Here is a 72,089-nt window from a genome sequence, read left to right as displayed (position 1 = left end):
ATCGCAATTAGACCGGGAGCCTCTGTTGGGAGTTTATCAGATATTTCATTAATTCAATTAAGTTGCTTGGCATTTAAATATTTATTTGTAATGAATTAGCCAACAAATCATTCAAAAAGGCCAAAAGTTTCAGTCCCCTTTTTAATGGTCCATATTATGTGGAAGCTATGTTTTACGTAGATCCACTAAATATGCCGATGACAAACCAAGAGTTGATTTCAGCAGCTGCTCAAGTAATAATTATCCTTTAATTCATTAATATTGAGAAATGAGTATTAACAAACTAACCTGATTCCAGAATTCTTATACGTTGGGGTTTCACAAAAAATAAAATTTTAGATATTTAGCTATTTGATTTTTAAAATAATAGATTACCATATTTTTTTATTAACCCTAATTTGTATTTAATTATTTATGGCTAAATTTCCATTATCCTATAATATATTTATATAGTTTTTCATTTTGTGAATTTATTCTATTTAGAACCTTTATTTTGATATTCAATAAGTTTGTGCTTAATCATCTAGAAAGAAATAAAGACGTGAATCATTATTTTTTAGTATATATATAATAATTATTGCTGTAAAGTAACGTCGTTACTAACGGCGTTACATTTTTTGAGGATAGCCATTCGTTGCTAAAGCAAAACGTTATTCGTTACTTTAAATATTTTCTATAGAAAAAATTATTATATATTTTGTTTTTTTTTAATTTTATAAATAATTCAAGTCTAGATTTTAATTCAGATCAACCATCATAGTTCCTCATTTTTATTTTATTTATTAAATTTCTGTTGCTAAATTTTATAAAGGCGTGTTAATATAATTAATATTAAATCCATCGAGATATAGTTGGTCTAGAAATTGGAGGTCCACTTGAGATTTTTTAGATTTTCAAGATAGGAGTTGTTTTCAATTGATTAATTTCCACTAAAGCTATATTTATATTAGTTGATTCGATAACCCGTAACACAATCCTTTATTTGATTATGGATGTCAGAAATCAACTTATCTTATATGAGTTGTGAATAAAAAATCTACTTTTATTTTGTTGAAAAGTTTTTTTGAGATTTTCTGTTATTTTTATATATGTTAGTGAAGTGTATATTTAATACTTTTATTATACAAATAATTAGATCATATTTGTATAATTCAATATATCTATATTACATAATTTCTAATAAAATTGTCTTAATTTCCCAATTATCAGTTCAATAACGCTATAATTTCTTGTATTTAGAAAATTACGTTCAAAATTTTTATCATAATTATAAGATATATAAAGACAAGAAAATATTTTGTAGTATTTATGATCTTGGAAAAGTCGTATTTGAACATTACTCATATAACATTCGGCACAGAGTATTCATCTTTAAATGCAGAGCAATATTATTATCAACACTCGAAAATCAACCCAGTACTTAAAACAATACTCATCCATCAAATATTGATGGACTAGTAGCAATAAAATTCGTTTCTAAAATGAAGGAGCAATATGAAGACTCTTTAGCAAAACTTCTTCAAATATGCAGAGGCAGTTGTAAAATTATAAAAGGTCCAGTCACACATGTTTTATTAAGTGTAAATAAAATAAACTCTAAGAAATCATAAGGCAAAGCACACTCTTTAAATCTTGAGAATTTGGAAGACCTAGTTATGGAAGGCTTAGCATTTATTCCCTTGTGTGATATGGCCAATGCAATGGCATTCCTGAGATCGTTTACTCAAAGCAAGGTAAGGATATTCTTGATTATTTCGATCAAAATTATATCAATGTAGATCAAGGGAGGTCACAAGAAATTCTCAATCCGCCACATTTAGCCTGAATTTCCTCCAGAAACTTGGAACATGAATCAGAGCACTCTATCCGACGTACGATTAATCAATGTGAAGGATGGTATTATTTTTCTAATCTGGTTAATAAACACCCATCAATCTGTGTATTGATTACAAAAATGAAATGCAAGGTGGCTACCGATGAAACCAAACTTAACGATGGCGTTTCGATAGACTGACTACTAATTCGCTTAGTTATAAAAGCCAGATTCGGTTAAGGAAATTTGCGAGGAATACCGTGACGAGGTGAGAAGCCTTTCAGATTTTATAACCAATTTCTTTCAAGATTCGATATCAATCCATTTAATTATTATTCTTAATGTGTATACATAATAACGAATTACCAATAAAATAAATATCTATTACAAAAATTTAGTCAAATTTGGTCTACTTAATATCGTAATTGTGGATGTATATTTTATTTATTACCCAAATAATTTTTACGAAAGTAAGAAAAACATGGGTTATTTTAAGAGGGAGTATTTTTTTCCGCATTTTACCTTGTTTAAGAATTTTTTGTGGTTTTTTTCCGAGGTTTTTTTTTCTCCTGGGATTTTATCCCCAAGATTTATGTACTATGATATCATCATATTTTAAATCAACCGTTGTGCACTTTTTTTTAAGAAAAATTACTCTAGAAAATGTATAAAAAGAATATCAGTTAACTACTGGTAATTTTTTATTCATCCAAATTGTTATCTATGAATAAATTAGAATATAAATAATGTGTGTCAATATTATATAATTTGATAATTTATATAATATTTAACAATTTATTTTGCCCTTATTTAATAGATTCTCATAAATAAAAATAAAATGAAGCATTTTGAACAAACAAAATTCACAAAGTGTTTTTTTTTTCTTAATATTTTTTGAATATCATTTTTTGGGGAGAGCTATCATTTAGAAAGTATTATATTAATTCTTAGTTTTTCTACTTTTTTTTTTTATATATCTAATCTAAACAAATAATATCATTTTATAAAGAATATATGTAATATTACTTATGTTTTTAGATGAAGATGATTTAACTCTACTCTGTCCCAGTATCAAACATTTTTTATATAATTAAAAAAATTTAAGGGCACTAAGTCCACACTTTGTAAGTCATTCAAATATTTTAACCTAGATATCAAGCAGCTCATTTCTAGAAAAAAATATGTGAAGGTAAAAATATGAATTCAGATTAAATTCTGATAAAGATAAATAAAAATTTTGATGAGGATCTCAAAAAGCATGCTCGTTATTGAAGTAAATATCCTTCTTTAAATATTTTTAATAAATTCCCACTATTAAAAATTTTAATTATTAAATATAATGCAACCCTCATTTCCTTTGCGTCAGTTGAGCGTGTGTTTAGCACAGCGAAAGCCATGTTGAACTTATGCGCTCATGTTAATCTTATCAAAATTTTGAAAATGAATTGTTGGCAAATAATAATAAAAACATTATTACAAAAAGAACTTATTTTTATATAATTTTGTTTTTAATTATCTATAGGGGTAAAATATTTTATATATAATATTTCGTATTTTTTTGAGTATTGCGCTATTTTTTTGATTAGCGAGGTAATACGTTCCTTTTTTCACAAGGTAACGAGTAACGTTAAACAGTTCCTTTTTTTAAACATAACGAATAACGCGTTTCTTTTTGAGACAACATTTATAGCACTAATAATAAATAATTTTAATTGATTAACTAATTTTTCTATACAATTTTTTAATAGGTTGATTACATTTTAAGAGATCCTACATTTCAAAGAGATGCCCATTTTATTCTCAGAGGAATTAAACAATATGTAAATTACTTAAATTTTAAAATTCCATAATCTATCACATAAATTTTTTTTTCTTAGAGAGGACCTACTATTAAAAAAAAAGAGGATATTGATAAATTTTGCCAATACACTGCCAAAGCTCGTGCTAGAAAGGAGGAAGATGTTTCTTACTTGATTTCAGCGTAATTTGAATTATTTTGTTAAGCACGTTAAAAAGGATTTTTTTTTGGACAGTTCATTGTTGAAAGACACTTGTATTCCTTTTTTAAAGATCAGAGTTTGAGAAATATCTTCAAAAAATAATTTGAAAGAAAATCTTCGAAGTTATTTGAATATATATAATTATAAACCATATAGTGATTGTCAATTTAACAATGACATTAGCTTTATTTTACAATTCAACATTCGCTTATAAAATGTCGAAACTTATTTATTTTTATCACATCATACCTCTCATTCAAATTCTGGTCTCGGGGACAATCTTTAACTTATTAAAATATCATGAATAGAAAAGAAAAGAAATTTTTTCTTTAGCATTTAGAATCTCATACATTCTCCTAAACTTATAGTGTGATATTTCATAAACCCGGGAAAAATCTAGTAATCAAAACCAAAACCTTTAATCTTTCCCTTAAAATATCCTAAAACAAGAAACAGATGTTTTTTAATAAAAATTTCCAGCACTAAACAGTGAAAATCGGAACATAGAAACTTTTTAAATAATCACCAGAACAACTTCATTTTTTTTTAATAAAAATTATTCCGAATTAGAACGCGAATAATTTTTATTTAAAGTTTCCAAGTTTTTCAAACTTGAATCATATAGTAAAGTTTGAAATAAATATTATAATATAATACTAATTTTAAAAATGATACCATTCCAAGTTTTTATTATGCTTACTTTACAATAAGCCTAGTGATGTTAAACGCGTGATGATTTGAGCCGATTTATCCAGAAAAATATTGCGCAAGCCTGAAGATTTTTCTCATAGTTGACACAAAGACCTAAACATCTATTAGCGAAATCTCGAGGCTTGGACAATATTTTTCTGGCTAAAATATTATGCGGTTTTTAAAAGTCAGCTCAAAACCACCCGTTTAGCAGCACTAAATAAGCCCATTCAAAGAATAATTTACTATTCGCGCGAACACGAATAGTAAAATACCATATTCTATTGTGGTATAATTACGAATAGTAACCAATTAGATTAGTTCAAAGAAATAGAATGCGGATAATTAAAAAATGGTGAATATTGCTTTATGTGGGATCTAAATATAATGCTATCAAATTTTTCTTCGCATCGTATGTTGTTTAAATAATATGATATTTCACTTGAGCCATAATTTTTTTTAATAAAGGAGTCCTTAAAAAATTTATGTTATGAGTAATATTTATCATTAGTCACATTTATATATATTAGGCTAGAAATAAGCATAATTTTAGATAATTTTATTTATCACATTGGCATTTCGAATATTTTCTTTCCATGATAAGCTATCAAATAATAAAGTATAAGTAATAATTAATGTTTGTTTTCTTTATACATTTTATATAATTCTTCATGTTTTTAAAAAAAAATTTTTAATTAAAATACGATTTTAGTAACTGGAAAAGAAACGAACAATTAATAGGTAATTCTAAAATATATAGTATTATTTCATACATGTCATTGTAAAGTAACATTTTAAACTTGTTGTTTTTCTCCAAGAAAAAAAATTAAAATTTCTACTAACGTAAAATTTTAATTATCAAAATTATTTTATAAACTTGTCCATTTTGTTTGGCAATGAAATTTTTTTAAAAGGTTTTTAATATACATACGTTTTTTGAATTATATCTCTTATATGTTATTTTAAACATAGTTTGCAAGTTATTTTATATAACTTTATAATAATATCAAAATAAATCATTTTCAAATAAATAAAAAAAAATAGTATGACTTTTTATCATACAGAGAACTAATCTGTAAATAACTAACTTTATATTAAATTTGTTCTAAATTTAAATTATAAAATGTTTAAGAATTTTGTTAAAATGATATTTTAAGCTTGATTATTTTTGGTCCTTGTTTTTATCATTGTTTTCTTTGTTAAAGGGCTCGATTTGAGCTTATTTTTAAAAACGGCTAACTCAATAGTATATCCAGAAAAATATTAGGTAAAACTGAAAATTCTGATAGCTGGCACAAAGGTTTCAACGTCTATTAGCGAAATATCATGGCTTAGGTAATATTTTTCTGGCTAAAATATTGAGTTAGCTGTTTTTAAAAATTGGCTCAAATTAAGCCGTTTAACAACACTTCTGTTTTCCCGCGTTTACTATGTTTGGAGAAGACCATTTTTTAAAAAAAAATGTTTATTAACAATATCCTTCCTTATTTTACATAATTTAGAAAGATACTAGTGACGGTTCCTATAATATCTTACAATTACAAGTTTAAAAGTGAGAACTTTAAGTTCGAAAATATAAAACAACTTTAAAAGACTTCAAATTGGAATATCTAGTTCATTCAAACCTTAATTTTTTTTTGAACAATAGCGTATTTTATATTTTTATAGGTTATGCGAAAAGAGAAGGTATCTGCGATGCGGATAGAAGTTGTTCTTTAATTCACCCGTCGGATACGGAGACAGCAATAACCATTGCACATGAAACGGGCCATTTGTATTTAAAATTAATATTTACTATAATAACGTGCATTCATTAAGACCTCTAAAAAAAATTAAAATCTAATAAATACGAGGAATCGAAAGAGATTACGATATAATCAAGAGGAACCTATTTTAGTTTAAAAAACAATGTTAGTTAGTGTTGTTAAACGGCTCTATTTGAGTCGACTTAAAAAACTGCTTAGTAAGAAAAATATAGCCTAACCCTCGTGATTTCGCTAGTAGGGCCTATTATCTTAAGCATTAATAATTTTAAAATAATTTACAGGTTTGGAGCAAAACATGATGAAGACAATGGGTGCAATTCATCTTCTCTAGGTGGTATAATGCACCATGGTTCTACATACCCAAGAAAAGGTGAATGGTCTAGATGCAATGTTCGAGAAATAGACGATTATTTAAGGTAAATTTTAAAATTATTTAATGTTATTTGTCTCCATCTCCACGATTGTATAAAGGTGTTTTATTTAGATGATTCATAATGGCTTAAAATGTATAGAGTATTATAATATGATTTATATTTAAATAGAATTTATATAAATAAAAACCTAGAAATGGAGGAAATTGCTTAGCAAATGCGGATAGTTATCGTCAACCTCCCTCGTTATTTGTTCCACAATTGAATCTACATAAAGCTTGTCGTTCCTGGGGTCTCAATTTGGACCTAGAAAATGTTTCATAAAAAAATAAAATTGGCTTATAGATTCTCACATATATATAGAAAATTGCATCTCAAAATTTTAGTTTGCTCTGCTAAAATAGTCGGGAGGGGGCGGTAGGACATAAAAAATTTAATATGGGTATAAACAAATATCTTTGGATTTTAAATTATTTGTCTAAGTGTGCTAGTTATGTCTGGGAGGGCCATAATTTGTAAAAACTTTAGTAAATAAATACTCAATATGAGTATTGAAATATCATATGGCTGTAATGATAGTATTGGTTTTAAGGGTAGTATTTAGTCTGGAGGAGAGAGGGGTTATAAAAAAAATTGAATATGAATGAAAGATAGTTTTAAAAAAGTTTGGTTGTAGTATTAATTATCACTTAAAATGGGTAAATCTAGGTCTCTAGAACAGGCTAGTTTTTTTATAAAGGGATATTAAATGATAGCTAATTAAAATATCTTTTGAATGCCTTATTATTTAGACATTACTCTAATTGAGCATTTAAAAATTTTTATAACAAAGGTTTAATAAAGCTATATGACTTATACTTGTAAGAAACTGTAATTACTTATGAATGATATTTTAAACTAATTGAAATTTATGAATCTATAAATTTTGAATGGAGTTTTGCAGAAATTTTAAGATTTAAAAATATTACAGATTTATTTGATACGATTGTGAGCAGATAAATAGTTATGGCTTATTTTATTTATCCATATTTATACTAAATATTAAAAGTTATTTTATATTACATTTCCCTTTTTAGCATTTAGAATATTTATCTACCATTATGTTTTAAAGTAAAAGCAATCTTTACCTTTTATGACTTAATCTGCTTAGCGCCATAATTTTTAATAAAGTCTGTGAAAATATTTTATTCCTCTTTAATTGGATATATTATTCAAATAAATATATAACCCCATAAAACCATTCACTTAGAGTAATTACTAGTAAAAATTTTATAATTAGAATAAAAAATATCCTAAAATTCCTCTCAAAGTTTTAGACCTGCCCACTTGGATTGATGATTAACGTTACAATCAAAAGATATTTTAATTATATTTATTAATCATATCGAATTTTTATGTTTTAAACCCCCTCCAAAGACCAAATTTTACTTATTAAAACCAAGAGTTTTTCAGTCAAACTTTTATTTGACAACTATATCAATTTTTTATGTTGACAAAAATATTCCTGACTCCCCAAGGATAGGCTAGTTTATTAAGAGGAAGTGGTTGACCTTAAATTGAGTAGATCTCTTGATTAGATATCAATTGACATTTATGTTAATGATGTCTACTTTAATAAGACAAAGATAATACAACTTTGGAAAAAAATCTAATAATAAATTAAAAAATAAATAATGCCAAACTTAAACTGCGTAAAATAAGATTCCTCATTATCATGGTTAATCCGTTATGAAAACCTTATTGTTCCCTTTACAAAATTTTATTCTCTTAAAAATTTCTTCAATGATATTTACCTTCTTCAAAGAAAACTAAATGATTAGAATTGGGTTTTTTTATAATTGATAGCATTCAGAGTAACTTTTGAAAGATAGTTTTCACTTCATTGTGTAAATTTGAAGACTTCTAAATAACCTGAAAATCTTAAAAAGAATATAAAGTAATTACCAGAAAGAGGCAAAACTCAAATAACATAAAAAATCTTTAAATTATAATATATAAAAAATTCGGTGTAATTTTTTTTCCGGGCATCCTTGATCATTACAATAATTATCAACAAAAAAAATGTACCATTTTAAAAAAATGATCCTAAAAAAATGAAAGATATGGCATATCTTAATTTTTATGTAAAATTCAAAATAAATTTCAAAATATTTACTAATTTTTATTACATTCTTTTTCAATCACTAGAGTAACTGCACTGATTTAAGATGTACTTCGATGAGGTTTTATCGCAATATACCGGAACTCTTAAATTTCCTGCCTTGTAATCGATTAAGCAATAAGTTATCGAATTCCCAAACTGAAGCAGTATAATTATATATCTTATCTTCTTTTATTTATAATACTTTATTCTATATACACAATATTAAATATAATATGTTACATTTAATACGAACAATAAGTGATTAAATTAATATCTTAGTCAATTCTAAGTTACAAAATTGTCTCTAATTTTTATACAATATATATTCTATTTATTCTGGGATACGTTATCAGCAAAATTACTTTACATTTAACAAACTCTATCAGCAAGTGATTGTGTTATTTAAACTTTTTTTGGATGTTAATAATGTGGTTTTGTGGGAAAATGTATTTTAACATGCTGAAGAATATCTATCCTAAATTTCTAACAATTTTATAAGATATTATACAAATTGACATATTAATAGATAATAGGCATATTGTATATAAATAATTACGCGAATTGACTATACTGTAACATCATGGGCATATCTGAGTATTTTTTACCATGAGCAGATTATATAAATAATTTAATATTTTTATTTTAAAAATTATATTTAATTTATGGTTTACAGTTAACTGATAACATGCAAAAATTATAATATCAAATAACCCTGACATGTATAAGGTATCAGAGGAAATCCAATAAAAATAGGGGAGATGGAATTAAGAAAATATATATCATATAATGTTTAGACAAGTTGACCACGATCTTTACCATATTTTAGATTCGTGTCTAGTAATTAATTCGGTTAAAAAGCATTGCCATTAAAACAAATTTAACATTTTGATCGGAACACTTGATTATTAATATATTTAAATAAAAAAAACAATTATGAAGTAAATACTATATATAAAATATTCTTAATTAGTTAATATAATTATTGATTATTAAATTGGGATGATATAATACTATCTTTAGCTATTAATGCCTGTGGACTAATAAGCTCATCAGCCTGCTATTGTTTAATCAATGATGGAAGATTGTATTCATCTTATTATTTATTATTATAGCATTCTTTGCCTTGTCGATGTATATCTTTGACCTTAGCCTTCAGTGCAAATTAAAAATTGCTGTTTTATTTTTGATAAATTTTTATTATTTTGCTTATCAAATAGATCCGTTTTATAATAAAAATATATTTCCAAATCATAATTATATCACAAGCTAATTATCTTTATTAAATGTTATACAAGGGTTAATTCTACTGACATCATATTTATATTTCCGATAAAGACCAAGCATTTCATTTAGTAAATGCTTTTTATATTCTAATTATTTTTTAAATACACAAAAGATATGTTACAAGGGAAAGTGCATTTTAAAAAGAAAATTTCAAGAAAAGGCCGGTTCATGGAGTTCCTGGTCGTCTTGGTCAAAATGCCGAGGAGATGATACAATAGGCTTTGCCAAAAGGACAAGAAGGTGCAACAATCCACGGTATTAATAGAATTTTTTGAAATAAAAAAAATACAATGCTGATGACATCATCTGAAACTTTAGAGATGCCAATTGTTCTTATATTATTTTAACATATAAAGTTATTGGAATTAGGAGGGGTAGACTTAGGCTTCTATTTATTTTATAAATTCTTACATGAAAAAATATTACTGCCCTTCCAAATTAAACGCTTTTCACAATCATGTGAGTTCTAATCTTGTAAAATCATTCAGTTTTTAAACATATCCTAAACTAGTTACCTGCGAATTATTATGGATTATCAAAAGAATTGATAAAGTGTCCAACAAAAAGTTAGAAAATTCCATACAGAATAGACAACTATTAAATCAAATTTATGTTAAATTTCCATGATGACCACATACTCTACACTCCCTAGCATAAATTTAGATGCAGAGGATGTCGAAAAACTTTGAATTACAATTATAACTATTTAATAAAACACATCATCAATCACAAGATTTATTAGAATGACAAGAACCAAATGAAGAATTAAATATAATATACCCATATAAACTATCTATTTAAAATAACCAAGTTTTTTCCCTGTATAAGTTGTTAAAATGAACTAAATTCTCTTTTAAATTATATTATTATTATTATATATTTCTAAGGCCGAAGTTCGGTGGACACTACTGCCAAGGTGCCAAAATAGCATATAAAGTCTGCAAAAATATGGTAATATTTACTCAATATTTTATATTATAATTAATTCAACAAATATTTCCCATTTTAATATTATTAGTTTAGCAGAAATAATAAAAAAAATCAGGCTCTGTGTACGAAGTATGATCGTTCTTCAATTTATTCAGAATTAGGTATATTATTGTTATTATTTTGATTATCTAACTTTCAATTTCTTTTTATTTTTTTAATTGTTTACGTAATAATAAATATATAATATAGCTGATGAACCATGTGTTCTATATTGCTATGTTAAGCCCATAGATACGTATATGAGTATTGGAAAAGCAGTGGATGGAACACTCGTTAGAGCGGATAACTCTTTAGATATGTGTTTAAACGGTGCTATTATAGTCAGTTAAATTTGAATTTTTTGACTTTATTTTGATAAATACAATATATGCCAAATCGATATTAATATGAATATTTTTTTTTATATTAACTTTTTTTCAAGAATATGTATTTATTTCAGAAACGAATATTTATAACATCATTGTTGAAGTTACTTTTAAAAGCAATTGGTTTCATTAATTTAAAACTAAATATCCTAATTACCTATATAAATTACTTCGATATTTAATAAATATTTTACAATACATAAACAGAATCAATTTATCGTTTTAAAATTGGTTATACATTCTTTGTTATGGGAATTTAATTTAGTAATTATACAAGATTTAAACTCATTGCTTTTGTTTACGGTATACATAAAATTATCTATAAAAGTTTTAAATATTATTAGTCTAAACAAAACTTTATATAATTTCCACTTTAAATTATTTATCTTTTTTAAATTTTTAATCCTTTAAAATATACTTGCACATTTCATATTCTTTCAATTTGTTTCTTCATTTGTTTAAAAAAACTAATATAATATATTATTAAAAAAAAAGGAAAAGCATATTACTATTTATTTCTAAGACAAAATTAATAAGGGCGATAAATATAAAATTATAATTTAGCATAACTAAAGGATAAAGATTTAAAAAAAACACGTCTAAAAAATGAAAATAGTAAAGAGAAACTAGGAAGAGGAAGGAAAGAAAGAAAGTATAAGGAGACAGACATGGGAGATCGAAGAAATAAAGAATAATTAATACCGGTAGCAAACCTTTGTAGAAAAAAAAGTGATTCCTTAGGCTGATCAGTCTTTTCGCGAATCTGTCTCCCCAATTCTCTAAAAGAGCATTGAGCTTTACTGTCGAAAGTGGTAAAAATGGATATAGTAGGCGATGGTTATGACTGAGTAACTAGGATCGATGGGGATGTATTTACTGATTTTCCGGGTTTCTGCGAGGATAAGAGAATTGACGTTGCAGTTGGATGGTGCATTTGGATAAATGCAAGTGAGACACAAAAAAGAATTTGACCCCTTGACCAAGGAATTCATAATATTCCATCAGGAAGTTTCCCGTTGGTTCTAGATATGCTGTTTGGTTCAAGTCTAATAGGAATGCCTTCGGATTTAAGTTCGCGCAAACAGCTATATTTTAAAATATTTGATTTTCAAAATGTTGATATTAGTGATTTAAATCACAAACAAGATTTATTTTAAAAAATTGATAATAATAAGCATACATTTATAATTTAAAAAATTTATATAAGCATCATAATTTCTTAGAGAATTTTTGGGTCAAAAGGCTTAAAAGCTAACATATTTTTAGAGATTTTGATTAATTGTAAATTTATTTTTATTAGCCTATAGGTTGTGATAATCAATTATCTTCGACGTCTAAATTTGACAAATGCGGAACATGTAAAGGGGATAATTCTCAATGTGTTCCCTTTGAAGATGAAAAAAGGATTATTTTAACTAATGGTAAGACTCTATATTAAATATTTTTGAAGCACAGGCTCTTAACCATAAAAACATTTTCAGCTATATTTTTTTCCCTCTCCTTCCCTTCATTTTAAAAATATCAAGTTATTTATATTAAATATTTTTAATGATTGAATACAAAACATGCATATTATTGCTATTTTTTTAATTAGTTTTTTCGAAGACCCTTAAGTATAAATATTATATTAAACACCCATTTTATAGAAATAGTTAAAAATATGTTTTTTTACTTAGTTTAAATATAATAATTATGAGGATGATTATATGAATACAGATATGACGGATATTGCAAATTTAAATAAAGACATAAAAGTTTTATATTTTAAACTCGAGCTAGTATATTACAATGGATTAAGAGGACCCGGAAGTAGTATTGGTAAAGAAATTTATATTTTTATAGTTCAATTCCTCCTTAAAAGAATCTATGTTATGGTTGACTTTATTTTTTTTAGTCGGTAGATTTTGACTTGGTTTTTTACGTATATTTTATTTTAAACTATTTTATCTGAAAAGTTTCATCCGTTTTTATTAAATCAATTTTTAAGATATTAACTATTAACATTTATTGGAATAAAAAATAGCACATTTTAGTACTTAAATTTTTATTTAAAAAATTTTTATTTAAAAAATTTTTATTTAAAAATTTTTATTATTATTTGAAAATAAGTTTACACTAATATAATTATATAAAATTTTTGATTTATTTCATGTTTTAAAAAAAAATAAGATTTTGATTATAAAAATGCGAAATATAGTATATTATATTATTCTGCTTTATGTCACAAATATTTACATAAATCTTTTATTTAATATTAATTCATGTGAAATGCTTAGTTTTAACCCGAAATGGAAATAAATTAACTGGTACTCAGATAAATACGCTCACTGATATAACCTATAAAATAGATGGAGATAACGAAATCATAATTTCGGAAAAGTTAACGGGTCCCCTAAAAATTCAGGTTATTTATTTACATTAGATTTTTTATTTAAACTAATTCAAAAATCTATTATACTATGATATGAGAGATTACTATCTCTTGTTTTTTTATTATATATTTCTTATTTAAAATTTTTCTTATCTTATAGAAAGATTGGCCACACATCTCTATAGTTCCCTAAAAAAAGTTAATTAATATCCAAAAAAGTCATTAAATTTTCCACTTTATGACATTACAACCACCACCATTATTACAAGTTGATAACAGAAAAAAATGAATTAAAATGTATAAAAAATTTAGTTTGCAGAGTAAATTAAATCATATCATTGGGTATGATGATAATAATTATTATAACAACATACATAGGTCTATTCCTAGATTTTGGGTTTTTTCTTCTTATTAAATTTATTGATTGGCCTTAGACCAGTCATACCCATTTTTAATTACACTTCTCTATAATGTATTTAAAACGTTGCCTAACCTAATATTATATTTTAATATTTTTTAAAAATAAAGATAAAAAAGAATCTAAGGCAATTTTATATCAGGGTGAATTACAAATTGAAATACGCTACTCCAAGAAATTGATCGATTTTTAGCTTATTAACTGACTTTGTAAATAAAATTAATTTATTCATTATTAGGAAATATAGTATGGGTATACATATCCTATATCATATAGTTTATAGAATATATTATAATATTTTGTGATTATTCTTTAGTTTTTAAAAAAAAATAAAATAGTTTGGTTTGTTTTTATCATATTTTTTGCAAAGCTATTTGATAGGAGTATAAACTTAAACATATTTTAGCTTGCGACAGAAGACAAAAATATTTTCTGTTAATTTATTATTTATATATAATTTTTCCTTTTGAGAATAAATGAAGAAAATTTAATTTTATAGACATATCAATGAGATAGTTGGGAGATTTTACCTTAAAACAATTTGCTTGAGTTTTGGAGTATATGATTTTATTAATTTGGCTTTAAAAATATACTATAATAATATATTTAAGAAATTATCATTTTTTTAGTAAATTTTGATCAATAAGGTGAAAAGGCATCACGCAATCAACGATTGGAAAAATTTATTAGCAGTTTAACATAAAATTTAATTAATTTAGAATATTTAAATATCAAATATATTTAAAATCTAATACGAATAAAATTGGTTATAATTTTAGAAATTAAAAGAATTTTATTCATATCCATAACATTTATTTAGTAAAGAGTGGAGTTTATCTAAAACACATGAGACAAGTTATTATATCCTATATGTCCTAAATCTTTGGCGATCCATTTTTATTTGTAATGAACTTAAATAAAAAGGCAGAGTGCAATTATGAGGGGTTTGAATGAGGAAAGTGAGAATCTAGGAAATTTATGATGATGATCCAGAATTAAAATTTTAATTTAAAGATCACGTTCATTTCTTAGGTAAAACCTGCCTTCTTGGATAATCCGTTTATCAAAAATTAGTTTAAATAAGTTTCATTAGATAAAGACTAGTCAAATCCTCTTGATGTAAAGCGATGGCCATTGGAAAAAGATTGGTTAAAAGGGATATAATAGTCATATTTGAATTTAACTTTATATCTATTTCTAAGTAGAATATCTCCAATAAAACGATAAATGAGCCCTGTGTAGAATATAGAAAATTATTAAAAAGTTATGTTTTAAATGTGGAAAGTGATAATGTATCAATTCAATATCTTTTAAGAAATTTATGAGTCGATGATATATTTATATAATTCTATCTTATTTTATTATCTATCTACACTTTAACTAACAATCAAGTCTTGTAAAAAAAAATATAAATGTTTAGTTTTAGTGTTATAATTAGATATTACACTATTGAATTATTTATTGACAATATCTATAATTAAAATAAGGATTATTATACATTTCTAATTATTATTTAATCTTTATTATACTAATATCATATTCTACGTTCAGAGCATGATTTTTAAATTGTGTATTTTTTTAAAAAAACTAAAAAAAAAATAAAGATATGCGATTATTCCAAAAGCCTTCATGTTTTTTTCCTATTTTTCACGTTCCTATATTCTCTATATATGATATATCTTTCACTCCTTTATCTCTATCCTCTTCATCCTTTCTAATTAGGCCATCGATCAAACTCATTATACATTCGTGGATAAACAACTAATTTTGGTGTACTTTGTTGGAACATACTCAGAGATATCACATCCTTGCTGCCTATCCCTCCGAATTGATTTCCGTATAACCCAGATTTACTAACATTTTACCAGTTATTATTTTTTCTCACTTGTACGCTTACACCTATGTAAAAATTATCCCAAAGTCATTTATAATAACTGGAATTGTACAATATTAACTATGATTTGAAACAAGAATATCTATTTCCTTTCTCTCTTTTATGTACTAAGTTATCCTATCATCCTGGCAATCCCTTTTACCATCTAGTCAATCCTTTTGTTTTAATCTATCCCCATATTTTGTCCATTGTTTTGTTTGCATATATTCTAACTTCTCCTTCTATTATGTTAATTCTTTTGTTCTAAACAATTATCCCAAATTGTTTGTCCTCTTTCTTTTATTTATGTTCCTCTTGACATTCTACAATATTTATTAATCTATATAACACATACAAATAAAAGGCAGGATATAAAAATATATATTGATTCAGATATCACATAATATATAATATTAAGTGGCATATCTAATTGACAAATGTAATAATTTATAAAGTATAAATAATATATTAAAATATATTTCTACATACAGTTTCGCTTCATTAATTGAAAGGAAACCTACATCTCCTAGAGGCATCCAGTTTCTCCTAAAAAATCTTTGTCTTTGGTCTCCATTTACCTTTATCGTGTGATGTTACCTTTTTTAACATCCACTCTTACCCCCTTCCTCATTTAAAATTTTCATCTCTCAGAAGAGCATCAATGTTAGCTGACTTTTACGAATGATCTAGCCTAGATTATCAATATCTCTCCCTAGAGCACCTATATCAATTCTATTGTTGAGTAATCTTCAACCGGAGTATCAATATTGATAGATATCCCACAGGGTATTCCTAACGATTTCATTGTATGCTTGATCTCCCAACGGAATATAGTTATCGAGGCCATTGTATGCTTGAACTCCCATATGATTATCGTTATCGAATCCATAGTAGATTGATCGACATCTTAGGCCCACAAGGTCATCGTTATCCTAGAGCTGGTCAAGAGAATCATTCTTGGATGGCCCATGAAGTAATCCATGTCCCTACATCGAAAAAGGAGTTATCCGTAGCCCTTTAACCCAAATACAATCCGTTCCATTAACACAAATACGGTTCCATTTGGCTCATGGAAACCCGATTAGTTTGCTCATAGGTTACTTGATTTGAGAGCCCAATGTCCTATTTTTATGTTTAAATTAGCTAGGTTTCTTTATCATTATCCATTTTCCCAATGACCAAATTAACCGGGTTCTTTTAACAGTAATCTTTTTCCCAATTATCAAATTTTCCAGGTACTTTTATTAGTAACATTTTTCTCAATTACTAAATTAGCCAGATCAATTTTTTTCCAATGTCATATAAATGTCTTTCATTAGTATCCATGTTTTCACAATATTATTTCAATGTTCTATTTTTATTGAGTAATCAATTTCCCAAAATTAAGTTCATATCAGCACAAATATTCATAATTATTCCCAAAATTTAAATAAATCATAATCATAATTTTATCATTCTCAATATCAAAATTTTAGAATATATTATAACAATTTTAATGGTCTTCTATTTATAATATTATATTATCTGTGTATATTGTTTTGCGGCTATAAATCAATATTTAAAGTATTGATAATTGTAAAAGTTAATTTTTTTTTGTGAAATAATATCAAATGCTTTTTATATCCAACTAGCTTTTACCGAAACATATATATATATGTATATATTTATAAATTGTGATAAAGATTATTATTTTATTACTATTATTAACCTTTATTATTACGATATGAAAATGAAATATATTTTAAAAAAACAAAATAAATTTAATTCTTGTCTAACTCGATCCTTAAAATCCCTACAGGTAGGTACTTAATACCTTTATACATTCTGAAACACATTTTGGACCTAATATGACTTTTCGAATTTCAAATTTAAATATTTTAAAACCAGGTTTCCCATTTCCCAATATGACTTAGTAGCAATAAAAAATAAAATGTTTGAAATTTTTCTAATAAATTTTAAGGATGATGTAGTTGTTTATCATAGAAAGATCAGGAAAGTAAGAAATAAGGTCTAAGTGATTTAGAGAGTGAAAATTGGAAAACTTAAAAATTTAAATTTTACTGTCTATTACATTTTATATTAAATAAAATCTCTATTTAGATAAATGTTTTGACAGGAATCATTTTATGCAAGTTTTTTTTAAAAAGATTAAGTGAAATTCTCTTAATTAAATTGTGATGATTACCAGAAATAATGAGGTAGTTAACTTGGAGAAGCTTATTTTGATATTAACCACATTAGTAGGTAAAATCATGTTTAAAAGTTATTTTTCAAAAAATGTAACGTCCGCTTATTATTCAAAAAAAGTTGCCAACAAATTTAAACTTCAGTGCATCAAATTATCCACAAAGAGTTGCAGCTCAAATGAAAAGGAAAGGATAGGGTAGGCGTTGCATTTTCACCAACAAAAAATAAGTTGCAGTCATTTGATTGATAGAACAAACATTTGCCTCAAAAGTTTAATAAAAAATGAATTTTTTAAGTTGGAAAGTTAAAATTTGTTTAACCAACTTTGAATGCGCATTAATCGAGCAGTCTAATAACACTAATTTAAACCCTGTTAATATATCATGATTAAATTTACTAAAAACATTAATAATTTATCCCTCTTTCAATCTACAAAACTTTATTTAATTATTCTTAAAAATTGACAGATTTATTGCTAAAACACAAAGGGTATAAGTTCAAATTGGAACACAGTTTCTAATATTAGATTTGTCATTTTGAAATGAGTTTCGGGAATAAACAGATGATTGGAATATGAATTGGGTAATATTTATATGCAATATAAATATAGCAAAATAAATAATTATAAATGATTGAATAAGAAATTATTCAGCACAAATTATGTAATTTGATATTTTATAAATACAAATTCACTCTTACATGTATATATAAAGATTCAAATCCCATATCGATACTTCAGACGAGATATTAACAATTGTATTGATGTTGGTATTGTTATCATAAACTTTCAACACCATAATCATATAATTTTTTTAAGAACTATGTATAGTAAATAATTTTGTTAATTAGATAAAAAGGTGTAACCAAAATTAATGTAAAAAAATATACTCCTTAGATCGTTCCCCCTCCTAAAAAGGTGTTCAAAAACTGGGAAGAATTTATAAGAAAGGCCATCCAAAACTTTTACCTTTAGAAAAATATTGGAAAAAAGTTTAAATCTGAATTCGAGATTTTATCATAAAATGGCAGCAGTCGAGTAAACAGAAGGGATAGAGGAGACAAATCACCCCCCCCCCTGACCTTGACCTTAGAAGGCAAATAATATATAATTTATTATTTAAAAAAGATTGGAAACGGAAAATTTATCATATATTAGGGAAGGAGGGGGGGAGAGGGGGTGATTTTTAATAAAAATTTAAAATAATATATTTAACAAATATATATCTAAATTATAAAATACATATTTACAATTAGATTGTTTTGCAGTAATTAGGGTAGTCAAATATTTAAACAAAAATACTACATTTCATACTTAATATCTTAAGTTTTAACTAAGCAAAAAGGCTATATTTAAAAAAAAAATTTATAAAGGTTGAAAATAAATTTAAGAAGTTATACTGTTTCCATATTATATTGATTAAAGCATAAGATTTTTCAAAAAAAAAATTGAATCAAAGTTCTAATCAAATTCAAATGTTCAACGTCCAAATTATTTTTTATCTGATTTTGACTACACAAATAGGTAATCTTTATTTAATAGCGGGATAATGTCTTATTTAAAAAATATTGAAAAAAAAAACTATAAGGCTATTCTCGAGCATATTTTATTATATGTTTTTTCTTAATATTTACATAAATTATTTCTTCAATTTATGATGATTTCCACGGTATATAGCTAAGATCAAAATTTTAAAACGATATTTTTTTGTATTGCCAAAGTGGTTATAATAATTTTGATTTGATAACGAAGATAAATTAAGATATTTATATATTATTTATATGATTTTTTAGAAATGTGTCATAGTCAATGGTCCTTGGCATATTTAGATGTACAAAGTGGACATATGGATGATATTATACAGCAAAATATGAATTTACCAGAAGAAAAGGAGGAACGCTTTTTACACTTAACACTATATCCCATAACAGAGAATGTGTTGAGTTCTGATTTTTTTATTGAAGATAAAGATGGCAATCGGACAATCTACACGAAGCCAAGCAAGATGTATCAATCTTATAGAGTGTTTAACAAGGGCAAATTTAGGGGCATAATCGTTGAAGACAAAAAAGATAATACCATGGTTTTCAATACAACATATAAATTATTATTATTGAAGTTGCCCATTATCGAAATTAACTATCATATTATAAAATAAATAGAATTTGAGACATCTGATCCTAAATCAATCTTAGTTACGAGATTATTTTTTCGCCAATTTATTTGATTTGTTCAAGCATGCCAAAGCCAAACTAATTTAGTATTTTTATGCTCGATGAAATAGCCTTTTTTATTAAATTCAATGTTTAAATTATGCAACTAGAAGAAATTTTATTTAATATAAATGCACATATTGTTTTTAATTTAATAAAATGAGATGAGATTTCTAAATTTAGTTAACCAAAGTTACTATTAACGAGATATCTTAAACATTTATTTGATAACATTAATTAATAAATTCAGGGAGATAATTCGTAGTTAAATTAATTAATAAATATTTTAAAATTAATTCGATGTAATTTACTATACTAGCATGTTTAAATAACTAGATTTTTAATATTAACTCTTTATTAAAATTTCTTGAAATTTAGTGATAAATAATCACAGATTATATATATATATATAATAATGTACCTCAAAAAAAATGCGCCATTTTTGAAAACTTTTTAAACTCTAAAACGTATCGTTTGATTTTTTATTAATGAAATTATTGGAATTTGATAGAATATTTCTACTGTTCAGCTAGCTTTAAATCAAATTTGAAATGTAGAATTTATATTCTAAAAAGAAGGTCCATGTTCTAAATCCACTGTGTTATCAGTATTATCAAGTGGGTAATAAATCAAACGCATAATTAAAGGGGTGAGTTTATTTTAAATTATAGTAGAAAGTAAAATTAATTTAAATAATAAATTAAAAAATTTCATTGTACATTAATGTTTTTTCTGACAAAAAATTTAAAATATTTTTTTTTACATAACGCATAAACTTAGAAGATTAATATAAATGACCAAGAATTTTATGATAAAAACAATAAAATCAAAGTTATATGATTTTAGTTTCATAAGCCTTGATTTTCTTATATAATATACCTATATGGATATCTGATTCCCAATAAGGCAACTAAAAAAAATGACATAATCACAAAGAAGATTACATTTCCATTTATGAAATGATTATTTTTTAAAATTTATTATCATAATATCGACGCATGACAATTAGGTTATTCTATCTCCACATTTTTGTCATAAATGACTTTTATCTTACATAAATTATATTTTTATAATTAATACCATTAAAAATCAAAAATATTTATAAAATAACTCAAATTAAATCTAGGTTAATAATCCGATTGGAAACAAAAGAAATTTAAATTTTTAAAAATTGCCCCCCTGTAAAATTATAAAATGTGGAGATAGAATATTCTAATTCTCAGGCAACGATATGTTTAATTCTATATTTTATATGCGATTTTATATAGTTGCCCTGTTAAACGGTTCGAATCCTTTTTAGAAACGGCTTACTCAATATTTCTTCCAGAAAAATATTACGCAAGCCTAAAGATAGGTATTAGATGGCACAAATATTTGGACATCTATTAACAAAATCTCGAAGTTTATATAATATTTTTTTTTGCTAAATTGAGTTAGTCGTTTTTAAAAATTGGCTCAAATAGAGGGGTTTAACAATAATAATTTACAGGCTTATATACTTATAATATTTTTTAACAATCATATAGTTTTCTATTGAAGATATCAAAATGAACATTTTAACAAATATTTACGATGGTTTAGATCTAATAAATTGTTTGTTAACAAAACCCTAGATTTCATTTATTTTTTTTTAAATAAAATGAATAAATCAAGGATTTTGGTCAATCAAATATTACCCGATTCTCACGAATTATCCATCTAAAAAGGTATAAAATGTTAGCCTCTTTTTAGGACAAAATTTTACTCCTTCAGGACTAATATTTATTTTTTTTTAAATTTCGATTTCTTCAAATTTGTTAAAAAATAATGAGGTTTTTAAAATAACATTCTGATAAATTTTTACTATTCAAACAAAAAACAATACTTTTTAATTTATTATAAATAAGCTTTTTAGATCTTTTCGAACAAACTAGAAAAAAAAAATTAAGTGTGAACACTCCTTAAACTGAGCAAGAAAAAACCCAAGTTTGCCTTATCATTTAAAAAAACTGATATATTTATGTGTTATAGAAGATAAAAAAAACAAGACCATCCAATATATATTTTTGGATAATTTAAAAATTGAAGGTAATTGGGTTATTTATATTTTTTTGTATCAAATTTTGTAATATTCCCATACATATTACAAAATAAATAAAAAAGATTGAAGATGTTCAGTTTTATATATTCTATAATAAATTCCATAATTTAATTAAATAAATAAAAAGAAATGACGGGTTTTAGAGTTGGAAAGGATTTCAAAACGTGGCATTTAATTGAGCCACCCGGTATAATGAAAGGTTAACTTAACTCGCCTTACCTCTCGAGAGGGATAATCCAAAAAATCTTGATTATACGTTTAATTTTTCGGATATTTGGTGTGTGTGAAAGTTATTTTTTTTAATATTATTATTTATGTATTTTGATAAAGAAGAGGGTATAATTTATGTTTTCTATAAAATTATTTTAATGTTTAATCATAGCACGGAACCCTCGAAATAGAAGATAAATCTTATTTAATTAAAGGTAGACCTGTCGATAGAGATCGGAAAAATTTGTATCGCTTAAAACGACTAACCAAGATCCAAAATGTACTACAGAATGATCTTAAGGATTATATAGAGATAGACAACAAGACAAATGGTTTAAAGAATTTTATATGCGCATTTTACTATTTAAAAACGGATAAATTATTTAATTTCTTCTTTTAATATTGAATATTTAAATGTAATATCATGGGAAAATAACGAAAATTAGGCCGGGCGCCTCTGGTGGGAAGGGATCATTTTTTCCCCAAATATTTATTGAAAACTTTTATTTTGTTTTGCTATAAATATAATATCAAATATTTTGATTTTAATTTAAAATTTGAAATAAAAAATAAAAAATAATAATATATCTAATTTATAAAATTGCAAGATCAAACAAAATAAAATTGATAAAATCTTTTATATCATTTTAATTCCAAGGTTATTACATATCAAATCAACCAATCACGAAATTTTAATAAATGAAAAAATAGGGGGTGTTAAAGATGCTTATTTAATTTATATTTTATATATAACTCAGTATTCACAAGACATTATATTTTACTTAATTTATTTTTCTTAAATATCACAGTATTTGTAAAACTTAATTTATATTTTATATACCAATTTATTTTATATCTCAGTATTCGTAAAACATATTAAATCTTTTTTATTTTATCTTAAAGTTATCCTTATTTCTTCATTTGTTTAAAAAAAAAAAATTTTTTTAGTATTTTATTTGTACATTGGCCTGGTATTAACACAAAATAGATCAAGAGGTGAAAAATTGTGATTCATGCAACAAGGCAGATGCAAAATATGGAGAACAGCAACAAAATTTTTGAAAGTGCACACATTAATTTCGTGCAATTTTAAGAAAATAATTGGATAGTATTTGTAAACGCATATAGCAAGTTACCGATAATTCAAAGAATGAATGAAGAACATAACTATGAAATCAACTATTAAAGAATTAATGAAAATTATCAGCTTATTCGGCATACCAGAAAATATAGTGTGTGACAACGGAGCTAACTTTATTAGCTAAGAAATTTTGTGAAGATCACGGGAATTAGACACATACTCATCGCTCCTCACCACCAACGTCCAATGGTTAGTGTGAACGAAAGGTAAGATCTTCGAAAATGAATATGAAAAATAACAAGAAAATAGACTTAGATATAGCTTTGGAAAAGTTCTTGCTCAATTATAGAAACACTTCAAACACTACAACTAACATGATACCGAGAAAATTAATGTTTTTGAGAACAATTAAAACCAGATGGAATTTAATAAAGATAAAGATAATGAATTAAATCGAAAAATATAGGCAAATAGAAATATCGAAATAGTGAAAAAATTTGATATAAAACGTTCAAGGAAAATATATGGGAAAAAGGAATCGTAACAAATAAAGATGTAAATTTGTCATATAAAATACTGGAAACAACATTATAAGAAGACATTTAGACCAGATAAAAAAAAGATCAACGAACACAGTTCTAAATAAAAATATTGCAACAGATATGAAAGAAATAAATTGTGATAATTAACGTTAAAAATTCTCCACCGAATACACAAGTTTTTAGATGGGGAAGAAGTGACGAACAAATACAAAAACAAGTTCAAGATCAAGATTATTATTCAAGACCTAGAAAATATTTTAATTATAAATAAATATAAAATAAAAAAAATTTAAAAATTAATAACACATAAAACGCGTAAATATAAAAACACATATTTTTTGATGAAAAGATAATAAAATTTTGAAAAAATAAAAAATTATTTTTCTTTGATAAAAATTTTAACACTTTTTACTTGCCTACTATCTTCTATAAGAGGATATTTTCCTAATGTTAAATCAATTAGATGTAATTATTTCTATTTATTATATATTTCATCAATTTGATTATTTTGCATGACATTTAAATATAGCCAACAAATCATTCAAAAAGGCCAGAATTTTCAGTCCCTCTTTTAATGGGCCATATTATGTCGAAGCTATGTTTTACGTAGATCCCCTAAATATGACGATGACAGATCAAGAGTTAATTTCAGCCGCTATTCAAGTAATAATTCCATATTATAAAATAATTTGTCTATCCTTTGATTCATGAATTTTGGGAAATGAGTATCAACAAGCTATCCTGATCCCAGAATACCTATACGTTGAGGCTTCATGAAAAAATAACATTTTAGATATTTATCTTGATTTTTACAATAAAATATCCTAGTTATTTTTTATTACGGAATTTGTCTTTTCTATTAAAGGCCCATACATTCCATTGTCCTATAATATATTATATAGTTTTTTCATTTTATGAATTTATTTTATTTAGATCTTTTATTTTAATGATTATTCAATGAGTTTTGAATGGAGTGATTAATCATTTAGAAAGAAATAAATATATGTTAATTATTTTTGTTTGGTAATTATAATAATTAGTGCTGTAACGTACTGCGTTATCTTTTTGAGGATGGAACGCCATTCTTTGCTTGTTTCGAATAATGAGTAACGAATGTTTTCTATAGAAAAATATACTATTGTTTTTTTGAAATTTTATAAATAATTTAAGCCTAGATTTTAATTCAAATTAACCACAATAGTCAATTCATTTTTATTTAATTTTAAATTTTTGTTGCTAAATTTTAAAGTCGTGTTAATCAAAATAATATTAAATCCATCGAGATATATGGAGGTTCCAATTGAGATTTTTGAGATATGAGTGGATTTCAATTGATTAATATCAACTATCACTGTCAAAAATATTATTTTTTGGCCTACGCTACTTTTGCAATTTTGTTTAAAACGTTTTATTAAATTTCATTTAAAAAAAATTAATCACTTTAAAATCCATCAATACATTAATTTTCCATTTCATGATCACAATTAAAAAAATATCACTCGTCTTTTACAAAAATTCTCATAAAAAAAGATAATGGTCTTTAATTTTCTTTGATAAAATAATAAAAAACTAAAAGTCAATAACCTTCAAACACATGTTAAATTTTTTTTAAAAAAATATTCATTAACTTAGAAGAATGTGACATAGAGAACTTGTCAATTTTGGGCTTTTTTTCTTATGGTAATAGGAAATAATACACTCGGAAAAAACCCTCTTTCATAATTTATTTTATCAATTGATGACTATTTAGCTTTTTGTAGTGTTGTAAACGAACGCGTTCAAAATGATCGCGTTCGTGAACGAAGTTCGTTTTTTTGAAAAAAATGATGCACGGCGTTCTTTTTATTTATGACCAAACGTGAACGTATTCCTTTTTTATGACGAACGCTTTCGAATTTAACGTTCGTTCAATTTTAAAAATATTTTTATTTTTATTTATTTAAAAAATTTAATATTTCCAAATTTTTTTAAAAAAATATTTATATTTTTTAAACGGCTGTGTATTTCCTTTTCACATTTCAATTTTTTTAACACATAGTTTATTAATTTAAATATTATTGTTTATATTTTAATTTAATAGATTAGCATAAGCATGGATATTATTATTTAATCCTCATCATCTGATTCTGAAAATCCAAAATCAGATGAATTATCATTACCATGGCCAAATATGATAAATGTTTTACAGTAACATCCTATATTGAAGGAACTAATTAATGCTTACCAAATGTAAAATGTGGCCAAAAAGCATTATAAAAATCTTCAGGTTCTAATTTAAAACGACATTTGATTGTAATATTAATTATTTTATTTTATATAATATAATATAACTAAGTAAAATCTTTAAATTTGAAGAAATAATGCATTTGGGATATTTTACCCCAACAATAATGATAGTAATTTTATTAGTGGCCTCAAATATGGTCAACCATTGATAGACGCTGTATTAAATGAGATTAATAATAGGTATTAAACCTATCACTCTCAATTAATTACATATAATGTTCTTTCTTCAATTATACATCTAGCATTCAAATTTCAATGGCAATGGATAAAACTTCCACAGAATAAACCTATAAAAAATAAACTTATAGCATTATTGAAAAAAATGCCTTGAAAACCCTAGAGAATTGTTAATTTAGAGATATCTTTTTTTTGTCGAGGAAGTAGAGAATGGATTGGAGGAGGATAACTTATCTCAATTTTTTTTTAAGCAAATAACAAAACAATAAATGATTTTAATTAATTCTCCACGTTAAAAGAGCTATTTATTAAGTATAATACCGCAATCCCCTCATCTGCCCCTGTAGAGCGCGTTTTTAGTATAGCTAATGCCGTATTAACTGCCAAGTGTTTCTGTCTACCAGATAAATATTTTGAATAAGTTGTTATTAAAATTTAATAAGAAAAATTTTCTATAAATAAAAATATCTTTTTATTCGCTATATTATATTTTATTTTTATTATAATAAAACTATATTATTTTCTAACATAGCTAATATATTGTGTTAAAATATATAAAACATAAATTTATATTTAAATTTTAAAAAAAAAATTTCATATAATTTTGAACAGTTCATGAACGTGAACGCGTTCCTATTTTTGAAAGTGAACTTGAACGTCTACGCGTTCAATTTTTCTCAATGAACGTTGAAGGCGAACGCGTTCGATCTTTTTAGAAATGTCTACAGCACTAGCTTTTGGAAATACTCTCATATAACATAGGATTTCTACCAAAAGATCTTCTTCAAATCGAAAATCGAAGAGTGGTGAGGAATTATTAGGAATGCTTTATCATAATAATATTTGTAGTTGGGTAAAATAGAGGGAGAGTGCGGTAGAGTGTGAAGTATAAATACTATTTTAATTTCCAATTATATGCTGATTGGAATTTTGAAAAGCTATCTAAACTTGAACGATGGCGTTTAGGTAGGTGGACACCTATAATTATATCTCATGGTTATAATAGCCAGATTTGGTTATAGAAACTTTGCGAGGAATACCGTGATCGGGTGAAAAGCCTTCCGGATTTTATAACAGATTTCTTTCAATATTCGATATCAACCCTTATTAATTAAAATTTTATATACATAATGATGAATTATCAAATTTTGTCCACTTAATATCGTAATTGAGGATGGATATTCTATTTATTACTCTAACAGATAATTTTTACGAAAGTAAGATATATATCGTTTCTTATACGAGGGTATTTTTCCCCAGTATCACTTTGAACATCAGCATTTTATCTTGTTTAAGAATTTTTTATGGGTTTTTTCCCGGAATTTATGTACTATATCATATTTTATAATCATTGTGCACCTTTTCTATTAAATTTAGAAAAATACTATAGAACATATATGGAAAAAAATTATCAGTTAAATATTGACACAATTTTTTATTCGTTCTAAATTATTTCTATGAATAAATTGAAATATAAAGAATGGATTGTATAATTTGAATAAATTATTTACTATTTAACTATTTATTTTGCTCTTATTTAATAGATTCTAAATTGTTATTTCTATGAATAAATTGGAATATAAAGAATGGATGTCAATATTGTATAATTTGAATAAATTATATACTATTTAACTATTTATTTCGCTCTTATATAATAGATTCTCGGAGCATTTTGAACAAACAAAAAAATAATTCACAAGTTGTTTACTTTCCTTCACATTTTATAAAATTATAATAAAATATTTTTGAGTATCATTTTTGGGGGAAAGCTATCATTTAGATTATAAATTACCTCTACTTATTTTACTTTTTTTTCTTATATTTCCAATCTAAACCTTAAAACGTTTTACCCAGTTTTAACAATTTTGCAAATGAAGCACTCAAATTCTAGACCGATGTTAGAGTAACGCTAAGAATTTCCTTTTTAACGTAGCGAAAAGAGTAACGCGTTTTTTTTGTGGCAACATTTACACATATCAGGTCAATTCAGCCAAACTTTTATCGCGAAACACTTTTTGCGCGAAACATTTATAGTGAAAACAATTTCGCGAAGCCATTGTCGCAAATTTATTTCCGCGAAACCTTAACTGCTCGTTAGAGCGAATACATTTCAGCAAAACCTTTTACGCGAACCCTTTACAGCGAATTTGAACCACATTTGCATCACTAATAATTAATTTTAATTTATTTCTACTATATTTTTATCCAATTTTTTAATAGGTTGACTACATTTTAAGGGATCTTACATTTCAAAGAGACGCCCATTTTATTCTCAAAGGAATTAAACCATATGTAAATTGCTTAAATTTAAGATTTCATAATTTATTTTATCATTTTTTTTTATTTTAGAAAGGACCTAATATTAGAAAAAAAGAGGATTTTGATATATTTTGCCAATACACTGCCAACGCTCGTGTTAAAAAGGAGGAAGGTGTTTCTTTCTTGATTTCGGCGTATAATTAATTTGAATTTTTTGTTTAGCACGTTAAAAAGATTTTTTTTTGGACAGTTCATTGTTGAAGGACACATTGTATCCCTTTATTAAAAATCAGAGTTTAAATAATAATTTCAAAAAAAATTTTTAATTATTTTATCATATCTTCATACTCTTTCAAATCTCGGTCTCGGGGACAATCTTCAGCTTAATAAATACCATGAGCAGAAGAAAAAAATCTTCATTATCATTTAGTATCGCTGTTCTAAACTTTTAGTGTGGTATTTTAAATGACTTGCAGAGATTGAAACCATCGGAGCTTTACGAAAAATAGAAATAAAAACTAGAACCTTAACTTAAACTATCTAATGAGGAAACAGAAGTTATAAAAAAATTTCAGAACCGTTTACTTATTAACAGAGTGCAACCGCATAGAAACCCTTCAAATAATCACAAGAATAACTTCTTTTTTTAAAAAAAAATATTCCGAATTTTTAAGTCTTTCAAACTTTGATCGTATGGTAAAGTTTGAAATGAATATTATAAGATAATACAAATTTAAAACGATGTCATTCAAATTTTATTATGCTTACTTTACAATGACCTATTCAGAGTAATGGAATAATTTACTATAATCAAGGAATATAATACAGATAATTAAAAAATGGTGATAAATATTGCTTTATATGAGTATCTAAAAAAATGTGCCTACTATCAAATTTTGCATCTCGCTTTGTATGTTGTTTGAATAATATAATATTTCACTTGAACCAAAATTTCTTAAAAACTAAATTTTTTTATAAGAGTCCTTAGGGTAAGAGGATAGGTTAATAATATATCAATTTCATTTCTTTAATACTCGGGTTCGAGTCCCTGCTTGAGAATTCATTTTTCATTTATTTTATATGAAAGTTGGTATGTAGTAGAGATGGGGTCTTGATATGGGTTAATTTCAAAAAATTCTGTTATAGTCATATTTATTATCAGTCACATTTATGGAGACTAAGCTAGGAAGAAGCATAATTTTAGATAATTTTAATTATAACATTGGATATTTCCATCATTTTCTATCCATGACAAGGTATCATATAATAAGTACAAATAATGATTAAAGTTTGTTTTTTATTTACATTTTATATATTTCTTCATTTTTTTAAAATAAAATTTAATTAAACTACGATTTAGAAACTGGAAAGGAAAGGATATATTTATCGGTAATCATTAAATATACAATATTTTATCACCTAAAGTCTTATTTCAAACATGTCATTGTAATTACTATACGTTGACTTAGTAGTAAGCATCAACCTCATTGTAAAGTATCATTTTAAACTTATTGTTTGTGTTTCGAAAAATTTTTTTTTTTTCGGGAAATGAATTTTTAAAAAAAAATTACTTATACATTTCTCATGCTGCAAATATCTTATATAATCTAGCAAAATTTTGTAGTAAATTTTTAATTATCAAAATTATTTTATAAACTTGCCCATTTTGTTAAAACATGAATTTTTTTAAAAAATATTTTTAATAGTTATTTTGAATAATATTTCTCATATGTTATTTTATACATAGTTTGTAAGTTATTTTATAACTATATAATAATATCAAAATAAATCATTCTCATATAAATAAAAATAATAATATGACTTTTTTTTGTCGTACATATTATGAACTAAAAGTTGGATAAAGAAGTGTTTTAAAGAAATACTTAGTATTCCGGAAATTACTAATATTTATTTAAAAAATTTAATTTTTATAAGCTTTATTCTATTTGTTCTTGTTTTATCACTGTTTTCCTCTTTTTCTATATTTGGAAAGAATCATTTTTTTAACATCCTTCCTTATTTTACATAATTTAAAATTATACTCGTAACGATTCTCGTGATATCTTAAAATTGCAAGTTTAAAAAGGGAAAACTTAAAGTTCGAAAATATATTTAAACGACGTAAAAGACTACAAATTAGAATATCTAGCTTTTTCCTGCCTTAATTTATTTTTAAACAAATGGGTATTTTATACTTTTATAGGTTATGCATACATAGCAGGTATCTGCGATGCGCAGAGAAGTTGTTCTTTAATTCACCCAACGGATACCGATATGGCGACAACCATTGCACATGAAACGGGCCATTTGTAATTAAAATTAATATTTATTTTAATAACATTCATTCATTAAGACCTCTAGAAAAATTGAAATCTAATAAATATCAGAAATTGAGAGAGCTTGCGATATAAGCAAGAGGAGCGTTTTTTATAGAAGTTTAAAAACAATGTTAGATAGTGTTGTTAAACGGCTCGATTTGAGTCGACTTTGAAAAACAGCTGATTCAATATTTTAGCCAAAGAAATAGACTAAATCTCCAGATTTAGCTAATAGATGTCCAAATATTTGTGTATTCTATGAGAAATATCATACTCCGTAATAGTTTTCTGGATATAATATTGAGTTTTTTAAAATCAGCTGTAATCGAGCTGTTTAACAACATTAGTTAGAATATAATATATATATATATATATTAGAAACATGCGAATTTGGAAGGATGTCATAAGAATAGTATATTTTTTTCCCCCAAAATTAATACGAATAACCCATTTGAAAAAAATGACCTGATTGATCATTAAATATTAGGTCGGTTTTCTCATGTTTCAATGTTTTCATTTGGTAAACCATTTACCAGAGCTAGACATGGTAATAAGATTAAAATTTAACAAAAAATAGACAAAATTTTATTTATTTATTTTTTAAATCTCTGGCTAGATAATATAAATTTATTTTATACTATATTATATAATAAAGAATCTACGTTTCTTTCTAGTTAAAGCGATAAAATGATTGACAAAGTGAATGTTTTTTAGAGTAATGAATTTATGAAAATTTCTTTCTTTTTTTATGCACAGAATTAAAATCATGCTAAAATGGCTAATATGGAAGAACTAAATATTTTTTGGGGATCATGAGAACGCCCTTTCTTTTTACAGATTTCTTCGTAGAATTTTACGATTCTTAAGAAACAATTTCCCCCACAGCTTTTCCAATCATATAATACTAAATAATTACACCATTGGGAATTCATTTAGCTCTCTCCTTTTATTCACCTTGATTTTCTTTCTCATAATAAGACTATTAATAGTTATTGTATTGTAATCTCTCTTAAATCTACTTTCATCGCTATATACTTAATTTCATTTCTCATTCTGCGGAAGTCTAATTCCAATGTTTAATTGCCCAATTATTATTTTCGATTTTTTTTTATAAAGAAATTAGAATATACACAAGGATAATACACTAATATTTTTTTACCTTATGGAAATGAATAATTCAGTATATTGATCATTCGACTGATGAATTTTTGACAGAACCTTTTTGGAGAACCTAACTATAAATATTATTTGAGATACCTTCAAGTTTTTTAACCAGTTCTTTTGCTATCTAGAACCTGATCATCTATTTCAAGCCTTCTATTTTCCTAATAACTCTGCATGTCTACCTATGCGTCATGATCTTGGAATAATATTTTTAACCTTTCATCTATAACTTTTTAAGTTTTTTAATATTTTTAGTAATTTTAGAATGATAAATTTATTTTAAAAAACAATTAAACTAAATATATACCAATTTGAAATATAATTAGAAACCGAGGATCTTTAGAGACCGAGGTTATTTTGAGCCTTAGGGTTTTCTTCCAAAGTACTCAACTCTGTTTATTTCATCTTGGTTATGTCTCATATTTATAGTAGTATAGAATACTATAAATCTAAATTCATATATGTAGTCAGGATTTTGGACAAGCACTATTAGATGAGTTTTCTCCATAAATCCTACTGGAAAACTTTAGGCCCATTTATTATAAGCCTATGTCTGTATTACATATTTATAAATAATTTTTGGTTTTTCATTTTTTTCTTAAAATTTTTAAAAAATTATCAATTTGTTTAATTATTTTTTCTTTTAAATCATTGTTTATAGTGACATATTGTGTAACATAACCTCCATCACCCCCCCCCCTCCCGGTAATGCCTGACAAATTAAATTAAGCATTAATAATTTTTAAACAATTTAAAGGTTTGGAGCGAAACATGATCAAGACAATGAGTGCAAATCATTATTACAAGGTGGTATAATGCACTATGATTCAAAACACATAAGAAGAACAGAATGGTCTACCTGCAGTGTTCAAGAAATAGATAATTATTTAAGGTAAATTATGTAACCGTATGTTATTTTATATCCATCTCCATGATTAAATAAAGATGTTTTATTTAGATGATTCTTAAAAGCTTACAACTTAAAAAATGCGTATTGTGTTATGATATGATTTATATTTAAATAGAAATTATATAATTAAAACCCTAGAGATAAGGAAAATTGCTTAGCAAATTCGGATAGATATCGTAAAACTCCTTCGTTTTTTGTTCCACAATTTGATCTAAATAAAGCTTGTCGTTCCAGGAATCTCACTTTGGACCTAGAAAATGTATCATAAAAAAAAATAATCTCAAAATTTACAAATTTTAGTTCGCCCTGCTAAAATAGTGTGTGGAAAGGGGGGGGGGGAGGATGGCATATAAAAAATTTTCATTGGTATAAGCAAATATTTTTTGATCATAATACTATGTATTTAGTCTAAGTGTGCGAGTCTAGGTCTTGGAGGGCTAGAAATTGTAAAATTTTTTGTAAATAAATATTCAATATGAGTATTAAATGAGAAATTGAAATATAATATAGCTGCAATGATAGTAGTGGTCTTAAAGGGTAGAATTTAGTCTGGAGTGGGGATGTGTTATAATATAAAAATAGAATATGAGTATTAAATGAAAGATAGTGTAAAAAAGGTGTGGTTATAGTATTAATTATCGTTTAAAATGTGAAAATCTAGGTCTTAAGAAGTTAGGCGCATTTTTTTATAAAAAGATATTAAATTAAAGCTAATTAAAATATCTTTTGAATGCCTATTATGTAGACATTACTCTAGGTGAGCATTTAGAAAATTTTATAACAAAAGTTTAATATAGCTGTAGGTCATATACTTGTAGAAACTATAATTACCATTATGTTTTAAAAATAAAAGCAATATTGATTCCTATTGACTTAATCTGCTTAGCGCCATAATTATTAATACAGTCTGTGAAAATATCTTATTCCGCTTTTATTCGATATCTTAATCAAACAATCTAAAAAATATAATTCAATTAAAACATTCACTTAAAATAATTACAATTAAAAAATTTTTAAAAATCCTGATCTTCCTCCCATAGTTTTAGACCTGCCCACTTGGATAAATGATTAACATTACAATCAAAAGATATTTTTAATTATATTTAATAATCATATCAAATTTTTATGTTTTGGCCCAACTCCTCCAAACTAAATTCCACTCATTAAAACTATGAGTTGATATTATAATTTTCTAGTCAAAATATATTTCATTAAGACCAAAAAGAAACAACTTTAAAAAAAAAAAATTACTAAAAAAACTAAAAATAAATTATAAAGTAACTAATTCCAAACGTGCTAGATCCCCCTTTGTAATAGCTAAACGGTGATGATACCGAATTGTTTTTCCTTTACAAATAATTAATTCACTTAAAGAGTTTCTTTAAATTTTGGGTTAATCCTGAATAGTTCTGTTTCCTTTAAAAATTACGACACATACATTAGGGATCTACAAATCTTGGCCCGGCGCGTATCCCGTTCCGAAACCTTCGAACCGAACTGGGCCTTTTTTAAAAAATAATTCTGGTTCGGGCTGGGTGGGGTTTAATATTTAAAAATTTCGGGCCGGGTCTGGCTTAAATTTTTAAAAATGATATTATTATATCATGTCAAATAAAAAAAATTTGCAATATTTTTAATTTGTAGAATATTTTATTTACAAAAAAAAAATGATTAAATATTTCAATATTTAAACAAACTCGGACCTGGCCGGGAGACAAATATTTTTATTTCGTTAGGGATGATACTTGGCATGAAAAAAATTTTTAAAATAATTCGGGCATGGTCGGGCTTAAAAAATTAGCCCAGATGAAGATTATTAATAAACATTATAAAGCCAATCGATATAAATATTATTGTATTTTATATTTAAAAACAAACCACGGATAAAATGTCCAAAATATAAATCATCGTTATATCCTAAAAATAAAATAAAATTATTCACTAAAATTTAAATCTCTTTTCATATTTACGAAAGATCACTTCCATCGGCAATAAGACAATTTTGCTATTATTTGCAAAACTCAGGGGCTTCAATTTATATTGTAGACTTGTTAATTCGAGGGATGCAATTAACCCATTTTAAATATTTCTTCAATGATATTTACCTTCTTCAAAGAAGGTTAGATAATTAGAATTGGTGTATTTTATAACTGATAGCCTTCAGAGTAACCTGAAAAATAGTTTTCAATTCATTGTATAAATTTGAAAAGGAAAAATATATAAAACGAAAAATGTACAAGAAAAAAAAAAGTAAGATTATAGAAATAACTAGGGGGATAATTTTTAGATTTAGGGAAGGAACTTTTGAATAACCTGAAAATCTTAAAAAAATAATTTTTAAAAAAAATCTAAAGTGTAAATTTTATCAGAAAGTGACATAACTCAAATAACATGAAAACATGATAATTTAACTGTCAATAAAAAAAAAGAGAAGATCTTAGTAAAATGAAAAGTGTGGCATATCTTAACTTTTATGTAATTCAAAATAGATTTTAAAATATTTACTGATTGTTATTGCATTCTTTTTTAATCAACAGAGTAACTGCGCTTATTTAAGATGTCCTTCAAAGGGGTATAATCACAATATACCGGAACTTTTAAATTTCTTGCCTTGTAATCGATCGAGCAATAAGTTATCGAGTTCTCAAACTGGAGCGGTACGTTTATATATAATATTGTTATTTTTTTCATCTTTATAATATTTTATTCTATATACACAATTGAAAATATATTATGTTACATTTAATGCCAGCAATAAGTCATAATTACGTGTATATTGTGGAATTAAGAAAATATAAATAAATTAGTATAATTTTTAGACAAGTGAACATTACATGAATTATTTTGTATTGCCACACATATCCTTACCATATATTTGACTTGTCACTAATAATTAATTCGGTTAAAAAAAACACTGAGACAATAAATTGTCTCCATCTTTAATTGTTATTTTAAAACAAATTCAACATTTTGGTACTTTTTATCGGGACACTTTATTAAATATATTTTTTTAAAAATTTATATAGTAAATACTCTATATAAAATGTATGAATATTGATTATTAAATTGGGATGATATAATTACTATCTTTAGCTATGCACGCTTGTCGACTAGTAAGCTCGTAATCCTGCTATTGTTTAATTAAAAATGTAAGATTGTACTCGCCTTATTATTTTTTTTGATTATAGCATTCTGTGCCTTTATATGCCCCACTTTAACTTTCAATGGAATTTAAAAATTGTTGTTTTTTTTTTGATAAAAATTTTAATTATTTTAAAATAGTTTTATCTGTTTAGCTTATCAAATAGCTAGTCGAATCCGCTTTATATTAAAATTATTGGTCCAAATCGGGTGATAATTATATCTCATGCTAATTATCTTTATTAAATGTGATACAATGGTTAAATCTACTGACATCATATTTATATTTCCTATAAAAGCCAAGTTTTTCATTTCTTATTAAATACACAAAAGATATGCTACAAGGGAACATGCATTTTACACAGTGATTTCCAAGAAAAGGCCGGTTTATGGAGTTCTTGGTCTTCTTGGTCACAATGTCGAGGAGATAATACAATAGGTTATTCTGAAAGGACTAGAGAGTGCAACAATCCGAGGTATTAATAAGATTATTTGAAATCAACTTTATATAAAAAAAGCTAATAATTTATAAATTTTCTGATGACATCATCTGAAACTTTAGAGAAAACTGACCATGTTCTTATATTATTTCAACATATAAAGATATTGGAATTCTTTTTATATAAAATCTTACTGGAAATCAAAAATTATTCCCCTTCCAATTTAAACCCATTCACAATCACATGATTTGCGAATCTTGGATAAATTATTCAGTTTTTGAACATATCCTAGACTAGTTATCTACGAATTATTATGGATATTAGAAATATTTATAAAGTATCCAACAAAAAGTTATAGAATCACGGAAGACCTACACAACTATGAACGCAAATTTACGGTGATAATTTCCATGGTGACCACATACTCTAAACTCCCTAGCATAAATTTAGATGCAGAAGATCTCGAAAGCTTTTAATTCCAATTATATATATATATACAAACTATTTATTAAAATTCCGCATCAATCACACGGTTTACTAGAATGACAGGAACCAAATGAAGAATTAGATAAATAAAATATACCCATAAACCATCTTTTTAATATAAAATATATATAAGCATACTTACTAAGTTTTTTCCAGGTATAAGTTGTTAAAAGGAACTAAATTTCTCTTTTTAATTATATTATTATTATCTTATATTTCTAAGTCCGAAGTTCTTTGGGCGCTACTGCCAAGGTGCCAAAATAGAATATAAAGTCTGCCAAAATGCGGTAAATATTTAGCCGATATTTCCAATTTTAATTTCATTTTAACAAATATTTTCTATTTTAATTTTATTTAGCTTAACAGAAATAATGAGAAAAATCAGGCTCTGTGTACTATGTATGATAATTCTTCAATTTATACAGAATTTGGTATATTATTATTTTGATCATCTAATTTTCAATTTCTTATTATGTTTTACTAACTATTTACATAATAATAAATACATAATATAGCTGATAAACCATGTGTTCTATATTGCTATGTTAAGAGCTATAATATTGACAAGAATATTGGGAAAGTTGTGGATGGAACTCTCGTTCGAACTGAAAACTCTTTACATATGTGTTTAAAGGGAATTCCTATAGTTAGTTTGATATTTTTTGACTTTATTTTAATAAATGTAATTAATACAAATCAAATCGATATTAATTACTTTAATTCATATCAATTTTATTATGAATATATTTTTTCTTATTAACTTTTTTTTCATATATTCAGGGTTTCCCATTCAAAAAAGGAAAAGTTTCAATCATAAAACTAAAAGGCCCAATCAAAAAAAGGAAAAGCATAAAGGTTTAGGAAAAGGTTCGATCTAAGAAGGAAAAGTGTCAAACAAAAAAGGGAAAGGTCCAATCATAAAGAAAAAATATCACGAAAAAAAGAAAAAGTGTCAATCAAAAAAGGATAATTCCCATTCAAAAAAAGGAAAATCGTTATTTTTTAAAATTATAAATTTTTTTTCTTGTCAATTTTTCATAAATTTTTATTTATTTTAAATTATTCCTTCTTATTTTATTTCTAACTTTCAGCGATTTTCTTTACTCTATTTTTCTTATTATATCTTTTCTCAATTTATTTTTGTTCATTTTTCTTCACCTCTCTGCTTCATTTTTTTTAACTTTCATCATACATAGATATTTTACGAATTTTTCTCCTTATATTATCTTTTACATATATTTCTAACCTTTTCAATCTCTTTAAGTCATTTTTAATCTTTATTTTTCTCATCTTTTATCAATTTTTTTCTTCTCATTTTTGATAATTCTTTTTTTATTTTTAATTTTCACATAATTTTTATTTCTCAATGGCAGACAATAAAATTTTAAAAATAGAATTTAAAAATGATTATATTTTATTAATTTACATATCGTTTGGTGTTACAGTTCAAACTTATTTAATTTTAAAAGGTAAATTATAACAAAAATAAAAATTTAATTTAGCAATTGTAATTAAATAATTTGATATGTAAAAAAATTCTAATATAAAAAAAATTGTCTGCCAAAAATTTAGAGAAAATTAAATATATAATTCCTAAAATGAATTATCAAAAATGAGAAGAAAAAAATTGCGAAAAGGTAAAAAAATTAAAAATAAAAATTGAAAATGACTTGAGGTTGAAAAGGTTAGAGATGTATATGTAAAAGATTACAATATAAGGAGAAAAAATCATAAAAATCAAAATATTGTTATGTATGATGAAAAAAAAAGTAAAGAATTGTTTAAAAAAATGGAGCAAAAGAGTTGTAAAAAAATAACGAAAAATTTATAAATTATTTTTAAAGAGATAAAAGGATTATCAAAAATGAGAAAATAAATTGAATAAAAATATAGTAAGAAAAATAAAGTAAAGAAATCGTTAAAATTAGAAATAAAATAAGAAGGATTAATAAAAATTTTAAAAATGACGATTTTCCTTTTTGTTTGACACTTTTCTTTTTTTGAACCTTTTTCTATTTTTGATCGGACTTTTTCCTAAAACTTTGAGACTTTTCCTTTTTTAAGCGATACTTTTCCTTTTTTGATTGGGTCTTTTCCATTTTTGATTGAACCTTTTTTTATAATTCACCCTTGATTGTACCTTTTCCTTTTATGATTTAAACTATTCTTTTTTTGGTTGAAACTTTTTTTTTCAATAGGAAACCCTGTAATATGTATTTTATTTCAGAAAAGTATTTATAAATATCTATTGTTATTGACGTTACTTTTAAACAACAATTAGTTACATTAATAATTTAATTTGCCTAAAACTATAGTGTGTCGTTACCTGACACTATTATAATAAGCTAAATTACTCAATTTTAATAGTTACATGATAGTTAAAAGATGTTTAATTTAACGTAAGATAATTTATATAAGAGGAATTTTTTAATATTAAGTAAAAAAAAATAAATAATCATAATAAAATTTAGGAGAACAAAAGGATAAAGATTTTTTAAAAAAATAGTAAAAAGATAAGAAGGGGAATAAAAGAAAATAATATAAGGAGATTAGGAAGATTATTCGATAGAAGAAATAAAACATAGGTAGTTAGAACGAATAGCGATAGCAAGCCTTTGTCGTGAAAAGAGAGATTTCTTAGATTGATTAGTCACTTCACAACGGCTCCCCAATTCTTTAAAAAACGCATTGAGAATGGAGATAGCAGGCGATGGCCATGAATAAGTAGAATCGATGGAACTATACTTGGGAATTTCCTGGGTATTGCGAGGTCGAGAGCATTAAGTTGTGGTTGGATGGTGCATTTTGACCAATGCGGGAGAAGTCCCAAAAAAATAATTTGCCTGCGGATTTAAGTTACAGCAAACAGCTATTTTTTAAAATATTTGATTTTCAAAATGTTAATATAAGCGAATGAAATCATAAACAAGGTTTATTTTAAAACATTGATAATAATAATAAGCATACATTTATAATTTAAAAAATATTGTATTAACATGTTAAACTTATATTTTTATTTAAGAATACGTATAAAATAATTTTTCCAAATTTGATGTAACCAAGTAACCTTCATAATTCCTTAGAGAATATTTGATTCAAAATGCTTAAAAGCTAATATATTTTTAGAGATTTTGGATATTACAAATATTAATTGTAAATTTATTTTTATTAGCCTATAGGTTGTGATAATCAGTTATCTTCGACGGCTAAATTTGACAAATGCGGAATATGTAAAGGGGATAATTCTCAATGTGTTTTCTTTGAAAATGAAATATCGACTTATTTAACTAATGGTAAGACACTATTTTAAATATATTTGAAACTCATTAAAAATGAAAGTATTTTTTTCCCCAATTGCATATTTTTCCCCCTTTATTTACACTTCTTTCACCTTCCCTTCACTTTAAAAAATATCTAGTTAAATCTCATTGAATTGTTATTCATAATAATAATTATTTTTGATGATTGAATGGTTGACATGCTTATTATTACTATTTTTTAATTCATTTTTTTGAAAGCCGTTAAGTATAAACATTATATTATAAACATCCAATTTTATAAAAATAGTTTGAAATTTTTTTTAAATTAAATTTGGCTTTTTACTTAGTTCAAAAAAATAATTATGACTATGATTACATTAAATACAGATATGACTGATATTGCAAATTTGAATCAAAGCATTAAAGTTTTATATTTCAAACTCGAGCTGAGATATTACTATGGATTAAGCGTACCCGTAAGTAGTATTGGTAAAAAAAAATTATATATTTCTACTTCAATTCTTCGTTTAAAGAATTTATATTATGGTGACTAAAAATTTTTTTTAGTCAGTAAAATTTGATTTGGTTTTTTTTTAGTGATCTATTATTTTAAACTACATTTTTTTATAAGGTCATTTTTAAATAACTATTTACTATTTCCCGAGGTCAAAAAATATTTTAGCACTTTATAAATTTTTTTTAAAAAAATACATTATAATTTGAAAATAAGTTAACTCTAATATAATTATAATAAAAATTTTGATTATTTTTCACGTTTCAAAAAAATAAATAGATTTTTATAATAGAAGCTGTATTATTCTGATTTATGCTACGAATATATTCTTTTAAATCTTTTATTGAATACTAATAATTCATTTCGAAATGCATAGTTTTAACCCGAAATGGAAAGAAATTCACAGGAACTCAGATAAGGGAGCTTACTGATATAACCTATAAAATAGATAGAGGTAACGAAATCATAAGTTCGGAAAAGTTATCGAGGCCACTAATAATTCAAGTTAATTTTAATAATATATATTTTATTTAACCTTTCCAAAAAGTTATGCTAAGATATGAGAAATTACTATCTCTAAGATTGACTTTTTGATATATATTTCGTATTTATTTAACATTTTTCTTTTCTTAAAGAAAGGTTGGCCCGGAAAAAAATATTAGTTTACAGAGCAAAATAAATAATATTATTGGGCATGATGATAGATAAATATAATATTATTGACCTATTCCAGGATTTTTCTAAGGATGGGTGTTGTAGGTCCTATCCCCTTTCTATTAAATTTATTGATGGGCCTTGACAAGGTATTTACCCATTTTTGGTCGGATTACACTTATCTATAACATATTCAAAAATTTTATTGGAGGACCGTCCCCCTTTCTTCCCTTTTGAATATCTTTATGACATGCTATATCCCTAACCTAATATTATATATTAATATTTTTTATATCATATAATATGACAGATTAAAAAGAATCTAAGGCAACAATATATCACGGTGAATTATAAATTGAAATACGCTATTCCAAGAAATTGATTTATTCTTAGCTTATTAACTGACTCTGTCAAATTAAATTAATTAATTCAATATTAGCAAATATAGTATGGGTGTACACATATCCTATAGTTTATAGAATATAGTATAATATTTTGTGATTATTATTTCGTTTTTTTAAAAAAAATAAAATGGTTTGGTTTTATTTTTCGTGTTTTTTGCAATGCTTATACTTGAAGTATAAACTTAAACATATTTTAGTTTGAGACAGAAGACTAAAATAAATAATAATTTATTAGTTATATATTAACATAATAATTTTTCCTTTTGAAAATAAATGAAGAATATTTAATTTATAAACATATCGATGGGCCTGTTGGGAGATTTCAGCTTCGAACAGGCATATATTATCTATTAAGAATTTTATGAGTCGATGGTACATTTTTATAATATCTTATTTTATTATCTATAGACTTTTTACCTAAGCAATCAAGTCTTGTAAAAAAAAAAAATATTTAGTTTTTTAATGTTGTAATTAAGATAATACATTGAATTATTTGTTGACAATATCTATAACTAAAATTATTATATATTATACTAATTATTATTTAATCTTTATTATACTAATACCATATTCTACGTTCAGATCATCGTTGTCAAAATTTACCTAAATATGTATTCATATTAAAAACTAAAAAAAAATGAAGGTATTCCATCCCAAGCTATAATGTTTTTTTCTTTACTATTTGTCACGTTTATATATTTTCTATATGTTCCATATCCTTCCCTTCCTTTGTCCCTATTCTCTTTATCCTTTCTAATGCCATCGTTCAAACTCATGGTACCATGTATATGATAATCAGAGCCATGATATCCTTGCTACCTATCCATCCATATTGATTTCAGTATAACCCAGATTCACGCTTGGAAATAACTTCTCCCCGGGCTATTATTTTTCCAATTTATTCAATATTAACTCTAATTTGAAACAAGAATATCTATTTCCACTAGGTCTTATTCTATCTTCTCGATTCTTTTGTTTTAATCTTATTCCCATTTCTTTTCCACTGTTTTGTTTTCACATATTCTGTCATCTCCTTCTATTCTTTTGATTTTTTTTGTTTCAAAAATTTATCCCAATTTATTTATCCTCACTATTCCTACTGACATTCTCATCGTTTTTATTAGTTGTTAATATATGTAATAGTGTGTAATTGTTTATAATTATGTGTAATTAAAACTTATTTGTACGAATTTTTATTAAGATTAAAATATATTATTTTATACTTTTTATAATTGTTTGTAATTAAAATTATTTTTGTGAATTTAAATAAATATCCTGATAATGTATATTATTCTACTATATGTTTTTTTAATTAAAATTTATCTGTGTGAATTTGAATTGATATAAAGATTATAATGTATTAATTTATCACAAAATTAATATTACGATATATAGATAAAATAATTTACGATATTTAATTTCAAATTTTTGTCAAAACCAGGAGGGTACACATTGAATTTTTATTAAAATAGTTTTCCTTCTCTTTCAACTATATCTTTAGTGTTATTTATTAATTCCACCCCGCTTTCCTATAATGGTTCAAATTACGTCTTTCTACATTTTTTTTGTCCCCTTTTCTTCCTCCTATTATAATTGACACCTTATTTACCCCCTATCTATATTCCTCTTTTAAATTGTTCCTGGTCCTCTCTGCCCATAACTATTTCTCCCATATTCTACTCGTTCTTCTATGAATACTCGTATCGCATTCTTAACATGTCTCGATCGATTTTAATCCTTCGAGGTGAACACTTTATACGAATCATTTTACATATTATATTATTTATTTGACAATTCGAGTATTGTATTAATTTGAATTCTCCAAAATCAAATAATCTATTTTATTTTATTTTTAATTTGTCTCCTACTACCAAACTAACTTTTATATGCACACAATTCCGGATCAAATCTGAATATGAATATAATTTTTTTGTAATTCACAATCGGTCTTCACTGTTTTCTTGTTCTCCAATTCTTCGCACATAAGAAGGCTGAAACGGAAATGGGAAAATCAAAGAAGGAATAAAAAAATTATTCGAATGAGATAGGGTAAAATGCCATATACGAAATTAGTTGGGATTTTGCGCGTGAATGAAAGAATAGATATAAAACATATAATCCTAGAGAGGAAAAAAGAAGGATGCATAGTAAAGTTAAAATTTGGTATAAATGAATATAAACCATTTATATATGAAATATGAAAGTTTCTTTAAAATTAAAACTTTATTTTGATAAATTCATTTTTTTTTTATAAAAAATGGAAGAAAAGATAAATTAAATGAAGATTACAAAACCTACCACAGATCTCATTGAATATTGGCCAAATTGAAATGCTGGCCGGTTAAGTTTGGACCTAACTACCATACCTTAACCAACTCTATAAATTGATCCTGAAAAAATATTATTTCAAAATGAGAATTTAACCATATGTGGTTACAGATGGTAGAAAAATTAGAAAGATAAGGGGTAAGGTTTATGTAATCATTTTTTAAAAAATAGTTTTATATAATGTTTACAATACCCCCCCCCTCCCACTATTTAACAATTAAACTGTTAATCAAAAATTTTAACTCAATAATATAATCGACACTGCAAATTTATTGAAGATTAAAATATTTGCTCACTCAAACACAAGTATTTAAATGAAAATGTATAGTAAAATAAGCAATTTTTAAGCACTTAAATAATAATAAAATAAATAATCGCTCACGATAATGTTAAACTAAATAAATTTTTTTATTTGAATATGAAACATTTTAAATCAAATAAGTATCTGAATGTAATAATGAGTTATGATTAAAGGTTAGAGTGAGATGGGGTTAGGTTTTAGATATGCTTTTAAAGTTTAATTCTTTTTATTAAAAACCCGTCACACCTGAGTGGCATGTGATTATAAATAAATGAATTAATAAATCATCTATTGTAATCAATGACATATATAATACCTTGACTGACTATTCATTCATTCATTATAATGCATTTTTAAGCGTCGTTAAAAGCAAATCAGCTGGACCCGCCATTTTGGTAACACATATAGTAATTATTCTCATGTTAAAAACTGCTATTAAATTGATAACTTGCTTCCTTATTATCTCGATGATCTGGTAATTCTTTAATAAAGTTTGCATCAGATATAGGAATAAATTAGGCTCTCGTTTAAAATTTTAATAAATGATTAGTGTAACCAAGATGGCGTCTCCAGCTGATTTGCATTGATGTACACTTTTAATAGAGGAATCGTCAGTCTAGGTATTATATATGTCATTGATTGTAGTCGAAATTTTCTTGAGATGGACAATAATCGATAAAATAATAAGAAATAAAACGCCAAACTTTGCCATTTTTAGGATATCATAATTGACTATTTGTCATTATATTCTTTTTTATTTCCTTAGAAATTATGAAGCATGCCAAAAATAGGATAAATGTTATTTGCATTTAAATAAAATAATCTTTTATTATATTAAAAGAATAATGTTTAAATTTGGCATAAATATTTTGCCATGTATGTATTTATTTGTCGCGGGAACTCCAATTTTGTGTTATATATTATATATCAAGAATTAATGCGACGAATTCATCAATTTTTAGTTCATAGAAAAGAAATAACAGCGAAATCAAATTTTCTTTCTATAATTATTCTAATGTGATGCTAAAAAAAAATATATTCCTAAATATTGGCTACTCCATAGAGTTAACCCAGAAGATAATTTAATTGTTATTTATGATTTCGATATTCATTTTTTTGGAACTGGATTCATCCAAACGTCAAAAATTTTCTGTAAGTTTTATTATAACTAAATCATCAAAATTTATTAATAATTTTTTTGAATCAAAAGAAATCTGAGAATTAAGATATATTAATCAGAGACCTGCAGGCCTGGCCCTAAGCCCGACCAGATCCGGTCTAAATATGAGGGCCGGGCCGTATTTTAAACCGGGCTTGAAAATTTTTTTTAAAAAATACCCGGGCCGGGCCGTATTTTTTAAAAAAATTTATACAACATGAATTACTATATTCGTCAAGATATGGTTATAATGATTATATATAGTTATGATTAATATAATGTTTGGTTGAAAGTTAACACTAGCTAACACTCATAGTATCTATTAAATAATAAAATTATAGTTTTCCTGCCATGGATGCGCAAAGGACATTATTATATAATATATAATATATGTTATATTTTTTATTAATTAAAATATCATTTTTTTTTTTATAAATACATAGTATATTCTCAAAATATTATTTACACAAATTTTTTATAGTATCAATATGTTATATACTAAATATCTGTTTAAAATAAAAAAAAATAAAATATGATAGTGTTGTTAAATGGCTCGTTTTGAGCCTATTTTTAAAAACGACTAACTCAGTTTTTTATCCAGAAAAATTTTATGCAAGCCTGAAAATTTTGCTCATAGAAGGAGCAAAGGTCTAGACATATAGTATCGAAGTTTCGAGGTTTAGTCAATATTTTTCTGGCAAAAATATTGAGTTTGCCGTTTTTAAAAATCGGCTCAAAACGAGCCGTTTAACAACATTAGCCTAATATACTTGCTTATTAAATGATATTACTCGCCGAAAAATATGATAAAATACGAAATAATCAATTTTTTGTATATACCAGGTCGAATATAATTTTAAAAAATTCCGAGCCGGGCCTAAAAAAATTTTTTTTTAAAATACGGGCCGGGCCCCAAAAAATTTTTTTTTAATTATCCGGGCCGGGCCTAAAATTTTTAAACCCGGGCCGGGCCGTAAAAAATTTTTGAAAAAAAAATCCGGGCCTGGCCGGGCCGAAAATTTTTTAATCTGGGCCAGGCCGGGTCGTTCAAATGGTACTTCTGCAGGTCTCTGATATTAATTAGTTATAGATTACATAATACCATGAAAATGACTACTCTAATAAAATATTTAAAAAAAACATATTATTAGTAGGATAGTTTTTGTTTATATATTTTTATAGGATTATTTTGAAAATAACAATGTATCAATTTCTATTTAAAGGCTGAGTTCTGATTCCAATCCTTCCTCCAAACAAATAAATCGCCTATATTATCCTACGATTTTACCCCAAAAAGACATTGCGAACTCTCCCTATTAATGTAGAAAACTTTTATGGAAGTATCTAAACTTTTTAATTATGATGTTAAAAGAAATATGGCTAATTTGGATTAATGTGATAAGCATGAATTAGTCGTAGCCAAAAGAAAATTGAAATATATAAGGTCGGCCAGACAAAAGAAGTTATAATTTCTTCGAAACATGTGAAAAAAAATAGAGAAATATTGCCATGACTGATAAAAAAAAATTACAATTAGTGGCCATTAGATCTATGGCCAATAGATATGACATTAATTCTCTTAGATTTTGCGTAAATATTATTTTAGAATTTGTGACTAGTATTGACAAATTAATGTACTATTTGATTAAAAAAAAATCAATTTTTTTTTTCAATATTAGGATATATTTTATTTAATAAACAACTTGTGTTATGTATATCAGTTTTCTTTGTTTGGACAGATTATTATTTAACAGAAGCGGTGTGACGTTGCAAATAAAACGTGATGGGAATTATATTATTAATGGCCTAATATAAAATAATGTGATTTTAATGTTTAATTTGTAAGGAATGAACGTCAATTGGGTTTGCCGATTTTTTTAAAACGGCTAATTCAATATTTTAACCAGAAAAATATTGCCTAAGCCTCGAGATTGCGATAATATATGTCTAGATCTTTGTTCCTTCTATGAGCATCTTCAGGCTTGCATAATATTTTTCTGGATGAAATATTGAGTTAGCCGTTTTTATAAATAGGCTCAATACGAGCCGTCTAACAACACTAGATTCAACCCTATCGACTTGCAGATTTAATCAAAGCTAAGTTATTAGCTCGAGTGCTTAGTGCTTTAAATTGTCGATTTCGGTACTCATTTTTTTTAAGATGGCCCAATTATTTGATCATTTCTTTGTCGCTGTTACCGTTTTCACTCGTATCTGTCAAAAGGCAAAATGCGTATAAGGAGACCCAGAGTCATCCAGACCGCAATCGAATCCAAGTGCTGAATCCCATATTGTGAAGTGAAGTTTAATAAAACTCCGAAATGCGTTACTTTATTTTGGAAAAAGAAATTATGCTTTTCATCTAAGAAATAAAAGTCGTTTTTATAATGTTTTATTCGCATCACTTTGTAAATAATCGGCTAAATTATTGCCTCGCGAAGCACTGAAATCTATTTATAGGCTTAATTGTCCTTTATAAGAAATGAACCTAATAAAAGATTATCGATAAGTAGGTTAGATAAAAAAAATATTTCACATAAAATTCTTGTAAAACCGGAAAATAATGATATATTAATGGTCAAAAAATATTTGTCATTTTTCTTAAAGAGATGACTTGAAATTTAAATATTATAATTAAGATCGATGATTAGTTGGCATTTTATTCAAAATTATCTACTGTCAAATATTATAATATTTAACACTTTCTCCTTAAAATAGATGTTAAATCAAAAAAAATTTATTATTTCTGAGGAAATTTATTTTTGAAATGGCAATAAAAAAAATAAATAATATTATATTATTTCTAGATTATTCATGAGGTGATAAATCATAGAAAATTGAAGTGAAAAATATTTAAATCATGTTTATTTATAAATTTAAAATTATTTAAATGGAACCATTTAAACAGTTATTCACGAATTTAAAGTTAACACAGAAGACCCTTTTAATATTATTCTTGATTCAATATTCATTTTGCTGGAATTTGGCCCGCTTAAATTCCAGAAATCCTTTGTAAGTTGTACATAATAATATAATTACATTCCATTTTTTATTATTTGTTCGAACCTAATAGCTAAACCGAAATACAAAATCGTTAGCATCTTCCGAAGCTTAATCGGTCCGTTATAAGTTAAAACCAATTTAAAACTGTTTATAATTATTATTTTTTATAAATTAAACAAATTTTTATGTAGTTGTGTTATGCAACTTAATTTTGTTATTCATATTTTAAATTAATTGAAAACTTTTTACTAAATAATTTTCGCTTTTAAAATATTTTTATTCGATTTATTATGAGATAAATAATAAAAATATATTATATAAAAATTATTTTACAAAATTATAAATTTATATTTTAAAAAAAAAATACAAACAATAATAGGAGGAAAAAAAATCTGTACATTAATTTCTCTAAACCTAAATGACCCTATCTAAATTTGTTTAAAAATAATCGAAATTAAACAGTTTTAAAAAAATTTCACTAAGAACAGGAAAGAAATTTGAACCTCTCTGTCTATCTGCTCGAATTATATTAAAGATGGGCCTTTAAAAAGATACTTAAAATAGTCAGACTTTTTTTAAAAAAAGTTAATATTATTATCTATAATCTATAGAAATAACTGAGAAATAAAATATGATTTTATATATTAGTTCTCGTTATGATTTACATCTATACTGTAAATTTTTATTCTCTAATTTTAACATATGTTTGAATTAAAGTTTTTTCCCCAAAAATTAGACCAATGTTAATTTTAAACCTTCGAGTGGCACAATATCACACCATAAGCTTAAGGAGAGGGGTTTTTATGGTACCACTTAAATATTATATAAAATAAATAAAATCATATTTTATTCAAAATTAAGTCTTCTTTTCTTTTCAAACATCAAATCTATAAAAACATTTATATAGATATTTAAAATATAAATAGTAACTAAGTTTTGGCATTATGCATAATATGGATAAAGATAATAAAAAAAAATACGTTATTAAAGAAATAAATTTATTTTATGATTAATTTGAGGCTTTTTACGAAAAATAGAATATTTATGGTAAAAAAAACGTTCGACATTATATATTTAAAAATATAGTTTTTAACTATGAGAATCAGATTTTTTTTAATAAAAATTTAAAATATTTATTGCAATTTTTTTAATTTATACATCTTTGATAAATAATTTTTAAATTTTACAGAGTTCTTGCTTATTACTTTAAAATTAATCCATTCCAAATTGTAAAATAAGTAATATTTTTTTTAAAAAAAAAGAATTTCAACTCCCCACCCTATATGTCCCAATCCGATAAAGATAACGAAAGAAATTCGGTTAGTTGCACAGCCTAGATACTACTAATAATATTCTATATTTTACCAAATTATTTTTTAATATGCCAAGGCGAATCGATAGGGAAAGAATCTGAGACACGTTATAGGCCTGCCTTAAAAAAAATTTTGAATAAGAAACTATTTTTGTAAGAGTCTAATTTGAGATCCATTTGTCTCTTTTGCAAAGTTCTAACTTGCATTGAATTTTAATATGTCAGAAATAAAGTGTTCATTCTAGATGTTTAATGTTATTCTACTATTGTAATTTTTATGAGATTACCCAAAATTTAATTTTGTTCCCCAGCCTCTCAAATAAAGCATAGAGGAAGATTATCAATTTTTTTAAGCGGCCTTTTCATATAATTTTAATAATATTTCTGAATGTAATGTTGTATAAAAAAAAGTAATTATTTTTATGATAAAATATATGTATATCTATACTTGGTTCTTTTAACCTTAGACCCGTTTAAATATATCTTATATTCATTTGACATTTGATTCCTATCCTATTTCTTAAATAGTACAATATTTATTAATTGCTTTATCAAAAATAAGAATTATTTATATGGTCTTTATTTAGGCAAATTAATTCGAAGAAATAAAAAAATGATTTATTTGAAGAATATATTCTTTTATCTATTGGATAAATTATTTATTAATTATTTAAAATTAGATTATATATTAATAGATGATTGATGAAAGGAGATACTTTTTAATTTTATCAAATAATATGATGATTAAAATAATAATATGGCATTCAAAAATCTATCTTGCAAAAAAATTCCCCGCCCCTTTTAAACGGATTTATCATACTTTAACAAACATGTTATGTAGTAAATTTTTCTGGAATAACAGATTATACGGAATGTTCACTTGAGATCTTAGAAATTTCATAAAAACTAATGTTTATGAAGTTTTTTGAATAAAAAGAAATATTTTATGATTTGAATATTAAAATGCGAGACGAATATTAAAATTATTGTTAACGAACTTGAATGTACTGAGAATATCATTGTTAATTTTAATTTTGCATATAAATTTTTTTTGAATATTAATTTTTTTTTATGTGAATATTTAATCTGTTATTATATATAAATCCCGAATTTGTGAATCGAGAATGATTCATCTTTTTTCTTATTTAATAAATTTGGAACTACATAGTTTGGATTACTAAAATTGGATTACTAAAATTGGATTACTAAAATTGGATTACTAAAATTGGATTATTAAAATTGGATTATTAAATAAACGTACTCAGGGACCTCAGATCTTCAGTCTAATAAGTATACAATACAATTATATCTAAAAGAAATAAAGTGCGAAGAAAAGTTAATTTGGTTATACCATCGTATTTAAGGTAAAAGATTTTGTATTTAATGTCATATTCTTGTTATGTATGTATAATAATATTAGTTAGTTTTCTTTATGTAATTAATTTCGGTCGTATTATTAAATTATTTCTTATTAAGGTTTTGGTAAATTCATTATTATGTACATTAGTTTAATGATTTTAAGGAATCTTTTAGTAGAAAATATAATGTTAATAATTTTGGTGGTTATGGTTTTGGCTTTTATATTAGGTTTAATTATAGGAAGAAATACGACTTACGTTAAGATAGAGAGTAAAGAGTTAGAAAATATTAAGAATATATTAAGAGAGGAAGATAAGAAAGGAAATATAGACAACTTCAGACGAACGGATAATTACAGGCAGATAAAGTGTTAAATTTCAATGTTTTTGGTATGAATAGAAAGATAAATATTAATGTCTTAAATATAAATTAATACTTTAATAATCCAATTTTAGTAATCCAATTTTAGTAATCTAATTTTAGTAATCCGGGGTTTATATATATTAACAGATTAAATATTCACAAAAAAAATTAATATTCAAAAAAATTTTATATGCAAAATTAAAATTAACAATAATATTCTCAGTACATTCAAGTTCGTTAACAATAATTTTCGTCTAACATTTTAATATTCAAATCATAAAATAAAAATTTCTTTTTATTCAAAAAACTTCATAACTTTAACACCTTTTCACTTGGACTTGATTCTACCACTCATAAACTGCTACCTTGTCCTCCCATCGGTTCCTCCTCCTATACTGCTAATATGTTATTGTCTATGCTAATCGTGGGAAACCTCCGTAAAATATGATCTTTCCCACAATAACAACACGACATTCATCTTCGTGTTCCCCAATCCAGTTCTCTTCTTCGATTGTATGACCAGCCTGCAGGTCTATCTACCGTCATATCTCCATATCTGGTCTGCGCCTCTTCTCTGGCTGCGTCTACCCATCTTCTAGATTCTGCTGATCCACCTAATTTCTATCCTAATAATAAAGTTGCCCACTCGAACATAAGAAGCCATCTATAACGGAATTAAGCTAAATATATACTATATATTATCATTTATTTATCTCATATAATTCACCTACTTCACTCATAATTATTCTCGTACTAACTTATACCTCTCTCATTCTCTCTCACCTTATGTCAGATGTAATATCAAATTGTTTATCCCTTCAGCCGACCTATTCCCCTAAATGTGTACATCATACGTCAACATTATGATTATCATAACTCTCACAGACTTGTTACAAAAACAAATCAGTTAAGTCTATCATTATTCCCAACATCATGATTCTCATAACTCTCGCAGACTTGTTAAGAAAAACAAATAAATTATGTCTAACATCATTCCCAACATCATGATTCTCAACCTTCGCAGACTTGTTAAAAAAACAAATCAATTATGTCTATCATCATTCCCAACATCATGATTCTCATAACTCTCGCAAACTTGTTAAAAAACAAATCAATTATGTCTATCAGCATTCCCAACATCATGATTCTTATAACTCTCGCAGACTTGTTAAAAAACAAATCAATTATGTCTATCAGCATTCCCAAATCAAAGCAATTTAATCGATTCACACCGTCTTATATTCCTAACCTACACACCTAGATCTTAATTGTTTAATATGCCTCGAAACTAATCCTACTCTTCCTTCAATTTCTACCTCAACCTTCTTTCTTCCTATATTCTTCTTCACTATACCTTTCCCCATTTAACTGGACCATCAAAAAGTAGTATCCATACTAGGCTTCCGATTTTAAATCTATCATTAATTATAACTTCTTTCTGTTCTATTCTTTCTTTCAGAAAATCTAATTCTCATATTTTTCTACCTAAAAATATCTCTGCTGGTGAGTATCCTTTGCTTCTCTTGGTATTGTTGTACGCTAATAGTAATAACCACCATTTTCCTTCTCTTATTTTTCCTTTTTTAACCAACTCTTAACTAAGGCTACCATTCACTCCTCTTGTCCATTACTTATTGGGTAATGTGGTGGTGCTATTAAATTCTCAATCTTCCATCTATCAAAAAAATTGTCAAATGCTCTGCCTATAAATGCTGGACCACTATCTGATACTAAGGTCTTCATTAATCCATATTTACTTACGAAGTCTTTTACCTTATTCAATGCTACTTTCGTCGACAGACCAGATACCTGTTGACAATCTATCCATTTTGAACCCGCATCTACCATTATAAAATACTCTTCCTTTCATATTCTAAAAAATCTACGTATATTCTTTCACGTGGTACATCTGTCTCTGGTCATTTGTCTCCCCTAACTTTTGCAAGTACATTCGCACACTTATTACATGTTTCACAACTCTTAGCTAATTCTTCAATTTCATTATTCATTCTGGGCCACCAAATGTATTCCCTTGCCTTATTCTTCATTCTTTCTATGCCCTGATGTCCTGTATGTACGCTAACAACCAACACCCGAGACATGGGCTAAGGTAGATATTTTTGTATATGATCAAAATTATTGATATACTATAAAATTTGTTTTAAAGATAAACAATTCAAGAAAAGGGCAATTAGTATTTTGAATTACTACATTCTGTCAGCGTCTCTTTATGAGAAAGAATGAATTGGAGGCAACTATTCTCTCTAGGAGCATTTTCCCCGCCAGCTGCAACACATATGACTGGCTCCTACCCCCTTTCTACCTTCGGTCATGTAACTACAATATTTAAAATGACTGCTAAATATGATAAGATACGCCATATTTATCGAAACATTTTGTAATTAAATTATATGGGAAAACTAGAGTAAAGAAAAATTCCTTAAATTTCGAAAGCAGAATATAATATAATTATATACTATAATAAACTATCTTAGTCTAATTTATTAATATTGATCTAAAATCATATGAATTAAAAAAATAACACATTGCCGGAAAAATCACGCCCGCTAATCTAATATATTCAAATTTTAATTACCCCCTTTAAAAATATTTTTAAAAAATCAATCTTTTTTTTAATTATAAAAATCACATAAATATCGGATCCAATAGGTGAAAAAATAAATTGCGATTCAAAATAAACTTAGTCATTTTTATTATTTAAAAAAATAAATAATGATCAAATAAAATATATTTATTTTAGAATCGAATCTATTCTAAAATATATATAGTTGGAATAGATTTTCTGAAATTCGTATTTATTATGCTTTTTAGGTAAACTCTTTATGGATGCTAAATTTAGATGATTAGGGGGGGGAGGCGAGGTATTCTCTAGGGGGTTAGTTGCAGCTTCATTTGTTAGGAGGGAGGGCAATTTGCTCATCATATTCTGGAAAATATTTCTGGTAAAATTGTACTTTTCTTATAATAATTTACCATCATAAAATTATTTAAATTTGAGTGATTTCGAATCCTCACATCAGTATAAACCTTTATAATTTTTATTCATTTTTAAATTAATTATAAATATGGAAAAAATGTTTCAAATATATAGGCTAGACTCCGACTCATATCCTTCTTCGGGACCAATGGAGCAGCTATATTACCAAGAAATCTTATTCCCAAAGGACATCATTTCTGAAATACCCCTAATAACGTCGCAAGCTTTTGTAGAAGAAACAAAACCTTTCAATGATCCCGTTAAAAGAGACATCCAGGATTTGGTATGCGTTATAAACGCTGGTGCGACCCACATCTGTGACCATTGGGCGTTAGCAGAAGCCAAAAAAAGACTGAGATATATAACGTCCATAGAAGGGCCAGGCAAAAGAAGTTATTCTGGGGTATCCGAAACAGATCAAAATAACGAGAATAGCAAAAATAGTGAAAATACCGCCATGATTGATAAACAAGGATTAAAATTTGTTGGCATTAGACCTATCGTCAATGGATATGATACTAATTCTCTAAGCTCTGACTATGGTTATATTTTGGAATTCGTGACAACGGACTAACCAAACAAACAAAAAAACACTCTTTTTAAAAGAAAAATCTACTTTTAGCATAGTTGTTTTTATTTTAAATTTAATAAATAAATTGTTATTTAGATATATAAATCAACTTATTTTACTAGTTTATCCAGTTTGATTTTGAAATTATAAAGTTAGGCCATCATGATTATCTATTCATGGATTATCATAATAAATAGCAAAATTATAATCTAAAATTAAAAAAATATGAACTTTTTTAACAAGCCTTCATACTTATTTTCATGCTTTTACAAGCTTAAAAATAATTCTTTAAAGTTTTGATCTCTAAAGATCAAAAAAAAATGAAATTTTTATATAATGAGGGTTTTTGAGAATTCTCAGGCACAGGATAAATTTTGCCCAAAATTCTAAATATTTTTTTGTAAGAAATCTCTTTTGATTATTAGCCAAAAATTCTTTCATGAATGAAATTACAAATTTTTTTTTTTTAAAATAATCCCCAAATTTGTTTCCTATTTTTTAACAAAAACTTAAATCAAGATTATTCATGTTTCACTAACACATTGGACGCTATTCTTCAATATAGTCATTTCCCTTATATTATAAATTTTGAATTTCATTTGAATCTTTTAATATATTATAATTGTTTGTCACTAATAATAATATTATAAATCATATATATTTATTTATTTTGAATTTATTGTCAATTAAATGTTTATACTTTTAGTTAATGTAATGTTACTCCTTTACAAAATCAATAAATCAAATTGTATTCAATTAAAATATTTTTCACCTTGTAGACTAAATATTAAAAATAACAACCCTTAAAAGTAAGGTTTAAGTAAAATAGGCCACCTAAGATAGTGTTGAACGAATCGATATTCAGCATTTTTTTTTGTTTTGATCACCACTCCCACTTAAGCTTATAATATTTACAATTAAAATAGTTATTTTTCTAGTGGCACGTATCGCTAGTCGCTGATTGAGGAATCACTATAAGCGTCTTCTTGAGTGCATCCCAGTGGGACTAGTTTTTCCTGAAGTACCCTGAATATTTCGGTGGTAAAGGCAATAAATAATAGTGGATATAAAGACAAGATATGAAAGAAAGTCACCTATTAACATGTATTAAAATGTGTCTTATTCAGGATTGCCAGATTAATTTAGGCAATAGAGGATAATTTAATCATAAAAAAATAAAATTTATACGAAATATTATACAGCCAAAAATATTGAATAAATTTATTTTATTTTTGTTATATATTAAAATTTTTGCAAGATTTAATATGCTTGATCATTTTCGCTTCTAAAGCTGACATAATCGATTACTATCTTTTCTCCAGAAATTATAAACTAATTTTGATTTTGTTATAAAAAAAATCGATAGAAATCGTAAAAAGTCGGTAATAGAAGGCATATTTAAGCTTAATCATGAGTTTTAAAAAAGGTGGGAAATTTACGCTAAATTCGGGAAGTCTGGGAACTCTGGTTTTATTACATTTTCATAGAATATTTAGCGTTGTTTAGCAAATTTCTATGCGTTTATAGCAAGCTTGAGTTGCTTAAACGATATGAAATTAATCGATAGCCAAAAAAACCATATCTGATATATCATGGCTATAAAACTTTTTGAAATATACGTTAACAGCTGTTGCTAGATTTAATTATTTCGCCCGTATTTTATAAATTATACCTATTATTGGTTTACATTTTGTAAATTACACGGTGGCTATTATTTAAAAAAATTCAAAATATATTGTGTTTTAAATTTATAAGTTTAGAAGAGAAAATGTTTATTTGGAGATAATTGTAGGTTCTAAGATGTTTGTTAGCCCTGCTATATACGTGACTTATTATCCGGTTTAATTTGGTATTATGTCGTTATCGGTAACTGTTTAAACTGTTAAGTCCATGCCTCTCCTTTGAGATGATCAAAGTGTTGCTATCTATACAACTATATAATTTGATTGCATCACATTATGCTCGTAAACCTTTGCCAACTCCTAATCTTTCCTCTGATAAGAAATTGCCAAGGTCTCTATCAGAATAGAGGAAGGTTTTGTAATACGATCTAATTAGGCCGGACTGGTTATATGACATATCTGTGATAGTTTTCTATTAGGGGTTAGAAATAATTTTGTGGTTAATAACTAATGGAAATATAATATTTCTATTTAGAGTGTCCTTCCATACATTAATTGAACAATCTAGCAGGTTGGTATTATTAAGCCAGAAGTCATGGAATTTATCAACCTTGAGGCAATAAAAGATAAGGATAAGAGACGGAGTGGAAAAAGGGCCAGGCACAGGTTGGTATGTTTAAGACGTCATAAAAAACAGAAGCAATAACTCAGTTAATTTAATTTAAGCTCATATTATTAAAGACACCATAATTCTAAAAATATAAAATTCGATAAATAAACATTATTTAAAAAAATGCATTTATTTAAAAAAAAAATTATTAAGTATGTAAGGTCTATAATCAAATGCTATTTTTTACAAAAGCTTTTGTTTAATAAACAAGTATATTTATTTATTTAATTTTAATATAATTGGTTAATGTCGCTAGTTTATACCTATTTACAGATTTTTTTCTCCATTCGGGAGTGTTCTTCTTCAAACATATAGTATCTTTTTTTAATACTAATTTTTCTAGAATAGTCAGTTTACATGTTTGCCAAAGGATACTTTATGATAAAATAAAAGGTATATATATATTATAATTTTTAGTCGAAAAAAATAATATTTTAATAGGTTCATATACGATTTTTTTTTATTCTTAAAGGATCAGCATTTCATAATTGTTGTTGTAGGCAAAAATAGAATACTTATATACAAATATTTATATTAGTGAATGAATAATATGTCAAGATATAAAGATATGGTGCGAGCTATAAGTAATATTTTGAGTAAACGTTTTATAAATTTTTAATGTCTAATTCAGAGGGAACAAACGTTAACTGTGTATCAACCCTGCTGACTTGCTTGGGTGACACTCTAATAGAATCCAAATTATTATTCTCGTAACTATAGTTGTCCGATTTGGTATTCAGTTTGTTAAGATGAGCCAACATTTTGATCTTTTCCTTGCGATCGTTGTCATTTGTATCTGCACTGATGGGGTCGTCAGATAGTAACATAGGAGGCATGCGTCGCTCTGAACTGTGGCGAATGCCGTAAAGAAAGTATATGAGAAGGCCCAGAGCCATCCACACCACAAATCGAATCCATGTATTGGCGCCCAGATTCATCATGAGGTAAATGTTAATAAAAATGCTCAAGAAAGGCAGTAAAGGAACCAAGGGAACCTAAATTAAGAAATAATAAGTAAAGAGAATTTTTAAAAAAAAAAATGCATTATACATATTGAAATATATAAAATTTTATACAAGAAAGGATTATGATTTTATGAATGATTAAATGTTCTATCTAAAAGGTAAATGATTTTATGTATTGAGAATATTAAGAAAGAATGGAAAAGAAATAAATAAAAAGTAATAGCGGGAACAAAAATAATATACTCAAGTCAAAAACAAAACAAAAAACTCAAGAAAAAAATTTTAGTTTTATAAAAATAAATTTGTTTTTTATTTTTTGGTGCAAGTCCATAGTCATTAGTAGCTAGCGTTGTAGCAATGTCACAAAGGTATAAAAGTTACTTTAAAATTGAGTTTCATTTTGTTTTGCGGTAACATGGAAATGCAACAAAAAGATATGAGAATGACGGTTCCAAGAACGGCTAAGGGGATGATAGCCACGGGTTGTAATTCAAATACGTGTTTCTCAGCTCTCGTCAGGATAATACAAAATGCTGTTATTGATAGACCTGTGTTTTTTTTTTAAAAAATAACTTAAAATAATATAAAATATATCTTACATAACATAAGTAAATTCATAAATTATAAGTATCTCTTATTATTACAAAAATTACTTTTAAAAGCCTATATTACATACTGTCCATTACATGGCATTAAAACTTTTTAAAGAGGGTAACGAATAATGATTACTATACCTAAAATTATGCTTAATATGACGTAATATAGTCATTTAACAAATATTAATATTTTTGCCATATTATATTGCATATTTTATTCATACCTATTTCATATTCTAATATGATTATTCACAATAAAAATAATAAAATCTGAATATTTCCAGTCGAATAACAAAATGTGCAATTTTAATAGAAATATCAAGAGAAATCTCTCCCATGCCCCCCTTCCATTTAAGAAGACATTTCTTGATTAGGCCCTGGTCCTTTTGAACGTTTGAAAGAAAAAAGCCACTATATATATTTGCTAATAAAAAAAAATTGTTTGTTTTTTAGAAAAGTATAAGAGTAGGAAATTATATGATTTTATCACTTTAATACATTGTAAGTATATGCATGCAGAAATGGTAATTATTCATGTATCATTTGTAAAGTATAGTAAAATAAGCGTTCACCATTTATTTTTGAACGTTGTTAAAAGTAAAATACTCACTCTTTTAATGGGCAGAGCAGAGTACTCAGAAGTCCAAAAAACCCCTCAAAATATTTTTCTCCCCTTTTTAAAAATGACTTATTTTAATATTAAAAGAATTAATTATAACTTTTTGTGAAAATTAGCAGGAAAATAACTTTGTTTGAGTTTTATTTATTTTTTGCTGTTCCATAATGTCCGATAAATAAAATTTTCTATCCTCATTGAGTCCACTTAACGAGATTATACTTTCATGATCATGTAATGTATTTAATTGTTTATGGAAAAAAAATGACTAACACGCAAGTACGGTTAAAATGGTCACGATTTTGGAAGATAAATCTGAAACTTTTCCTCCTGCAAGAAAAAGTTGTTTCCAAGTTGGTCCGTTTGCGCCACTTTGTAAATCATCTACCATATTATTTTCCCGATCAACATTGAAATCTAACTTTTCTACGGAATTATCTTTGGATAAAATGAATCTAAAATAGACAAGTTTATACACGTGTATAGATACAATATCTCGCAATTATATCATGAAAATATATTATGTACAATTATGTATGTAAGGGAAAGAGCTCCGTAAATATTTAAACCCTTTACCTATTATAGTAACATATTTTTTCTAATATTCTGTTACTTTTTATCTCGGAATTAGATTTTATCAAAAATGGATTTAGCTTGCGTAATACCAATCTGGGGCCTTGTCGAATCGTTATTAAGTTTTATTATGATTTATAAGAGGTAAAGAAAATGTTGAACTTTACTTACTAATTAAATATTCATATAAAAATGTTAAAATAATGACAATATTAATTTTTTTTGTTTTTTCTAATAATTGTATATCAATTTATATTATTATATATTTTTTATCTATTAAAACCTGATTTTTTCTACTACTCCTTTATTACGCATGACACGATGGATCACGGCGGTAGTGTGAAATAAATTATAAATTATAAGGCGTGACTGGCCTTCCCGATATTTTTGACCGGCGTGATGGCCGTGAACATATATTTCCCGTGAATCACGGAAATTTTAATTTTTATATAAATTTGCAATTTTATAAAATATATATTTTCTAATTTTATTTAATACTTTTTTAAAAAAAAATTTTTTTTGAAAAACAAAAAATATTACCCATTTTATAATAAACAACATTTTTCCCCAGATCTTATAAAATTTTAATTGACCAAAAAAATAATTTAAAGTCTCTCAACTCTATTTCAGCAATAGAAATTTGGTATTTGTATTTTTTTTATTTATCTTTACTATATTCTAATCATTTCCACTAAAAATTATCGGTCAAAATAAGAGGAAAATTTAACATATTAATAACTTATTGTTTAAATTTTCGCATATTTATCTACAAATCTAAAATATAATTGATTCAATGACCTTTATACATGCTGTTTAAAATTTATTGAAAATAAGTTGCATTCGATGATGAAAGGATACCATGTTCATGCCATATATATTAAATAATATAAAGATATTTTTGATAATTGCTTATCTGAAATAGTTTAAGTATAAATGGTGTAAAGAAGATAGTGAAACATTTTAAGCAATATGCAGCAAACAGCAAGCTGAGCCATTCCATTAAGCAATATATTATAATGAGTTGGAACTCTGTATTATCATGATACAAAGTTTCTTAAAATCATATGATGAAGACCTGCTTAACAAACCATAATTAAGATTATCGACCATTGATATAAATTTATATCATACACTAATTAGTTATTTTTTTTATCAACTATCGAAGAATACTCAAGTAATCTGAGCAGATTTTCACCCCTTTTTAAATAAATCTCATTTATGGAAACAAAAATTAATGAAATTATATCAACCTTCAGAAGGTGATACAGCAATAATCAAAACCTTAAGAAACAAGACAATATCTCTTTTAAAGGAAAGATTTATTATGCAGCCAATATAAAAGGAAGGTTTAATTCATCCAAATTGTAAAGGTCTTAAGTTTTTAACAGACAATGATTCTAATAAAATTCGACTATATGCATAAGACAAAGCCAACTACCACATTTAACTTTTCTAATTCATCCTGCCCACATAAAAAAAAAACACTTAGAGAATTTTTATACCGACAAAAGTTGTGAGGATGAAGTTAAAAGATTAATAACAATATAAAATATATGGAAGTTTTGGAAGCTAGAAATTCATTTCCTACATTGAGTTTAGCCCCAGCAAGTTCGGTCTCCAGCGAAAAATTATTTCTACTATAGCCAAACGCTTATTAGAGGAAAGGCGAACACAATGGAAATAAAAAAAAATATGGTCATTCTTCCTCTTATTTATTTTAAAATAAATTATTTATAAAATAGTATATATTTATTTCGTTTATTATTAATAGGAAATAAAGAAATAAAAAACTGATAAATTCAAAAAAAGCTCATAAGTTAGCAATAGAGTTTTGAGAAATTTAAAAACAGACTGAATTTTTGAGCGTGACGGGTGTGATCAAAATATTGTCTTTCGTGAGCGGGCGGGTCGGGTTAAAAAATACACTGTATAGAAAATTAAGCCCGCGCTAACCTCTAACATCAATTTCTAAAAAAAAATATTTAAACATGATATTTGATTCTGAAAACTTTCCCCAACTTTTCGTATAGTTTTCATTTGATAATTTTCAAACTTTGAAAAAAAAAATACCACTTAATAGCACGATTTTTTTTTACAAAATGGTATTTTTAGAAATAAATTGAAAATTTCTAAACACTTAAGCCGTGTTCCTGGCTAGCTTTCTATAAGCCGTTTATATTGTTTACTCTTAATAGAATAAACCGGAAGAATTTAGATTTAGTACACTCTTAAAGGGTGCCTTAGTTTTAAAATCTGAAAAGAACTAGTGTAACTAGAAATAAGTTTCGAAAATAATATAAGTCAGAACACGGCCTTGTAGTTTTAATATGAAATCCACCAAATTGACAAATCTCTTGCGCCTACTAACCCGGGTCTCCTTTACACAGAAAGATATCTTAATTTTTAATAATAATAATGATTTTAAACACAGGATTGTTGTAATATAAAATACAAATTTAGATACACATAATTTTAAATTTATTTTACTCGTTTACGGGTATAAGCGGCGATAGTGTCGATTCGCATGATGATTCACTAGGCCGATATCTATTAATACAAAATATACCACACTTAGACTTGTTTAAATAATCTTTTGTGCAGTTTAAAGAGAGCGCCTTATTAATTATATTTGAGTATATAGTTGTAAAATTATTCCGATGCAAATTTATACATATTCTCTATAAATTAATCTAACATAAATCAATTGGTACCTAAGTAATAAGATGCAAATCGCTACTAAAGTATAAGCTAAAAGAGTTCCAAGGGACATCATATCAACCAAATCTTTTAAATCAAATAGCAGCGCCATGACTCCTAGGTTGTACAAAAAAGGTATATTTTTTTTTTGAAATTAGGCAAAAATTTAAAAAGAATATCATATTTGACCTTATCCAAAAATTAAATATTTATTAAAATTAAATTAATCGAAAATATATAATTACAAGATGTCATTCATAACAAATTACTAAGAAAATTTTAAAAATAATTTTTAAATTACAAAATAGAAAAAATAAAAAATTAATTATCTTATTCATCGCAAAATAAATAATTAATATACTTAGCTTTCATTTATAATATCTTCTAGCCCTTTTATCATGTAAAGGAAAATTGAAATAAAAAATAGTCGATAATGCCTATTGCCTCTAGGGTTAATTTTATATTTGAAATGATTTCTAAGTATATAAAGATAAAATTATTCAAAATAGATGTAATATTTCAAATTATTTTTTAAGATATTATAATAATATAATGAATTATCGTATTTTAAAACATATTTCAAATCTTTTGGAATTTAAATATTTTTTTACAATAAATTTTCACAAAACACCCGATTAGATTTTTTTTTTGTTCGAAAAACACCTAAAAATGTAAATTATTATATTTAAAAAAATATTTTTTTAAAACTATTTTTGATAGCAGATCACAATGCATTAATTCAAATAAAGGATTATTCTAAATAGTATATATTAATATTTTTAGTGCTGATAATGGATATTCATTTATCCAAAAAAAAATGCATTTTGAAAAAAGTGCATATAGAACACTATGATAATCAGCACGGAAATTTAAATAGATTTTGAAGGCGATACAAATTTTGGAAGATAATTTTTATTTTTTTTCAATATTAACAAATATATAATGTAATATTAAAGTATATTATCATTTCGTAATCTTCAATTTCTGGGAATCAGGTTTTGGGGCAGGGGCTTATGGCGCTGAATTCTTTAAATTGCTATCGTAATCCCAATCTCTTGCACTTAGATCCGCTGATTTTTCTACCTTATTGGAGTCTTCTGATCGCTTTCCCGATGGTAGGCGTCCTCATGAAATCACACGAATTCCATCATCACAAGGAAAATTTCTAATATGGGATTGTTCTCTCATCTGGACACGAACTCCTCTCCTAATTATAACAAATGGCCCTGAACAGAGCTGAAAAACTTTAAGATCGCCCTAATACAGCGCTGATTCTTCTAATTCCATACTCGTACCGATCATTTGCTACACTATGACAACCTATGGGGATTTTGGCTCATAATTTTTTTTAAGGACGTCGGCGGCCAAATCAGGAAAATTTCTAGGGAGCTCCATGATGTCTTGGATCGAAATTGCAATTCTTAAGGCTATTTATATTTGTTTTATTAATTCGATCTCTCCTAATAATTAGGAAATTTTTTTTTCTTTCTCCTCCTAAAGACGACGCCGCTCTTTATATATCTTGGAGCTATCAATTTTCTTAAATTAAACTGTATTTTATTACTTCTTGTGATACGTAATACTTTGATGGATATTACACTTAATTCTTTTCTATATATATATAGTTAAATAATATATATTTATTGTTATAATGATATAAAAGTGATCAACCTGCAAAAATACCGGAACATATGGTGGCTAGTATCGGCGTTTTAAGCTTGGGACTCACTTTGGCAAATCTCCTGAATATAAGACCATCGCTAGCCATAGCATAGATAACACGAGGTAATGGAAGCATGGATCCCATTAGACTTTAATAGTATTAAACAAATAATATTTTACGGATCGCATTCGGTGGTGGAGTCGTTAAAATTATAGTATTGGGAATTGAAAATAAATATTTGCTAACATTACTTTTTTGGGGGGAAGCATTGAATTTGGGGAGAATATTTACTGCTATCTGATATATAATATTAATCAGATGTTATTAATTATAAATTAAATTCATTTTATTTAGTTTCTAAGATGTAAGTTTACCCAAGGGACTTCTATTACAAGGAAGGAGGTCGAATAAGGGTATAAAAATTATTAAATTGAGAGGAGGTGGGGTATGAGAAAGGTAATTTTATTTTGGATTTATTTTTTTTTTGAGGATGTAGGGGATATTTTTTCATTTAGTTATTTACTATTTAATTATATACAAACTTATGTTGCTATGTTGGTTTCCCTTGCCCTTTTACTACTTTTTCGGGCACTGAGAAAATAAGGATTAACACTAAAGGTCTGCATGAGCAGGTTTTCCGCCCATCAATTAAAAATAAATTATTTAGCCCCCCATTTAAAAAATACTTAACCCGCTCGCCCACACCCTCCTATTGAAAACTTCTAGTGTAAACACACATCGGCTAAATACGTAAATAGTAACGATTTATATGAGGTACCTGGTAGATAGGCCACACATGGTTCCAATGGAAACAAGAATTTCCACTTGATTCCATTTGATGTAGGAAAATGCGGAAGGAATGGGGATGGTAGGATCGAGATCGTAATAAGGAACCATTAGCGTTAAGCTTGCTGATATCCCAACATAAGCCAGAAAACAACAAAGTAGCGCTAGGATTATACTGATCGGAATGGTTCTTTGAGGATTTTTCACTTCTTCTCCTGTGTAATATAGTTTTAGTAGTGATTAATTAGTCGGTCAGAAGGCAAGTGTGATGGAAGGAAACAAGTGCGATAATGATTTAATGGTGAAAGGTTTTTATAGTAATGTTGGCGAGAAAATAAAATGGTGTACCAGTTTGGGAATAAAATTTTAAAAGGCCAGACTGTCGTGCTTGAGGTATTTTAGTATTTGATTCCCCCTTCCCCTATAACCGGAAATATTTATTTATTTATAAATGGGATTAAATTTGTTATAAATCTTGAAATTACGGAATGGAAGTCAAATGTCAAATAGTAATGATTATTTTGAAACTTTCATTAATTTCCTTTTATATAATGATTCATCTCTATAAAGAAAATTTATAAAAAATATGTATATTAACCTGTGGTAGCGATAGCGTCAAACCCTATGAAGGCGTAAAAGCATGTGGCAGCTCCACTTAAAACACCCGCGAATCCAAATGGGAAGAAACCGCCAATTCCCAAGTCTTGATTCCTTGATAGAGTTTCAGTGGTATTCAGTGAGTTCACGAGCTGGCAATAAGTGAAGTTTGTACATTATTTTTTCAGAAAGAATTTCATAAATATTTATGTTAGATTTGGTTTTTTAAAAAAATTGCATAATCATTCTTTTTAGTTAAGTTAAAATAATATGGAATCGTAATTGAATGGATTAGTAGATAATAAAATGTTCAGTAAAATGATAAATGATAGTATGTTAGATGATAGATTCTTAGATGTTAGAATGTTGGAAGATAAAATGTTAGAAACCTCGGTATCAATCTTCCAATTAGAAATGTTGCCCTTGATGACGCCGGACACGATAACGAATAAGACCACCAATATATTGAGCATTGTAAATATATTGTTAAAGCGTGAGGAACTCTTTACACCGACTATCAATATCACTTGAAAATTTATTTTTTAAAATATAAATTACTTTCTTTGTTACCATTTCAAAAACTTGGATATATAGACCGGGGCACATCGGGCCAAGCGTACCTTCAACTCAATTTTAAGTGGGAGGAAATGGGGTAGTAATTGATGGGTTATAAAAAAATTTAAATGAAATTTGAGGAATTTTGAAAAAACATCCGGGGTACTCTTTAGCCTTTCGCGGGGCATGTTATAAAACGGCTTAGGAAATAATTTTTTTTTATAAATATTATTAAGACTAAATCTATTTTATCATGCAAGAAGGCATTTTTTTTTAATTAAAAAAAATATCCAATTATATTTCAAAAAGTACCGAAAGCAACCAGTTTATATAGGGCTGTGAAGTAATAAGTAATTTATTTAGAATGAACCTGGTATATTTAACATTATTTGTCAATGGTTTTTCATTTTTTATTTAGGATATATATTTTTCTCCAAAAAGAGGATTAATATAACATTTAAAAAATAGAGAAAATTTTAGCCAAAATAATATTATGTAAGCTTGGAGATTTTGCTCATAGATGGCAACAAGGTGTTTGGACCTTTTGGGACAAATTAATTGTATACAACTAACAACCCTTTGAGACATTATTTAATAACTTTCGCTAGACAACTTCATTAGGATTTTTTACAAAATCCTGCACGATGTGCCCTGCTGAGACCACTTCTACATTTATAAAATAATTATGTTAAAAGTTAAATTGAATGTAATTATCACGGGTAGAAAAAATGGTGATCCCCAATGCTAAAAAGTCAGGAAACGGCGACAATTGAGGTATGTTAAGTGGAACTAGCTTTGTCAAGGCCGTAGATATCTTTTTATGAGCCATTCCATCTAAGGTAGCGCTCCAGGCTCTAGCTACACTTGCAGCGCCTATTAGTCAAATTGTAAATAATGTAAAATGTAATAAAAGAAGAGATATAAAACAAAATCTTTGTTTTTTATTTAGATTATATACCTGAAAAAAACAATAATTACTTACCAATCATGTATTCGAGTATAAGAGTCCAACCAATAACAAAAGCCCATATTTCTCCCACGGTTACATAACTATAAACGTAAGCCGAACCCGTCTTTGGCACTCTTGAACCGAATTCGGCGTAACACAAACCTGACCAAAATTAATATTCGTACAAATTTTTATATTTTTTTTTCATTAATCATTATTGTAATATATGTAGAATATTTGAGGAAAGAAAAATAATAATAACCCGCGAAAACCGATGCTATGGCGGCAATGAGAAATGAAAATATTACGGCAGGTCCCGCTACTTCTTTAGCCACTTTTCCTGCAACCACGTATATACCGGCACCTAAAGTACTGCCTATTCCTGTGTTTTTTTATATATATATGAACAATAAAAGAAATATTATTAATACTAAATGGGGGGGGGGGGGGGGGGGAATTTCACAATTTAAATAAAGATTATGAATCTAGAATATAATGGAAAAGATGGATCTTCTTCCCAAAAATACAAAAGGCTAACTCAGTATTTTATCTGGGTCGTAGATGGGACAAAAGGTTTGAACATCCATTAGCAAAATCTTGAGGCTTGGGGAATATAGGCTCAAATTGAGCCGTTTAACAATACTAACCAACTTTATTCATTATATCATTATTATTCGGTAAGTATTTTTTTTTATAATTTTAATTCGACTTCTTTTCTTTTTTTTTACTATTTAAAAATGTTGAAATTTTTGCTTATAAGGAACAAATTAATTAAATAATATATATCGATTTATTAAAGTATAAGGGAAGAAGATCATGAGATTGTTTCAATTTTTGGTTATCTGATGCCCCTACATGTCAAAATTCTTAGAGGAGAGGGGGGGGGGAAATAATATCAAAAATTAGCAAAAAAAGGGGACGCAAAAACACATCAAAAAGATTAATATAAAAGGCTTAATTAAAAATATAATGGAACATATTTTTTTTTCTGGGTAAATAATTTCTGATTAGGCAGATTGAATGTCTTGATGGAGCAGTTGACAGATTTGTCTAACCTAAATGCTGACATAGATTGAAGCTATATTTTTTCAATTAATTTTAAGGATTCTGAATGTTAATGGTTCATAAAATATTATCATATTTGAATTTTAATGTAATAGATGAACAATTATGATATACAATACCATTATGTTTCAAAATTTTACTTATTACAATAGGGATAGTCATTACCCTAACTAGTGTTGTTAAACGGCTCATTTTGAGCATATTTCTATAAACGGCTAACTCAATACTTCATCCAGAAAAATATTACCCATGCCTGAAGATTTTGTTAATAGAAGGAACAAAGGTCTAGACATATATTATTAAAATCTTGAGGCTTAGGCAATATTTTTCTGGGTAAAATATTGAGTTAGCCGTTTTTAAAAATCGGTTCAAAACGAGCCTTTTAACAACACTAACCATAACAATAATTTGTTGATAAGGCTTTTGAGAGTGTAAAATTAATTGATTTATCAGTTTTTATTAGGATAACTTAATTATATATGTCCTTCATGCTAATTACCATAAAATTAGGTATCATATATTTTATTTGATAAAATAATTTATTTTTATTAATTTCGAAAGAGCTGATTGATTAGATTTCTTAATACATTTAAAAGAGTTTGTAAAGATCACTTGGTTTATTCGTGGATTTTTTATGTTTCTAATTTATTTTGAAAGAATAAAAAGAAGAGAGAAAAAAATATCATTGCAAGTTGAATAGGATATCGCCATCGGTTCCCGTTACCAAATCCCTAAAAATTGTAAATCTCGCTTATATATTTCCTCTAAAAAAATAAGTAAATTTGAAATTAACATTAGGTGCTATGGATAAACACTTGTATTTACGTTGAGTATTTTTTTTAAACAAAAATTACTAAAAAATAAGAGGAAATATTATCATTGCTTTTCAATTTGACTATCAATTTGGGAATCAAAAATTGGGAATATTGATGATATTTACTTTTTAAATCAAATCATTATGTTCGATTAGTGTTGTTAACCGGCTCGTTTTGGGGCAATTTTTAAAAACGGTTAACTCAATACTTTATCCATAAAATAATATTACCCAAGCCTGAAGATATTGCTTTTAGAAGGAACAAAGGTCCAGACATATATTGTCGAAATCCTGAGGCTTAGGCAATATTTTTCTGGCTAAAATATTGAATTAGCTTTTTTTTAAAATAGGCGCAAAACGAGCCGTTGAACAACGTTAGGTTCGATACTCAAAACTTAAGAGGAAATATAGGAAAAAATTATTTAAAATTGAAATCACATCTGTGTTAAAATTAAATGAATATTTTATTTTATGTTATTTTTATAGAGAAGTTATTTTAGTTTTTGTGAATTTTTTTTAGTTATTTTGCAATATGAAAAAAAAAACCTTAAGTGTATCAAAAAGAAGCATTTTACTTATAGTCCCAATAATCAAGAAATTAAATTAAGTAAAAAAACGAAAATATTTTTAAGAATAGCAAAATAAATAAAAAAGACGGTTCATGGAAGCATTCCTTTTATTTGGAACTAAGGTCTGGATCAATCTTTTTTTAAAACCGTAGCCCGGTCGGGTCTGAATGCATCGGTCCAGTTTGAACCAAAGACCAGAAAATGGCCTTCATTACTAGTCATAATAATGTCAGTTAGAATATATTTTAAGCAATATATTGTGTAATTATTTATAACGTATTTCAAGAATTCATAGTTTGTGTTATTTAGCCAATATGAATTTTTTTTTTGAATAATTACGATTTAAAATGACCTCAAATGATTTTTTAAATGTAATATTAAAAAAAATACATCTAAATTATAAAAATTCATGATAGTAGAAATTTTTAAGTATTTTAAGACCTCGGGTGAATTGTGCAGGTAACGCCTACTTTTAGAATTTTAATTAATCTCTTGATTAATTTTCCGAAAAATATAAAATAATCCACAATCTATTTTACTATAAAAATAAAATCGAAATATTGTTTTTGTGAGTATATAAGAAATTTGTTTTTGAATTATTTTTATAATATGATGTTAGAAATTTGAAATTAAAAAAAAGTGTTACCTAACGCAGTGAGATCAAATAGGTTTAGGCATCTGGACAATTTGGTGTCGCATAACTTTCCAGAATCAATTCCCTTCTTACGAAATAATATGTCGACACAACGGGAGTCACAATTATCCGTTTTTTCTCCAGACGAATTCGTTTTTCTCCTTATCCCAGAATTTTTGTTACAAATTACCATCTCCTTCCGAGCCATTTGTTTGTAATTTTTGGTATAATACAAAAAATTTTCGAAAATATTTTATCTTTAAATTATGTCCCTGAATATTATTTTCGCTTTTTAATTATTATTTATCAGTTTAAGAAAGAAAAAAAATTTTTTTGTATATATAAATATTTGATAGTTCGTTTGAGATAGCGTGTTATGTAAATGATCTATTTATTTTTCTACCAGTTAGTTAGTAAATTTTGGGTCAATTACATATTCTTTTTAATTTAAATAAAGGGTGGTTATATATCATAATTGCTTAAATTCGGTCATTTTTCTTATTTTATATGAAATGCGTTTTTTTAAAAAATAAATTTTTTAGGATGATGCAATTTCAGACAATTATTTTATTTTTATTTTTTATCATAAAAAAAAGTAGCTTAAATTTTATTATTTAAAAAAAAATTTTTGTATATATAAATATTTGATAGTTCGTTGAGATAGCGTGTTATGTAAATAATCTATTTATTTTTCTACCAGTTAGTTAGTAAATTTTGACGGGTCAATTACATATTCTTTTTAATTTTAAATAAAGGGGGGTTATATATCATAATAATTGCTAAAAAAAATCGGTCATTTTTCTTATTTTATATGAAATTCGTTTTTTAAAAAATAAATTTTTTTAGGATGATGCAATTTTCTGACAATTATTTTATTTATTTTTTATCATAAAAAAAGGTAGCTTAAATTTTATTA

General features: G+C 25.8%; 2 protein-coding genes across 2 annotated transcripts; one reads left to right on the top strand and one right to left on the bottom strand.

The window, feature by feature from the left end:
- Window positions 1-51,829: 51,829 nt before the first annotated feature.
- LOC135931826 (uncharacterized) lies at window positions 51,830-56,513 on the top strand. Its single transcript, XM_065469132.1, has 2 exons — window positions 51,830-51,875; window positions 55,346-56,513. Exon 2 carries the CDS (start codon window positions 55,380-55,382, stop codon window positions 55,803-55,805), a length of 426 nt encoding a protein of 141 aa, XP_065325204.1. The 5' UTR covers window positions 51,830-51,875; window positions 55,346-55,379; the 3' UTR covers window positions 55,806-56,513.
- Window positions 56,514-58,575: 2,062 nt separating this feature from the next.
- LOC135922350 (high affinity cationic amino acid transporter 1-like) lies at window positions 58,576-71,515 on the bottom strand. The gene is made up of 13 exons (XM_065456736.1): window positions 71,186-71,515; window positions 68,354-68,473; window positions 68,125-68,253; window positions 67,860-68,015; window positions 66,977-67,113; window positions 66,589-66,739; window positions 65,983-66,205; window positions 65,213-65,352; window positions 63,556-63,658; window positions 63,332-63,391; window positions 60,545-60,726; window positions 59,441-59,607; window positions 58,576-59,089 (listed from the first exon to the last, which is right to left on the bottom strand). The coding sequence occupies exons 1-13, from the start codon at window positions 71,379-71,381 to the stop codon at window positions 58,700-58,702; spliced, it is 2,154 nt and encodes a 717-aa protein (XP_065312808.1). The 5' UTR covers window positions 71,382-71,515; the 3' UTR covers window positions 58,576-58,699.
- Between the last annotated feature and the right edge of the window lie 574 nt (window positions 71,516-72,089).

Source organism: Gordionus sp. m RMFG-2023, chromosome 1 (genome assembly GCF_954871325.1).
Source record: "Gordionus sp. m RMFG-2023 chromosome 1, tfGorSpeb1-WG-v2, whole genome shotgun sequence".
Lineage (NCBI taxonomy): Eukaryota > Metazoa > Nematomorpha > Gordioida > Chordodea > Parachordodidae > Gordionus > Gordionus sp. m RMFG-2023.
Note: the sequence above shows the minus strand (reverse complement) of the source record. Positions and strands in the feature narration are given on the sequence as shown.

What these genes read in the sequence shown, in the direction of transcription:
- LOC135931826 (XM_065469132.1), top strand. Translation starts at nt 55,380, where the DNA reads ATGGAGCAGCTATATTACCAAGAAATCTTATTCCCAAAGGACATCATT.
- LOC135922350 (XM_065456736.1), bottom strand. Translation starts at nt 71,381, where the DNA reads ATGGCTCGGAAGGAGATGGTAATTTGTAACAAAAATTCTGGGATAAGG. An exon ending in CCGCTTATACCCGTAAACGA is followed by an intron (nt 60,727 to 63,331) that starts GTAAAATAAATT and finishes TGTCTATTTTAG; the next exon opens with ATTCATTTTATCCAAAGATA. An exon ending in CATTTTAACCGTACTTGCGT is followed by an intron (nt 59,608 to 60,544) that starts GTTAGTCATTTT and finishes AAAAAAACACAG; the next exon opens with GTCTATCAATAACAGCATTT.